This window comes from Panicum virgatum, chromosome 6N, assembly GCF_016808335.1.
Source record: "Panicum virgatum strain AP13 chromosome 6N, P.virgatum_v5, whole genome shotgun sequence".
Lineage (NCBI taxonomy): Eukaryota > Viridiplantae > Streptophyta > Magnoliopsida > Poales > Poaceae > Panicum > Panicum virgatum.
In genome coordinates this window covers 4,844,043-4,916,131 of record NC_053150.1, presented here as the reverse complement: position 1 = coordinate 4,916,131, position 72,089 = coordinate 4,844,043, and the positions used below count along the sequence as shown (strand labels likewise).

The window sequence follows — 72,089 nt, the reverse complement described above, 5'->3', positions numbered from 1 at the left end:
AAACCTCGCCGCTCGTGAAAACAACTGATTGTAACTTGAATTGATCAAGGGTCAGACTCAATGTGGACACGGGTAGAGTCGGATCCAAACATGACGCAAGACAAAATTAATTAAGTCCGAATTATCTGCTTGCTTTAAAATGTGTGCAGTTTTCATGGAAGGGACCACCGGAGCTAAACTCATTAGATACTGAATAGATATTTTACCTTGCTTCATATAGATGAGTTTTTTCAAATATGAAGAACCATACGAAATGTCATCATTTCGAAGGTGTGTGCTGTGACAATATGCGTCTATTTTTCTCTGTTTTCAGTTTTTTTTTTGCTTGTTCGGATCTGGTCGCTTAATGGGGATGTTTTTTTTAAGGGAAGCTGCATGGGGATGTGTTTTTGAGGGAAGCTTAATGGGGATGTTGAAGCTCCGTTTTTCTATCCATTCACTTAATGGGGATGTTTTCTTAACTCAATTGTACCCTGGCATCAACCAACTAGTATGGAAAACTAATCATTAAAACCGTCGGCTCCCATTGCTGATGATATCCCGTTAAAACAAACATTTTGCACTTCATATCAGATGAAGTAACAACAAGTGATTAAACTAAAAGGGTTTTCCATTCTAAAGAGTTGAATGAATAAAGCAACCTGTAGTTATGCAAAATGCACTATATATAGGTTGGTTGGTGAAGCATTTGTTTCTTTACTTTTATAGCCAGTCGGTGTTCCCTATATATATGTACCCTGCTTCAACAGTCCACACTGGTATTATAAAGATCACCAGTCCCTATTGATCTATCGATCGATTGATCTAGCAAGAACACATGCATGGATCGTAATTGACTTGTCGATACCAATACATATATGTACGCAAGGATACAAAAGCTAAGTTTTGATTTATCATTTGTGTAAATTGATAGAGAGGGAGCTAAAGTTCTTGTCGTAGAAATGGGATTCTCAGCTGTAGCTTGAATGGAAGATCGAGCCCTGTATATATATGCTGAGCTCAAAGGAAACGACAGCTCCAAGAACATGTACACGCCGCTGATGTATGGAACGTGCGCTAGAAGCTTGGCCAAGTGAGGGTTGAGACCGAGCGGTGTCCATCGGCCTGTCCATGCACCACGATATGTGCTCACGCTGGGCTATACTGAAAATAAAGAAACATTGGCTCCAACACCATGTACAAGGTACCAGTTTCATCATCTGGGTGTTGTATGACATGTAACTAGGATATCTTTGTTACCAGTGGAGACACTACTGGAATCGGCCCTGAAAATGCTTTCTACATAGCAGTGCATGGAAGAGGTCTTAGTAGGATCTTATTAGGATCTTAGCAGCTGGTGGTTGATACACCTCAATTCGACACCTCTGGGGTTCTCAATATATTGTAAACTTATTTTTGGTAACAGACCCTAACTGTACAAGTCGATGATGAATATTAATGTAGTGGCCATTTCGGAGCTCTAAAGCCAAAGCAAAAGATTGGGTACAAAGGCTTTGTAATGCATTCGGAAACGATATTCATTGGCCATTTGGTCACGCATGATCTTGAACTCTTCATATGCTGTGTTTTCTAGAACTTGTGCTTTTAGCATTAGAAATATAGGGCCGAAACATGGATAGCTACCCTAGCTGCCGCCCACTAGGACCCATATACGTACCTCTCCCTCGCCACGCCACCACCAGAGTCAGCTATCGAAAGCCTGTGTGGCAGCACAGATTGTGGCAGCGAGGCACTTTTCCTCCTCTCATTCTTCGGCGGCGGCCTCCATGCTTGCCAGTGGCAGCTGGATCTGGGTCCTAGCTAGAGCTAGGGGGCCGCATCATCATCGAAGTGTGGGCCCTCACCCAGGTCCATCCCTTCTAGGGGGTGGGCGCTCGAGGCCGCTTGCTGACGGCGGTAGGGATCCTTCCTCCCCCATAGCCGATGCCCTCGCGCCATAGATGGCGAGCCTGGTGCCTCTATCGAGGAGCTCTGCAACTTCAGCCCCCGGGGCATGTTCGGCAGCTGTTCTCCCGCCCCCGCTTGCTTGCTTGTTGACTGCGACGGGCTGCCCCGGGGGCGGTGCTGTATGTAGTGGGATGCGGATGTATTGGGGCCAGCAATGTGAGGAGCGACAACTTCATGGAGGTCCAAACTTCTAGCGCAGGTGTGTGGTCGTGACTTCGGGAAGCGTATGGAGAAATCCTAGCCTGGCTTCATGCTGGCCGTCATTGGCGATGCTTCTTGCGTCATTTTTCTTCTTAAACATCTTGTCAATACCATACTTGCAGATCCATGTTAACGCCAGCTGCTACGGGAAACCGTATGAGGGTATTCTAGTCCAGCATTACACAACTGTGGGAATTTGGCGAGTGGTGACACCTTTTGGTGCCACTCTCTCCATATGTGATGTCGAGATCTCCTCGCATTCATGCACTAGGCTAAGGTTTTTCGATTTGATGAGCAACAAACGATCTAGACATCAAGTTTAAAAGCGGGCAAGAGATGCGACGGATTTGTTCTACATAAGGCACTGCAAGATTGAAGCATCAGAGGACTGAGCAACAGCTCAGTTGGTTCAGTCGTGGGTTCGACTCCTAGGAATCACAACTCGCATGCCTCACTCAGCTCGGGTATTGTGCAATAATGCACAGTACCTGAATAATTTCCGTTGCCTCTCATGTGTGGAGCCACAAAGGGATTGCTATGCGCCCATCGCCTACGGAGCCTTGGGGGTTTCCAGTGGTCTCTAGAAGGACGCAGTCTTCGTACCTAAGTGTAGTTGTAGGTCTGGTTGTACACGTGTGGTGTGAGTGTGGTGTGCGTGTGTAGAGTGGTGCATGCATGCGTGAATGAACAAATGCTACAACTATACCCAGATGAGAGGTGTCAAAAAAAAGATTGAAGCATGAACGAAGGGAGAAGATTGTTCAGCTTAGACTTCTAGCTTTTTTCTCTCTTTATTTTAGAGTTTTCTTTCTTGTATCTATGAAACCTCTCATTTTGAGGCTTAGAGTCTAAGAACTCTGGTAACCATTGGCTGTATTTATCCATCTTGTGGACATAGAGAGGCTGGATTATCCATTATCTAAAAAAGTCGCAGAAATGCAAAAAAATGCGAGCAAACTCTTTTACATTTTTAAATCAAATAAGAAGGAAAGGAGGGAGTAGTAGTCAACAATAAAATGTGTACTATTTCTTGGTTGGTACAAAACACTTGATGATAGTATGGCTCGTACATCTTTCTTTCAAATTTTAGTATATATAAACAAATTTACATATATAACGCACAAGTCCAACTTCCATGAGAATCACATTCAGCAAGTACGAATGCATGCTGTACTTTTAGTTTCCGCGATTTCTATAGACGAGTGCTACATAATGCTTGTTATGGACTCATCAGTCATGGCAATGGGATGCACCAGGGAATCTTCCTGTAGGTGTGCAAACTGCACTCGCTCGGTTGCCATGTTTACGTCAGGAATCAAGAAATAGGGAAGCTTCATGCACAATGGTCCACAAAATTCGCCAACGACTGCTGTGGCGTTTCGCAGTGATTCGCCTCAACCATCAAGGATAAGTCGGAAGGTGAGCTTTGCCATGGCAGAAGGATGGCTATATTATGACGCCACATTGCACTTTACTGCACAGACACTCAATGGCGGAACCAGAAAATATTTGAGGTATCATGCTCGACTACCAAAACACTTGCATCTGAATTGAGTCTCTAAACTTTAGGAGGTCATTGCCTGCTTGGAGCCTCATTGTTGCCAGATGCCCTCGTCTCAGTTCCCGTGGCAATGGGTTCCTGTTAAAATGAACATGTTTCCCAAACCAAATGAAGTACTGACAAGCAATAAAAAGACTTTGCTACTCTAAAGACTCAAATGAAGACGGAACCCGTAATTATGCAAGTGTACCCTTTGTTGGTTGGTTGGTGAAACATTTGTTTTTTTTAAGTCAGGGTCGATGTTCCTATATATCCTCTGCTTCCAGTCCACACTGATATATTGTAAAGGTCACTACTACCTATTTATATATCGAGCCATAACTACACATGTCTTTGTGCCTTGCCGACACCAATAGAAATGGGATGCAACGGGAAGCCCAGCTGTAGTTGTTTGAAAGTTGCAGGCCTAGATGCCAAGTTGAGCTGAAATAAAAGGGTAGCTTCACAATCATGTACAGCCTCCTTATGTACATGGATACGGCCTTTAGTATGGTCATATGAGACATACGACCATAAAATTGTTGACAAGGCGCCGTGGTATAGCACGGTTTCATCGTGCGCGCATTTTGTGACATTGTAATGAGCGCTGTAATGCCTCTCAGTAGAGAAGCAAGGGCACAAGACCACCATTGATGAACACTATTGATCGACCTTGGACAACAAGCCCTATTTCTTATCTGACACCATGTCCAGGGTCTTGTTGTACCGATTCAGCACCTGAATAATGGTGCAGTTAGATGACCATGAAGGCGTACACAGGATGCTGAATTATAGCATGGTTTCATTGGTTGGATGTTGTGTAACATGTAACTAGGATATCTTTGTTACCAGTGGAGATACTAATACTGAACAGATGGAAATGGCCCTGAAATGCTTTTTGTAGCTGTGCATGGAAGAGGTCTTAGTAGCTAGGCTCTTAATTAGCAGCTGGTGGTTGATACACCTCAGTAAAAAACAAAGTTCAATTGGACAACTCTATGGTTTTCAATATATTAAAAACCTTGTTTTCGGTAACAAACCTCACTGTACAAGTCACAGAGGCTTTGTAATGCCTCCGGAAATAATATTTCTGGCCATTTGCATTGGTCACGTATGCTCTTAATTTCTTCATATGTTGTTCTTTTTAGTATTTTGACGTGAGCTTTTAGCACAGCAGCAGAGTGTGTAAAAAAGGGTGAACAAACTCTTTTGCATTTTTACAAATCAAACCAGGAAAGGAGGGAGTAGTGGTTAATAATAGAATTATATTTCTTGGTTGGTACAAAACACTTAATCATAGTATGGCCCGTACACCTTTCTTCCACATTTGGGTATATGTAAACAAATTTTTATATATAACGCACCAGTCCAACTTATGTGAGAATCACATCCAGCAAGAGAGACAAGTGCTACTACAGAATGCTTCTCATGGTCATGGACTCATCCATCATGGCAATGGGATGCACCAGGGAATCTACCTGCAGGTGCGCAGACTGCACTGGCTCGGGTGCCATGTATGCTGACCTCAAGCTTTCTCTAGATGCAAGGAAGCTCCTTGGACAATTGTGCACTCAATTTACCATCTGCCGTGGATTTTTACAGAAAAGCACCTCAACCATCGATGGACAAGTTGGACGGTGATCTTTTCCATGGCAGCAGACTACATTATGACGCCACATTAGACTTTACTGCATGTACACTGTAGAGCTGCTGTAGCATTGGCCTTCAGCTTTATAGAAGTCCAAGAAAAAAATTCTTGTTGTTTGTGCTGGCAGGACACCATCTATTTGCAAAGGCTCTATAGGAGCAGGATTGACCCTTAATGTACTGTGACATGATATGTTGTTCTACAATAATCCCAGCTAAACCTAGGGCATGAGAGGTGTCAAATGTGAGCATATTCTTGGTTCAAAATTTCGCACTTCTCTTGATAAGGAGAATCAACACAAGGGGTTGATCCCTAACGAAAATGAATAGAGAGAACTTGCTCACTCCACAAAATTTTACGAGGCACAAATATGGTGGCTCAAGAAAAGAATTATGACTCATATACTCATCCTAGCTAATAACATGCACTAGAGATTGTTCGAGATTAACCAAAGTTCATAAAAACTATGAGGATTAAGTCGCATTAGTTTTCTTCCCGGTGATGTATATGAGATTAGATGAGGTGATGACAAATCACAAGGAAACTTTTCCTCTAGATATATAGAGTTGAATCGAATCTAATAAAACATGTTCCTATGCAAATATATAATTCTCGGTACAGTGTGGTCCTATACACATGCTATCTTGCTTCCACACCAATATATAATGGTAATCTCTATTCTCTATGGCTGTATCAGGAACAGACGGGTTGTGAGCATCGATGCAACTATGCAAGCTCTAGTGCAAGTTTAAATTTTCTGATTATTGGCGTGCTGTCACACCCGGTTTTAAGGACAAAACCGAATGCATAACTATATGTATGCCAGGATCAAGTTTCATACATATAGAGACATCATAAGTAAATATTCAGTAACAGTATCACGAAAAAGAGGATTAAAACAAATAAAAGACTATCAGAGTTATACAGCTTATCCTGGAAACGAAGGCTCCAAACTTCACAGGCAATCGACTGGGGTTTGCGTACGCCTAGAACTCAGCAACATCTTCAACAGACTTCATACATCTTTCCTTCTGAGCAGCAGTAAGCAAGGGTGAGTACACTTATGATTGGTACTCAGCAAGGCCACAAGAAATAACCAGATTATGATTTATATCCATCTTTAAGTTTATTAATCATGTGAGGGTCCAAGCCGCTCCTGACCGTGAGCACGGCTAACCGGTTAGTTTTAACTCTGCAGAGGTTGTACACTTTCACCACAATTCGCGTAAAAGTTTCCGAAGAACTTTGAACCCAACCACGCATATGTGCTGATCAGGCACAATACCACACTTCCGAGGTGTGATTGCATAGGGACGCTACGAGGCCTTTACAAAGAATCCCTATATGTATGTGTTGGTCCCTGCCGTGCGGTCCCTCAGAAGACATAGCTTCCTTCACCCGCTCCACAACACAAACTCATAACCACCAAGCGGAACAACCCCAACACAACATATAGTTCATCTAATTACTTAGCCAAGACTAGAGCCATATAGTATTGTGGTTGTACGGTTTTCTTGGGTGGTTCTCCATGTTCCAATTAAATCATAATACTCTTGTATATAAGCATAGATAGAAAGATGGTTAGGGTCACTTGCCTTTCTCCAACGAAAAGCTACTTTTACTGCTCTTCAACTTTTTCTCACTTGGAACTCTTGATCTTCAATCTTCAAACAGCGATCCTTCTACTCGGAACAATCATCGAGCAAACATACAAAGCAAACAACAAGATACATCTAAGAACAGTACATCAAAACAACAAAAGAAAGACTTTAAAAGAGCATACTAAAGGATAGAGCTCGTTGCTACGGTTACGAGAGCTCAAGAAACATGGAAAACGAAGTTAAAACGGCGATTCTATGGGATAAACGGTGAGATCGAGAGGAAATCATTTTACTATTTACCCATAACAGAGATGAATCGTAGTGGCCGGAATTGAAACCGGAAGGAACAGCAGCGGCTTGTTCCGTCCTGCGACCAGACGAAAAACATGCATGCAAGGTTGGGCATCTGTGCTTGCGGCAGGGAGGGTGCAGGCAACAGGGCACCTGGCAGGTGCAGGGCAGGCAACAGCGCAGGGCGCAGGGCAGGTGCAGGTGCACAGCATGCAGCACAGGAACGGCAGGGAAATCTGGGGCGCCTGCAGCACTGCGGCAGGGAGCAGGCGGCGCAGGAGGAAAAAGGAGGGGGCTAGGGCCGGCGGCGGCTTGAGCTCTGCGCACAGAAAAATAAGCAGGGGCGGTGCTTAAATAGGGATGGAGAGGGGATTCTTGGCTTGCACGTCAAGGAAAAAAACGGGCCGGACTGCTGGTTTGTGCCGAAAAGATTTTTCCTATTTTTCCTTTTTACAAAAAGATTCAACAAATTCGATTTGAATTTAAACTCCACGAATTCAAATTCAAATCAAACCACAGGCAATAAAATAATGCAAAGCTGCATGAATGCAAACAGACAACATCATTTAGATTTAGAAAAACAACCAATTTTTATTTATTTTTACTAAATTCCCTGTGAAGAAAATTAAATGTTGCGAAAATTTTAAAATTGTGAGAAAATTATTGTTTTATTTTTATTTTTAATCACATCCTGAAATTCAAAAATTTCAGGGTGTGACAGAACTACCCCCTTAAAAGGAATCTCGTCCCGAGATTCACAAGGCTAGCATGAGACAAAGGTTTAGGTGGGTAGCATCCGACACACATTAACTTTCTGCTCAGATCGTTCATTCTTACAACATATACTTCTTAATTCCTGGTAACTCATACAAAACACTTCACGGGTACTCAGTCTAATTCCTCCTTTAACTTCCATTACATCTTTCGAAGAACATCCTTCGTACCTTGATAAAGTGATTTGAATAGAGCTTGATTGTTTCTTTCTGTCTTGGAGTCTTGTATCATCTCTTAAGTCTTCATGTACTTTTGTCATTAATTATCATTTTTTTACACCAACTGGCAAGGTGTCCATCTTCTCCAAACCTGAGGCAATATAATCGAGTATTACGGGACCTGGTCCTCTTATGCTTTGTTGGACAGCTATTGGCAAAATGCCCTTCTTTACCACATCCAAACCACACTCTTTTAGCATACCCATTTCGACTTTCTCATTTTGTGGGACATCTATTGGCATAGTGGCCTTTTACACCACATTTATAGCACATTACTCTTTTAATACGTCCATCCCAACTACTTTTCTGCTCCTTCACAACTCTTGGTGGAATGGCTTGTACATCAGGATCCTTTTTGGCAGAGGGGTCACATGGAGGTTGAACAACTTTTGGCTGTGGTTGATTGAAACTAAGTGGAGTACTGTTATCTGCCAATGGTTGTGGTAACTCTATCTTCTCTTGGCTTATTTTACTATTTTGTTTCTTAGGCTGCTTGCTTCTTTTAGGCTGAAACTCTTTGAAAGTGATAGTCCAATCCTCGAGGTTTATAGTCGGATTTATATCTTCAGCTTGAGTAACTCCTTCTAGGTTTGGAACGTGCATAGATAACTTTCTATTGATATCTGAATGATAATGTTGCCTTGCTTCTGCTGTCATTAAGCTATCTTCTTGTAGACACCGACGACCATAATGCTCACAACATTGGCACTTTTCTGAAGTCTTACTAATCTCATGTTGTTCCTCTATATGTGGCTTTGGTGCTTCATAGTTTCTCTTACACTTTTCATTGTTCCATGCTTCAGCTACTTGCCTCTTCACTGGTCCGGTGGGGAATTCTGCCTTGGTCATCTCCATGTCACCTGAGGTTGGTGTTTTAGACTGCAACCTTCCTTGTAAAACACGAGCTTGCATAGCTAACAGCTTCTCTTTATCAAACGGTGGCAGACCGGTTGGGACTTGATTATCACTGCTAACAGGGTTGCGGCTCCTAGGAAATGAGGCTTGCTCTGTAACATGTTGTTGGATATTGACCCTGGTTGGAACCATTGCTTGTACTCCCTGAGTTTTTTTTTGCTGGGATGTTAAGGTCTTCTTTCTCCTTTCTGCTGGGACTCACCATCTAGTTGCGTGGTAAGGATAAGGTCAGTAGAGAGAATGAAAAAGAAAGATCGAATTAACAAGACAAAATCCATGATATCCTCTTCAACTCTTGGTGGTCGCGACTTAAAGAAATCAAGGTGGAGGGGAGAAAGACATAGGGGTAACAAAAAGGAAAAGGGAGCATTCTTGTCTTCAGCTTCTTTCGTTTGTTGATCATTGTAGACGAGTGTTGCCATGAACTCCTTTCTGGTCATTCTCTAAAGGGTTAGGTAAAAAGATACAGGATAACAAGGAGGGGGGAGGTTTAAAAAAAAACCCATCTAGGCAACTGATGTCATTGTAGGTAGAAGACCTACAATACACCAACAATCATCACAAAGAAGCGAACCAAACAAGGTCATAAAGACAAACATCATCATGCAAACACCGAAATTCCACCAGTCAACACGATGCTAACGTTGTTAATAGAGTTAGAAGGGGTACTCCTAAGCTTGATTATATCTTCCAGCTTCGTCATGGATGACACGTGTATCCTTTAGATTGTCCAGTGTTAACTTCACCATCGTGATTACAGTAGTAGTGATAGTGTCATAACCATGCTCAGACTTGATTCTTCGGTGGTGCTCTGAATTCTTCGTCCAACATGAGCAGAAATGTTAGCAGGTGGTACAGTTTCCAACTGATTCGACTTGACTCCTCATGATGAATTAGCAGCTCTGTTTTTCAGATGACTTGGACAGCAATCGGAATACGTGGTGCAAATGATCTAAGGTTTTTTTTTTGAAATAAGGAGAGATACTTTGGAATCAAAAATCAAGGGATGCATCCAAAGCGGCTTTTATTTAAGAAGAAAGGAGATGCACTGAGCACATGGTGAATAAAGCAAAGGGGAAATAGGTCCAAAAAGGTAAGTTAAAAGAAATTCAAGATGTAATTTCACCAGCATATCAAAAGGTGAGCTGGATGAAATTGGAAAATCATACATCAAATGGGACGTATGATCATAAACAAAGAGTGATCTAGGAAAATAAATAAATAGACAAGGATTGAAGATCTAACATTTGCAAAATAATGAAGTGCAAATGAAAAGAGAGTCAGGTGAGGAAGGTAAGTTATCAATGGTGACTGAGGGAAGAAAATAGTTAAGGAGATAGAATATTCAATGGAGGGGTCAAAGAATAAGCAGGAGTAGATTTTATATCAAATGAAATCTTAGGAAACGACCATTGCTAACTAGGCTCACGTCCTACAGTCGATACAGCTCTGATACCACTTCTGTCACACCCAGTTTTAAGGACAAAACCGAATGCATAACTATATGTATGCCAGGATTAAGTTTCATACACATAGAGACATCATAAGTGAATATTCAGTAACAGTATCACGAAAAAGAGGATTAAAACAAATAAAAGACTATCAGAGTTATACAGCTTATCCTGGAAACGAAGGCTCCAAACTTCACAGGCAATCGACTGGGGTTTGCGTACGCCTAGAACTCAGCAACATCTTCAACAGACTTCATACATCTTTCCTTCTGAGCTGCAGTAAGCAAGGGTGAGTACACTTATGGTTGGTACTCAGCAAGGCCACAAGAAATAACCAGATTATGATTTATATCCATCTTTAAGTTTATTAATCATGTGAGGGTCCAAGCCGCTCCTGACCGTGAGCACGGCTAACCGGTTAGTTTTAACTCTGCAGAGGTTGTACACTTTCACCACAATTCGCGTAAAAGTTTCCGAAGAACTTTGAACCCAACCACGCATATGTGCTGATCAGGCACAATACCATACTTCCGAGGTGTGATTGCATAGGGACGCTACGAGGCCTTTACAAAGAATCCCTATATGTATGTGTTGGTCCCTACCGTGCGGTCCCTCAGAAGACACAGCTTCCTTCACCCGCTCCACAACACAAACTCATAACCACCAAGCGGAACAACCCCAACACAACATATAGTTCATCTAATTACTTAGCCAAGACTAGAGCCATATAGTATTGTGGTTGTACGGTTTTCTTGGGTGGTTCTCCATGTTCCAATTAAATCATAATACTCTTGTATATAAGCATAGATAGAAAGATGGTTAGGGTCACTTGCCTTTCTCCAACGAAAAGCTACTTTTACTGCTCTTCAACTTTTTCTCACTTGGAACTCTTGATCTTCAATCTTCAAACAGCGATCCTTCTACTCGGAACAATCATCGAGCAAACATACAAAGCAAACAACAAGATACATCTAAGAACAGTACATCAAAACAACAAAAGAAAGACTTTAAAAGAGCATACTAAAGGATAGAGCTCGTTGCTACGGTTACGAGAGCTCAAGAAACACGGAAAACGAAGCTAAAATGACGATTCTATGGGATAAACGGTGAGATCGAGAGGAAATCGTTTTACTATTTACCCATAACAGAGATGAATCGTAGTGGCCGGAATTGAAACCGGAAGGAACAGCAGCGGCTTGTTCCGTCCTGCGACCAGACGAAAAACATGCATGCAAGGTTGGGCATCTGTGCTTGCGGCAGGGAGGGTGCAGGCAACAGGGCACCTGGCAGGTGCAGGGCAGGCAACAGCGCAGGGCGCAGGGCAGGTGCAGGTGCACAGCATGCAGCACAGGAACGGCAGGGAAATCTGGGGCGCCTGCAGCACTGCGGCAGGGAGCAGGCGGCGCAGGAGGAAAAAGGAAGGGGCTAGGGCCGGCGGCGGCTTGAGCTCTCCGCACAGAAAAATAAGTAGGGGCGGTGCTTAAATAGGGATGGAGAGGGGATTCTTGGCTTGCGCGTCAAGGAAAGAAACGGGCCGGACTGCTGGTTTGGGCCGAAAAGGTTTTTTCTATTTTTCTTTTTTACAAAAAGATTCAACAAATTCGATTTGAATTTAAACTCCACGAATTCAAATTCAAATCAAACCACAGGCAATAAAATAATGCAAAGCTGCATGAATGCAAACAGACAACATCATTTAGATTTAGAAAAACAACCAATTTTTATTTATTTTTACTAAATTCCCTGTGAAGAAAATTAAATGTTGCGAAAATTTTAAAATTGTGAGAAAATTGTTGTTTTATTTTTATTTTTAATCACATCCTGAAATTCAAAAATTTCAGGGTGTGACACGTGCAGCATTAGCTCTGTATATGAATAAAGGCATGAATGCTTGGATAGGTGGCATTCAGGACTGAATCTCTAGATAAATAAGCAAGCCAAGATCAAGATATGAATAGCCTAGAAAAGAGAGGGCAGATCATGTTTTCAGTGAGGTTAAAACATACACTTGATTGTTGGAATAGTTTTCCAAGTTAGGCAAAAATGGCTTGTAAGAATGAAATGAAAGGGATTCACATCGGATCAGAGAAGTTCACAAACTTGTAACATCTGAAAAGAGTATGGTTATTTGTTGCTACTGACAGACAAACGTATACAGAGTATGGCTGAATGGATCCAAGTAGTATATAACTATATATAAAGTAGTTCGATCACAATGCTTTCATGTAAGGCCACTTGAAATGCGTAATATGATGCTTGCTTTCCATCTGGCTCGCTCCTTTAATACCTTGACTGACCGCCATCAGTGCTCTCCCATCCGGGCTCATTTATGCCTACAGTGAGCTGGGATCTGTCGTATGACTTGGTTGATAAATTCTTTGCTACATTTGTTGGGAGCTGTAATGTGACTTGGTTGCTCTACCAAACTGGCCCTAAATGGTTCACAACGATAGTTGGCCTTTACTGTTCAGTTGGTCAAGAACTTTAAGAACATTGATAAATGAAGAAGGTTGTCTTCGAGAGGTAGATGTACATATATCCATTCGCCACCTTATTGGCTTGTTGGCAAACACTTTGACAGATTAGGAGTATTATTCTAGCTCCAGTGATCCAAGCTTTCCTTCCTACTCCAAGCTTCATTCTAGGACAAAAGTTAAATTACTCGGTACCTGTGGGAATTGGAGGCATTGGGATCAAGCATCGTGCTGAATGAAATAGGCTGGTTACGTCAAGAGCGTTGGGGCTAAGGGTGCTACTGTGAGATCATGTCCTAGCCTCTGCATTCGTCTCGACGCCTCAAAGAACATGAAGCCAAACATTTGCCCAGTGCTAACATAGATGGCGACATGGACAGCAGGACCAGTATTCTTCTGAGTCTTGGAGCAGGTTTGTTCGCTCCGCGAGTGCTTGGCATTTTACAGACACTGAGTGAGGATGAAAAACTTAGTGGTTGAGTCAAAGACGAAGCAACTGGCATTATTTGACAAGCTGTACTGTTTTATCAATCTCTAGTTATTTCCGATTAAACATAACAGTGTGAGTTTCTCCTTTGTATGGTACACTAACACTAGTAGACACTGCAGCTGTGCAGCAGTTACAATCAGTCCCAATAGGTTATAGCTCACAGATAACAATGATGCAGCAATAAAAATAGAGCTCACCTTCAGATCCTTTTTTTACACTTTGCGTCCAGCTCACTTTCCTCAAACTCAAGGTAGTTTTGCAAAGTCGACGAGGAACCAAAAAATGTTACATGAAGGATGAGGCTAACTCATGCTGCAAACTCGATGTACTTACATGTACTCTGTTATTGTTAACAGACCGCACGACAGCGAACAATCACTTGGAGCTTCCGTAGGCACGATCATCATTCTTGTTTCCCAGAGCTGTGTTTGCTTGTTTGACACTGTCTGTTACTAGGGATACTGAAGCTCTATACGTGCAATCTACTATAACACATTTTTTCATGAGGCCACTCGTGTACTCTGTTTATCTCTATAGTGAATCATTGTGTGGTCTTTGTCTGGGTGGTCTTCTTCACGGCCTGATAAATTGTTTTCCATAGGTGAATTATTCTTATTTTCCAGTATTGTGTTTTCTTGTTTGACAATGTCTGTTAATATATGCTGGAAGTTCTGGAGAGGTTGGGATTTGGCCAGACATGGCGTGATATTATCTCACTAATTTGGTCCACCACCTCTTCCCGCATCCTTCTCAATGGTGAACCCAGGCAACCAATCAAACCCCGTCGCGATCCGCTATCGCCGATGCTTTACATTCTAGCAATGGATCCACTCCAACGAGTACTTGACATAGCCACGGCACATGGGCTCCTCCAACCTATTGGGACTGACCCAATAAAACTACAGACAAGTTTGTATGCGGACGATGCAGCTCTCTTCCTCCGCCCCTCTCAACAAGATATGATCAATCTGCAACAGATTCTACAATGTTTTGGGGAGGCAACAGGTCTATTCACCAATATGCAAAAGTCAGAAATGTACCCCATAAACTGCGAGGAAACAGTTTTGGCAACCATCACCCCCGGCTTCACAGGAAGGGCATGCCAGTTCCCTTGCTGGTACCTCGGCTTGCCATTGCGCTTGGGGCGCACAAGAAGGGCCGATGAACAAGTTCTCATTGATAAGATTGGTGCTCGACTTCCGGGCTGGAAAGGCCGTTTACTTACCAAAGCGGGAAGATTAACCTTGGTATCTTCTGTCCTCTCATCCATACCAACATATCACCTCACGACTTTCCCGTTTTCCAAGTGGGCAATTAGGCACATCGATAGGATCCGCCGCAGTTTCCTTTGGAGAGGTGAGGAATCAGCAAAAGGTGGACACTGCCAAGTGAATTAGAAGAGGGTGTGCCGGCCAAAAAAAAATAGGAGGACTGGGCATTCCTGAACTAAACAACTTTGCAAGGGCCTTCCGGCTTCATTGGCTCTGGCTACACTGGACTGACAGCGATAGACCTTGGTCAGGTTTCCAAGTCAAGGTCACACAGGCAGAGCTTGATCTCTTCAGAACTTGTACCTCCATAACAGTGGGTAATGGCGAGAGAACATGTTTTTGGAAGGACAGATGGCTTTTTGGTCAGGCTCCTATGGACATTGCCCCATTGTGCTACAGACTAGCATGGCGTAAAAACAAGACAGTCACCCAAAGTATGCAACAGAACAGCTGAATGAGGGGGCTGCAACGTATCAACACAAGCAAGGAACTTTACCAATTTGTCAACCTCTAGGAGAAGCTTCAATCTGTTCATCTTGCACCCCAACCCGACCAGATCACGTGGCGGTTCACGACAAATGGTGAATACTCATGCCACTCCGCCTACCAGGTTCAGTTCCGGGCTCCCACCCGGACTTCCAATGGGACAAGATTTGGCGCCTAAAAGTGGAGAACAAGTGCAAATTCTTCCTATGGCTTTTCCTACAACACAAGCTACTGACGGCGGACAGAATCATCAAGCGGGGTGGACAAGCCAACCCGATATGCCAGCTGTGTCGAACGAGCAATGAGAATGCCTCACACCTTGCTGCCAACTGCTCCTACTCAAAATCTGTTCGGACACATATCTCGCAAGTCGCAGGGCAGCAATACCTCCTAGCACCAATCACTGACTTGAAGACCTGGTGGTCCAGCATGATATCCGACTCAATGGAGAGAAGTCCGATCATCACTTACACTATTTGGAGCATTTGGAAAGAATGATGCCAGCGAGTTTATGACAACAAGGCGATCACAGCGATTCATCTTGCTAGTTTAGTTCAACAGGACGTTGCCGCGCTCCGCTTAGCGCGAACTTTACCCCTGTAAAGAGTTTTTCCAGTATCCCTGTTGTTGTTTGGCGGTCGAGTCTTTTTCACCACCCTTTCTTATGTCTCTAGCCTCATGTTTTGAGTTGTAAACTTTTGTTTTTGTCTACTCCTACCATAATGAAAAGGCAGAGCACCTGCCAATTGTCCTAAAAAAATGTCTGTTAATAGGGATACTGAAACTCTGTTCTTGCAATCTACCTGAACAGCTCCATATCTTAGCATGCTACAGGTTGGCTTCATGGGATAATGAGCTACTCTGGTCAATCTTTTTATTAAAAGATGAGGTTTGGTAGAGAGACAAACTTCCTATCTAATCTAAAAAGTAAAATATACAAAAAAATCAAGTAGTTAGATCCTTCGCACTGCTGCTCCGTGCTTGGTGGAAATATATGCGACTTGGGTTGGCGTGGTATATAAACATTAGGCCTTCTGAAATATCAATGTCACATGTATAGAAATGAATGTTGATCCCTACTCTGTGCTCCACTATTGGACAGAAGTTAAAACCACTCGATAGCTGTAGGGCTAGGAGGCACCAGGGAAATTTTTTTGCTTAACCTGGGAACATCAAGCCACCGTGGCAATTCAGCACCCACAAACTCCCAGGTGCTGGCACAATCAGATTCAGCGGCCGAGTACAAGGCGAGGTTGTTGGTGCACCTCGGCAAAACAAGAGCAATTTTATTTCGGGAAAAGGAGAACCAAAATTGGAGCCATGATGATTGCCTGAAGCTGTAGCAATGTTGGGTTTCCCGTAAGCTGATTTCGGTCGTGCCAGAGGAATGGATTCCAGGAACAGCACGACGCGAACGGACAGACACCTGACAAAATGCGACGAGATCTGACGAAGCTCTCTTGCCTCGATCGCCACAGAACCCCTGGCCCCTGCTGGCGGCTCGTCCACCTCGTCGGTTCAGGATGAGCATGTGCTATTCGCAGAGCGGCAAGCCGGCAATGGCATACGAAAGCGCCGCGCGTGGACTGGTACCCTTGACAGCAACCACGCGGCGGCAGGCGTGTTAGTGGCTGGTAGGGCTGGAATCGAGCCGAGCCTCGACTTTTTTCGAGCTTTCTTCGAAATTAATATATTTGTATTTATTATAGTCTTCCGCGTTGTTTGATATTCAACTTCAAATCGAGCATAACGAGCCGAGCCGAGCCTGCCAAAATTGACTTTTGTTCCAAATCAACTAATCTTTATTAAAAAAAACGAACGTAATCGGAGCAATTTTGAAACGAGCCACCGAGCCAGCTTAACGAACTTTTTTCCAGCCCTAGTGGCTGGCCAGAGTGCACGACGGCGCGGCGAGGCCCTCAGCATTTGCAGGCAAGCTCGCCACTCTCTTGCACGAGTCGCGACAAGGACCAGCCGGAGGCACATCAGTCAACAGAAAATAGACGATGACTTAAATATCTTTTTATTATTTTTCAACTTCCTTATTAATCTGTTTTAGATCAACGGTTAGGAAAAATTAGAAAAAAAGGTACCATCAAGTACTACTAGTACCTTCCAAGCACCGAAACATGGCTCATTTTTGGATGTTAACCATGCATTACAATGACCACGCGTCCTTCATCAGATAAATCTTAACAAAACCTACTACATTAAATAAACTCGAGACATTAAATATCTTACAAGCTTGCTTTATTTGTCACATTTTCTACAATATATATCAATTTGTGAGTACAACGAAATCAAGTTATATTTTGCAGCTACCTACCACTAGAGTTGTATGAATATATTGGGCATCTCACAGCTCCAAAGCCACAAATAAATAAAACTCCACACAGATTAATTCTAGTGCACATATTGTAGTCGTGTGCCATGCTAGTAGCTTTCATGAGATGCACCCTGGGCTTTGGGAGACACCAGGAAGTTAAGTGTTGGTGGACGATACCGTTCGGAGCGAAGAGGTATCACAATAGCCCAATAAGTATCACAATAGCCCAATAACAGGGGCGAGGACTCCCTTCGCGAACGGCTCGCAGATCGAGAACACAAGGCACAGTGAAAGCGTAACTTCCCACTTGTATTCAATATCCCATTAATAACTGTTACAAGAATATTTATTGGCGGCGGCTCACCAACCCACCTGCCTAATTTTCCCGTAATGCCCCCAACTGCTACATTCCTAGAATATTCTGTGAGCATTTGAGTATATTTACATCGAAGTGGTTTACAGCTAAGCACTCGAACCTAGCCCACATCATGCCTGTGGGCCCGCTCCGCCATGCCGTCTTCGCCTGATGTCCCGAGTGCATTCACAGCCGCCATTGCGCGTACCTTCGGCTCCTGGGCGTCATCATGTCCGGTGCCTGTCCCGGGCCTCTCTTGCTGCGTCTTCGGCCAGTGGGCTTCATCGTTGCCGAAGACTGCGTCCTTCATCAGGGTGCCCGTTCGCCGGCTTCGCTTGTTGTCCCTTCACGCTGGCACCTTCGGCGGGGCCCGAATGTGCCAATAGCCGCGGCTTGGCTTTGCTTCCTATGCTGTCTTCTGGGTCTTTGGCCGGTCGCCTTCGATCAGGTCCGAAGGTGGCATCCCCAACATTAAGTTCAAGTCTAACCACCGGTTGAAGTTCTGCTTGAATGTTTTAGGAGGGTATTGAAATGACACAGCATAGTGCGGTGCGGCAAGGAAGGTTAAGTCCTGCACATATCCAAAGTCAGTTTGTTTATGGTCCCACTCAGATTCACCATAGTCACATTCTTCATGTTTTGCGTTATCTTCATGGGACTACATCTCGTTGCTTGTTCTTTCCTCGCTCTAGCTCTTTATAGCTTCATGCATATTCTGATGCTACTTGGGCTATTGATTCATCTGATCGTCGATCTATTTCTGCTTATTGTGTTTTTCTTGGTGTGGTTCTCTCATTGCTTGGAAGACTAAGAAGCAAGTAGTGATTTCTCGTTTGAGTGTAGAGGCTGAGTTGCGAACTATGGCTCTTGTGACAGCAGTGGTTACTTGGCTGCGGTGGATATGCCTAAAACTGTAATAAATAACAGAAGCATAAATCATGTAAGCTCATACTAGCCATACAAATTGTGAACTCGTAAAGCCAATAAATGGTTGTGGTTTTCTGTACTAACTACAATGTGTAGTGATGGGATAATCACCTTCTTTTAGTACTAGGAGGTCTTGGAAAATCTAGCAAAAATATTTCTTCTTCTTTTTTTGTCACCTTTTTCGGTAACAAGCCATCCTCTAGAGTCTAGTTGAGATATCATGATCGAAGGATACCTGTCAAGTATTCCAAAGGCTGAATTTGGATGGTAAATCATTGATGGTGAACCCCCCTGCACTTCTTTAAGCCTTACAATCATTTTTTTTGTATCATATGATCCCTGGTAGCTCACCATGGGCAGTTCTTTCCCTCTTCTTGAGGATTCTGTTATATGTGAAAGAAATTGGCGTATTCTTGCTTGAATCTGATTACCAGGATTTTGATTATATGCTATCCTGTCTTTGTTGGATGTGCAGTTATATTCTAGAGTGTGTGGTACATTATTTCTTTTCAAATAGGGCGAAGCTTTTGTTCCAGAGAGCATTGTTAGGTTTGGAAAGAAAACAGAAGGCAGAGATGGAGTTGTAATTAACAATAATGGCCAAAGATGATGAACGAATCAAGTATGTCCTATTTTGCTGTACCATATCATCAGAATTTTGCTCTCCTAATTAGTACTTAGAGTTTAAGGAATACTTAGCACATTTAAATGGAAGCTTCTAAAGTAACATTATTTTGTTGCTACATGACCACATGATCATGCCAAACTGAACTGAAAAATGACAAAATTGATTTAATATTTGTTTAAGAATCGAAGTTAAGATGCAGATTGCATAGTTTAGTAGTTGGGACGTTTTGGTTTGTATCTTAGCAAACTTTGTTTTTATAGGTATCAAAGGTCTTCATCATGGATCCAGCTACTTGAAGCAACTCAACTTCCTGTCAGCTGTAAGGGCTGAAGGTGACTCTGGACCTTCTGTCAACTAAAGTGATGGTCTACTATCTGTTGCCATTGGTGTTGCTAGCCAATTATCGACTGAGCAAGGCCGGTTCCTGAACCTTCTGTCAACTAAAGTGAAGGTTCAAGGCTGCCATGCAGCCTGTGAGCTTCTGAACGTCCTTGATAGTAGTTGGAGCATCCATGGCCATGATGGCATTGATCTTCTCTAGATTGGCCTCAATTCCTTGGTTGCTGACGATGAAACCGAGTAGTTTTCCAGAGGGTACGCCAAAGACAAATTTGGTTGGGTTGAGTTTCCAGTGGAATTTTCGGAGACTGTTGAAGGTCTCTTCCAGGTCAGTAATGAATTGATCCTGGGTCTTGGTTCTGACGACAACATCGTCGACATAGGCTTCAACATTGCGATGTAGCTGGTCGGCAAAGCACAGTTGTATCGCACGCTGGTAAGTTGCTCCAGCGTTCTTCAACCCGAAGGAAATTGTCTTGTAGGCGTGTGCCCCATAAGGGGTGATGAACGCCGTCTTTATTTGGTCTTCTTCTTTCAAGGCGATATGATGGTACCCTGAGTAGCAGTCGAGGAAGGATAACAGGACACATCCTGCTGTGGAGTCGATTACTTGATCAATGTGTGGTAGCCCAAAAGGGTCCTTTGGGCAATGCTTGTTTAGATCGGTGTAGTCAACGCACATCCTCCACTCATTGTTGTCCTTCTTCTGGACGAGTACAGGGTTGGCCAACCATTCAGGGTGGTAGACTTCCTTGATAAACCTGCTGCGAGTAGTTTTGCCAGTTCTTTCTTGATGGCTTCTCGCTTGTCCGGTGAGAACCGTCGTAACCGCTGCTTCTTTGGTGTGGCTTTAGGGTCGACTTTCAAGGCATGCTCGATCAACTCCTTGGGCACCCCTGGCATATCTGCTGGTTTTCATGCAAATACGTCTCGGTTGGCCCTAAGGAAGTTGACGAGCTCGAGTTCCTATTTGTCGCCCAATCCCGCTCCGATGATGGCAGTTTTGGAGTCATCCCCCTCCTGTAGCTGAATAGTCTTGGTGCCCACGTCACCAGTTGGCTTAACCGACGACAGGCTTGGCTTCTTGGAAGGCATCGACTCCTTGAGGGAGAGTTCCTTAGCAGTAGCAAGTATTTCACTGACAGAGCTGGGAACTCGTATTGTAGCAACGTGATCTATTGCTTCCTTGTCACACTCAAAGGACTTGAGGAGGTCTCCGCGTAGGGAAAGCACTCCTATGTTACCCGGCATCTTGAGGAGCAGGTACACATAATGTGGTACTGCCATAAACTTGGCTAGTGCTGGTCTTCCCAGGATAGCATGATAGGAAGATTCGAAGTCGGCTACTTCGAACTTGATGTACTCTGTCTGGAAGTTCTGCTCTGTACCGAATGTGACCGGAAGAGTAACCGAGCCAATTGGTGTGGAAGAATTTATGGGGACAATGCCGTAGAACGGAGCCTTGCTTGGAGTGAGTAGACTCATGTAGTTGAGACCCATCTTGGCCAATGTAGTCGCGAAGATCAGGTTGAGCCCACTTCCACCGTCAATGAGTACTCAGGTGAGCTTGGAGCCTTGGACAACTGGGTCGAGTACTACTAGGAACTTTCCAGGCTCAGAGAAGCTGGTCCATTGATCTTCCCTGGAGAAGGTAATGGGGACCTCGTTGTATTTTAGTGGCCTCTGAATTGCTGGCTCGACTGAAAGGATCTCTCTGAGTAGGATTTTCTGGGCTCGCTTGGAGAAGCTGGGATCTCCTCCAAATATGACGTTGACGACGTTTTGCTGCAGTTGGAACCCATCAGGGTCTTTCTTGTCATCTTCATCATCTTTGTTCTGCTTCTTTTTAGGAGCGTCTGCAGGTGCCGACTGGAAGGATTTGCGCAGGATCGTGCACTCCAACATCGAGTGGTTGCTCTTGGGGTGGATTGGACACCTTTTGTTGTGAAGAATCTTGTCAAACTGGTCCTGCGGTTTGTCACCCTTCTTACCACGCGGAGTGCGATCCTTGGTCCCGACAGTGTCGTTAGGCTTGCGCTTACACGTAGGATCCTGCTGGTTACTGGTCCCTCGGTCATTGTGGTGCTTCCCGTTGTTGTCGTTGTTACGACGTGGGAAGCGACTGCGTTCTTGCTCCTCTTCGTCCGCCCAACGTTACATCATGTCTCGTAGCTCCACTGCTGTTTTGGGGCGATTACGCCCGAAGTCATGGTACAGAGACTGGACGGTGATGCCGCTCTGGAAGTAGTCGATGACGTCGTTGGCGGCGATGTTGGGGATGGTGGCTCTTGTGTCGAAGAAGCGCTTGACGTAGGATCTGATCGATTCGCCTTGCTCCTACTTGTACATGGACAGGGCGTGCCGAGTAGCTACTCGATGTAGCGACCCTTGGAAGTTGTCGATGAAGGCCTTCTTGAGATCATCCCACGAGTGTATGGACTCGCGCGTCAAGCTTTTGAGCCACATGAGGGGTGCGGGCTCCAGGGCCATCGGGAAGTAGAGGACCTTGGTGTTGGTGTCTCCCCCTGCAACACTAACAGCGGTCGAGTATAAACATAACTATTGAGCAGAATCTTGCTTACCATCGTACTTTTGGATGTTCGTTGGCTTGAAATCCTTCGGGTACTCGGCATTGTCGAAGACTCTACTGAGGGCTTGGAAGCGATCAGAATTGTCCACAAGCTGCGCAGAGGAAGGCGAGCGCGCTCGACAGCTCGAGTCCTACGTTCTCCTTTACGTTGGTTTCTTGCCCTGCGAGCTATGTGGGTAGCCTCATCTTCATCTTGTGGAGCGTCTTGGGTCAAGTTGTCTTCTGAAATCTGATCCAAGGCTTCATTGGGGTCGTACTGACTAGGAGCACCTCCGGCTTGTTGGATGATCACCGGAACCAAACGTTAGGGGGAAAAGCTGTCTAGATCTGATTCGCAATCAGCTAGGACGGTTTCCCCGAAACCAGTTTCCCTCTCAATTGCAAGGGGAGTACCATGTTGAAACGGGAGATCATCAATGCTGGCAACTTCTTGAAGGTTATCGAGTAGTTCTGCGAAAGTCTGACTTTGGCAGGACTTGAGTTGGATTTCTGCCAGCGCATTGGTGATGAAATCCAGGCTGTCTTGAGATGACTCGGCTAGATCTGGGTATATGTCGAAAACGGGTGCCTCCCGGCTAGCGGTGACTGAGTGGTTCTCGAAGTAGAGGAGATGATCCAAGCTATTTTTATAGATGGATCTGATCATCTGTTTGTAAGTAGATGATGCGTTGCGCAACCCGAAGGTAGGTTGAACAAGAGGATTCTCAATCCGAGTAGAATTCGGATCGAGAATGATCTGAGTCCGAGTAGAACTCGAGTCGTCTTTGAGTTTCATCTCGATCTCCTTGGCAAGGTCGGGAAGCAGCAAGACGCCGTGATCGTCTGATCCGGCAAGTTTGTTGAAGCTTTCTGATGCAGTTGCTTTCAGCGTGGGTAGATCGGTTAGGTGGCTGTCGAAGCCGCCCGAACCGTTGGCAATGCAAACCCATGAGCCGAAGACGAAGGTGGCGCCATGGTGCTGAAACCGAAAGTGGCCATCGAACTCGCCGAGTCCCCTACCTGGTGCGCTAACTGTCGGTATTTACCGACAAGCCTGCTCAGGGATACCCTTAGCAGTAAGGTTTGTAGGTAGGGATCGACTGCTTTGGAACTAGATGGTGCAAGGAACACAAAGATTTAGATAGGTTCGGGCCGCGAGTTGCGTAATACCCTAGGTCCTATGTGGTTGTCTGTATTGCCTTAGGTGTTGATCTGTCACACCCGGTTTTAAGGACAAAACCGAATGCATAACTATATGTATGCCAGGATCAAATTTCATACATATAGTGACATTATAAGTGAATAATCAGCAACAGTATCACGGAAAAGAGAAAAAAACAATAAATAAAAGACTATCAGACTTATACAACTTATCCTGGAAACGGAGACTCCAAACTTCACAGGCAATCGATTGGGGGTTACGTACGCCTAGAACTCAGCATCATCTTCAAAAGACTTCACAACAACTTTCCCTTCTGAGCAGCAGTAAGCAAGGGTGAGTACACTTATGGTTGGTACTCAGTAAGGCCACAAGAAATAACCAGAATATGATTTATATCCATCTTTAAGTTTATTAATCATGTGAGGGTCCAAGCCGCTCGTGACCGTGAGCACGGCTAATCGGTTAGTTTTACACTCTGCAGAGGTTGTACACTTTACCCACAACTCGTGTTTCCCATGTCGCCCGGGTTTGCAAAGCCCTTAAACACTTCCTTTGGTGAGTGGCTAGGGATTCACTACGAGGCTTTTCCAAAGAATCACTATATGTACGCACTGGTCCCTTTTTCTGCAGTGCCTCAGAAGACAAAGCTTCCTTCACCCGCTCCTCAAAGCACGATAACCCGAAAAATCCACCAATCAAACACCCCAGCACGACATATAGATCATCTAGTTACTTAGCCAAGACCAGAGCCATATAGTATTGTGGTTGCACTATTTTCCTGGGTGGTTCTCCATGTTCCAATTAAATCAAGTACTCTTGTATATAAGCATAGATAGAAAGATGGTTAGGGTCACTTGCCTTTCTCCAATGAAAAGCTACTCTCACTGCTCTTCAGCTTTTGCTCACTTGCAATTCTTGATCTTCAATCTTCGAACAACGATTCTTCTACTCGGAACAATCTTCGGGCAAACATACAAAACAAACAAGAAGATACAACTAAGAACAATACACCAAAACAGAAGAAAGACTTTAAAAAGAGCATACTAAAGGATAGAGCTCGCTGCTACGGTTACGAGAGCGCAAGAAACACGGAAAACGGAGCTAGGACGTGGAAACTATGGGATAAACAATGAGTAAGGATTTAGTCGCGATTAACCAAAGGGTTAAGGACTAATGGAAAAAAAATATTTGTGAGACACAACAAAGTGTGCTCACAGAGGATAAAAAGGTTATAAAGCTATTGCACACGTCACAAGGATCACGTGAGCGCAAGAATCGATGAAAACAGAGTTAAAATGAAAAAGTTATGATTAAAACAGGGTTCTAGGGACTTATCTGCGATAGATTTGAAAGAAAAGGGGCTATCTATAAAGAAACCAAGGACTAAAACGAGATTAAACCTAAACTACAGGGGCTAGCTTGCAAAACTACGCACTAAGGATGGCGGGTTCTATTTTGGAAAAGCTCAGGGTGTTTTCCGTAAAGATTTGGACTAAAACAGAAATAGTTTTGAACTGCGATGGATGGAGGGTTGATTTTGGAAAAACAGGAGGGGTTTATTTGCAAAAATGACCACGGTTGACCGGTATTTGGTTTAGTTGACTCGGGTCATATTAGATCTGGGCCGCTGGATCTAAATCGGACGGCGGGAGTGGATTGGGGTGGGCTGGCGGCGGCGCACGGCAGAGAGTCTCCGAACTTCGCCGAAAACGGCCGTCCGGGGCCCGAAATCGAGCACGACTAGGCCGGGGAGCAAACGCGCGGGGCAGGAAAGTGATCTAGGGAAGCGGCGCGGGCTCTCATGGCCGGAGTGGAGCTCACGGAGGCTCATGGCGGGGCGGCGGCAACGGTGAGCAGGACCGGGCAGAAACAAGTGCGAGGGAGGGGGGAAACGGGCCGGCGAGTTCCTCTACCTCGACGCGAAGCTCCGAGATGGTTCGAAGACGGCGGGGGCGCGACAGAACGGCCACGCGGCGGCGGATCCGAGCTCCAATCGGCGCGGCGGCGGAGGATAGGGTTTTGCGCGCGGTAGGAGGCGGCTCTGTGGCGAGCAGCGGCGGAGCAGAGCCGGCGGGCGCGGGCGCGCGCGCAGGAGCGAGAAGGGGAGGGGGAAAAAGGGTCGGAGAGCTCCCTTGCTACCTTGCGAAACTTCTGGGGCGGTGAACTTGTCGAGGAGAAGGCACGGGGTCGACGGCGAAATGGCGACGACTCGCGAGAAGGAAGACACCACGACGAAGAGGATGACGAGCTAAGCACTAGGGTGGTGTCGGATTTCACCGGAGATGCATGGATGCGGATGATGGTGGGATTCTGGGGAAAAAAATTATTTTAGGGATTCCTAAACAAGGAGCCTCCCTATGGGTAGTCTATATTTTTGTGTGGAGTTGCCATGAGAGGTTGGTTTAATATATAGGGAGAAAAGTCTCACCATCCCACATCAACTAGCAATTTGGTACTAAACCTCCCTCCCATGCTAATGGGCTTTACGTGCCTTTAGTCCATTAGGGAACACACGAATGGGCTCTTGAGGTCCATTAGAGATTTATGTACTTTTGATAGACTTAGCCCATTTAAAATTCGAAATTAATTATTTCGAAATTAAAATAATTCTAGAAAAATCTAGAATTCATATTTAAAGTCCGAAAAATATTCCAAATGGCCCGAAAATTCTAGGAAAAATCCTAGAAATATATTGGGACCTAAAGAACTCAAATAAAATATTTGGAGCTCATTTGAAGATTTGGAAGAGCCTCTAAAAATTAGAGTTTGCTCTAGGGAAAATGGGAAAAGAATCCAGAAAAATCCGGAAAATTCTCGGGAAGAACTTTTGATGATAGAACACATTTTGAAAGGTTTTCACACTCAACAACACTATGCATGTGACATGAATGCATCACTAGAAGAACAACATCATTTAATTTCAAAAACAACCAATATTATTTTTTACACTAAATTCTCTGTGAAGAAAAATAAATGTTGAGAAAATTTTAAAATTGTGAGAAAATTGTTGTTTTATTTTTAATTTTAATCACATCCTGAAATTCAAAAATTTCAGGGTGTGACATGATGTCTCTTGAGGGGGTTCCTGCCCGCCCTAATATATCCGGAGGGACAGGGTTACATGGAAAGTCCCAGCCGAGTACAGTTGGAGTCCTACTACAGCACGATCGGGTAGTTTCCTTTGTACTGCAGCTAGTTCTACGACTATTCAGGTAGTTACAAGAGAGGTAAGGTACATCCATGTGATATCCCTTACTCTAGAATATTCTATGCCTATAAGCAGTCCCGCTGTCCCGGGTCTGACACCTTCCATTATATTGCGCCCTGGTATAAACGCAGTTTGAGTTGGCCTAGTTATTTTCTTTGCTACTGACAATATTTTATTTGTGGCCACCTTTGTAAAAATCTTGAAAACACTTATATATATCGAGAAATTAAAAGACACCACTTCCAGTGATCCTAACCTTCCCTACTCTGTGCTCACATGAGTTTAAAATCACTCGATAGCTATGGGGCTAGGAACTAGGAAGCGCCGGGATCCAGTGGCGTGCTACGAGTCTGAAAGTGATCGGGTGCTCTAGCCTAAGAGGGGGAGGGGGTGAATTAGGCACTAATAAAAACTTAGACCTATGGCTCCAACTAGTTTGCACAAAACTTAAACTAAAACAGGTTATCTAGATGTGCAACTAGGTTGTTCTAGTGTGAAAACCCTATCCCAAAAGAGTTTAGCAACCTATAACCTTTCCTACCAAGAAACTATTCTATGAAAGTAAAGACACACAAATTGCTAGTATGAAATGCAGAATCTTAAAGAGCGGGATAGGAGATAGCAAACTCTTGACGCGGGTGTTTATCCCGTGGTTCGGTTAGCCACAAAGGCACACCTACATCCACGTTGTTGTAGCACTCACTAAGAGTATTGGTACTCGGCCACCAAGTCTCTTCCGTGAACACAATCACGGTCACCTTGGCTCCGGGTTCCACTAAGGAGCTTCTCCACAAAGGATGGGGGTCTCCACGTCCCCCGCACAAAGATGTCGTCGCCGCTCCACACCAAGTCGGAGGGTCGATGACGTTGCCGGCGAGCTTCACGCTCCAAGGTGCCGGCGCACCAAGCTCTTGTTTTGGTTCACTATAGAACCACAGCACAAAGGCTCAAGGCCTTGCAATCTCACTCACTAAGAGCTAATCCTTTACACAACACTCTCAAAGTGTGCTAAGGGCTAAGGATATGATCTTGATGCTTTTGTATGGCTTGGAGATGTTCTTGGGTGTGTGTGAGATGTCCAACAACTCCAGCAAACTTCAAATGGCTGGGGTGAGGCATATATATAGGCCACCAAGTCTTGTAGCCGTTGTTCCAACGGTCAGCAGAAAATCTGCGTATCACCGGAAGAACCGATGCCTCTGGCAGGGGTAGCGTCGGTTCATCCGGTCACTCTAAGACTCGAAGTAGCCGTTGAACTTCTGACTGCTGCTACAGTGACCACCGGTTGAACCGATGCTTGCCCGTCGGTTAAACCGGTCACTCACAGCCTTCTTCTCTTCTGCTGACGTCAATGCACCGACGCAAATACTCCGATGCATCGTCGGTTGAACTGGTGCTGAAGAAATTTTTCCTGTGCACTTGACATCGTCTCTGGTACACAGTACGCCAAATGCACCGATGCCCTTTCTTGGACCGTCGGTTCAACTGGTGCCTATAGGCTGACTTGGCTTCGACTTCTTCCTGCACCAAACATCATAGCGTCGGTTCTTCCGACAAGCGTCGGATGCACCGATGCTTAGGCATCGGTTCTTCCGGTGCTCCTGATCCGAAGAGCTTTCAGGGCGCTGCCCTGAGACCCGCGAGGGGCGGAACCCCCGTATGGGCAGCCCTTCGGGCCTTGCTACGCCTATCTTCTCTTTCTCTTTGTCATCACTTGAACCTAAAAGCCCGAGAATGGTCATCTTAATAATCATATTAGTCCAAGTGTTGTGTTGTCATTCGATCACCAAAATCACTCGAAATGGCATAAATGGTGTCATGTTCGTTTCAGAGTCCATTCTCTTCTACATCAGGAAGATTGCTGCTGAAGGTGCTATAGCGAGAGCATTGCTCTAGAACTGCAACCATCCAGTTGTTGCTGGTGCAAAATTCTCTGAAAAAAGGCAGTCTGCTTGTTGATACTCTTGGTTGTATGGTCTCTTTCAAGGGAACGCAATAACAAGATCTTCAGGAAGGAAGAAACCTTAGCTTCAAGGTTCATCTCAGGCCTGAAGGATGGAATCAGGCTTTGGATTTTGGCGGGAGCTAGACACCTTGATTCTTTATTAGCTGGTTATAGATTTAGCGAATAATCGTCTTATCTTCCTTTTTCCTTCCCTGAAATCTGCCGCCAAGGAAGTTTGTTTGGGTGCCCCTAGCACCTGTAAACTCTGCTTCCTCTTATTGATGAATGCTGAACAATCTGTCCAGGTTAAAAAAAAAGAAGGATAAAAAACACGCTTGCTCTATAGCATCTTCAAAATTCTAAATTCTTGGATATACCAAAGGCTTAAAAACAATATCATGGTCCAAGTTCTTAGATCATGTGTGTTAGGGAATGTGAGGCTTCAGGGAACTATGAGATATATATAGCAGAGCTCATATTTAACAGGAACCATATTGGTTGCTGGTTACCACTACAGCTTGCTAATGTACCCCACAGTTCATTTACCGAACCGCAGCGCGCAGAGTGTGGCGGGCCACACCAGTGGGGTGGCAACAGCCAGTGTAGTGGCCAACAAAATTTGCCATCATGCTGTCAAAATCTTGATGAGGACAAAGATGTTTGAAAACCATATATAGAGAATGGCTCGTGAGCCGAGAGAACACCTGGCGACACTACTTGATTCTAGAGAGCTATACCAATTCGATAGATGAACCTACATGGGGGTGGGAGGCATCAGGAATTCCATTTGCAGGACTATAGCTCTGATTATTGCGGGCAGCTTCAGGCTTGCAACTGTTGGCCCTGGTCTTAAACGTCCACCATCTATGTCTTGTTCCCATGCAAGAGCTCATTGCATTTCCGAATTGATATTGTTGTGCTCATATTAACTGTACTAGTGTATCAACTCGTCCTCACGCACGGGCTAATCAGAATTAATATAAGAATATAATCAATAATTATACCTTTTCATCTATCAAATATTCTGACACACACTCTAAAATATATATTTATCATTATTTAGTTACAATAGATTTTATTTTGCATCATATCTCCATATATATTCGATATATATTTAGTTGAACTATATATTTATAAATTGGTATTCTTATCTTTTCCATTATACATGAATATATGGTGATATATATCGTGGATGGTAATTTTATAAAAAACAATAATATAAATAATATATTAATAATAATAGCAATAGTAATTTAGAATTTATATTGGTGCACTTTAATATTTTATTATAATTATATAATTTAGATTCAGATTTAGGAGTAATAGTAAAATACGAGTCACATGAGATAATAAATACAAAGCAACTGTTGCATCTCGATGTCCCTCACTAACATCCTACAATTCCGTAAACATAGAGATGGAAGAAGCTCAACATAAGTTTTGAGACTCTGCTTCTATATCGATAAAACACAAGTAAAAGTGTCACCCTCCATGTATAGCACTCTGAGATGCAAAATTATATGCACGCATGCTAGTTTTATTATGTGAAATGTATACACATGGTACGTGTCCTAAGAATGACTCCGATCCCAACTTCTAGTTGCAGCAGCCAAAAAATTATGGCGCCCAACTTCTATTGAATGCTGATCGATTTGGAGCAGATCACTCAGTTCCTCCTTACAAGCGGATCTTGAATTAACTAGGAGCAAGACCATCTATGATATTTTGATGCAAACATACTCTAAGGCAGTATAAAAAAACTCGACCAGAGGGGGTGGATCCCACAGTTTTTCATTACGAGGAAGCAACCCGGCTTCTTCCGGCTAAGAAACCCCGAACCCGTGCCTATGCTCGAGAGAGCCAAGCTTTGCGGCGGCCACAGTGAGGGGGTTTGTTTACCCACAGGCGGAAATTCGCCCAGCTAGGGTTCGAAACCCAGACCTGTCACTACTAGAAAATGGGCCTTGGGCACCAGCTGAGAAGGGCCAAAGGCACCGGTTTCCCAACCGATGCCCCGCAACCACGACCAATGGCCTCGCCTTAAGACACCGGATTTTTCAACCGGTGCCTTAGGCTTCCATTGGTACCGGTTGGAAAGACCAACCGGTACCAAAGCATTTTTGGCAAACAAAAAAAATAAGCTTGTTCCCTCCGATCCCCTCTCTCGTTCCCCTCGCATCGCTCACCAGTAATGCCAAATCATTCGAAGAATCAACGAAAGTATATGAATCGATTGATGCAAAATCCATAGATCCCACAAATCATTCAAAAAATCAATCACAAAATAGATACAAGCCATACAATCCCACATGCTATCTCTATTTCAGAAAACTAAGGGAAAAAATCACCACGGCCGGCTCTGACGGCTGGCTCCCGTGCTCCTCAGCGGTGACCCACGCGCTCCACGGCTCCCGCGGCGGCCGTCGGCGGCCCGTGCGCTCCACCAGCGGCGGCAAGCGGGCAGCTGCCCGTGCGCCCGGCAGTCCCCGCGCTTCACGGCGGCGGCCGGTACCCCTTGCAGCCACAAATCAATTAGTGTTGCACGAGAGAGAGGCAAATCAATTAGTGTAGCACGAGAGAGAGATGAGAGCAAGCAAGTACTACGACCCCATTAGTGTATATGAAGCGCACCTGGATGGCTTTGGCTATGAAGCCGGCGACCTGGCCGGTGGTGCCGAACTCGATGATCTCCAGCAAGGCGGCCGGCGCGCTCCCCCAGCAGCGGCCGGCGGCAAGCTGCCCATGCGCTCCGCGGCGGCGACGGCCGGGGCCCCACGGCTGCGGTCGGCGCACCGTGCGGCTCCGCGGCGGCGGCCAGCTCGCCGTACTTCCAGCAGAAATCGCCGTCGTCCCAGGGCAGGCTGAGCCTCCACGCGGACAGTGCGTAGCACCTGGCGCCGGTGGCGCGCTCCAGCCAGACCCGGCACCCGCCGTCCTCGCCGACGGCTGCCGTGCCGGCGGCATCGCAGAGGCCGAGGTAGGCCTCCTTCTTGCTCCTGCACAGCGGACGGCGGGTGTGGCATTCAAACCCATATGAGAGAGGAGAGTAGTGTTGACGAGAATGAGTGGATGAGAAGCGGTGGAGAAGTGGAACGAGTGAACGAGTGGCCCCACGTCTGATATTTCCTCCTCCGTCCGGACGTTTGGATCCCAACATTATCGTTTAAAATATCGAGGAGGGAGTCATTGGCACCGGGTGGCCGTTCCCACCGATGCACAAGCTCAATTTTTAGTACCCGTGCTTGTTACCACCCGGTGCCATTGATGCATGGCCAATTTGGTACCGGTTTATGAAGTTAACCGGTGCCTTTGTCAGTGCATTGGCACCGGTTTGTGTCGTGGCGCGCCTTACCAGCGCTCGGCGCAGGCCAAGAGTACCGGCTATTGATGCAGTCGGCGCTGATATCTCACATTAGTACCGGTTCAAGCAACAAGTGGTTCCTTTGGCCTAGATCTTTAGCCTGTTTTGGGGTGCCACCGGAGTGCATCGACCAACTGGGACTAGTACCCTTTGGCAACTCTGAGGCAGTATAATTTGCATGCCAAGTCAAAAGCTGAGCCTTAGACCCTAAAAGAGAAAAAAAATGGTTCAGTGAAGCATGATGCATAAATCATAAATGTAATCGTTCAACCTAATACACTCTTATTCATATACTAGTCCATTCTTTATAATTTCTTTTCTTCTCAATTTTCAAACAGTCACTTAAAAATATTACCGAAACTAGGGCATCTATTATCTGTGCCTACTTGGTTGGCATTAACACGTTGCGCACCATCAAACAATAACTCTCCATACCGGGCTGCTGGTGAAACATTTATGTGAGGCAGAGCGTGCCTATGTCCATTCTGCTTCCACATTGATATATGGAGACTTGGAGAGTCTGCCTCGTCTGTTGCATCCATCAACCAGTAACACATAAGAAATGTGTTGCGACAGGAGGCATGACATTTGCAGTAGCGAAATTTCATTCGTATAATAATCTAATAAGTTCTTGGGTCATGGGAATGGGATGCACCTCTCGAGTTCCAACTGCAGCAGGAAAAAATATGTGAGAGCTGATATCTACTAGGGTAGCTTAATACTAAGCTCAGTGGTGTGGACAAACAGAGGAATTTGTGGACCTGATACATACTTGTAGATTGAAAAATGATATGTACTAGCACGCGCAAGGAATCAGTAACTTATGCTTATGCAGTTTGGGATCAAACTCTGATATATACGTCACCAAGGTGGCTAGGTTGTGGCATCTTTAGAAGATTCAAATTCTGAAAATGACCTGCGATGTTATATTCGGTGTGTATATCCACAAGATATCACTACTACAGAATTGGCCATTGCCAACGGGCTATCACCGCCGGTTTAACATGAACCGGCGGTGATGAGGTATCACCGCCGGGTCCCGAGTGGGTGGCCGTAGTGGCCGTTGGAACCGGCGGTGATGCTGATTATCACCGCCGGTTCTTGTTACGAACCGTTGGTGATGTCCTGCGGGCATATCACCGCCGGTTTGTAACACGAACCGGCGGTGATAATAAGCATCACCAACGGTTCGTGTTACAAACCGGCGGTGATAAGCCTGTACAGTACAAAACCCCAACCCCTCCTTCCTCCTACCACCTTTCTTCTCCAACCCGACGGCCACACCTCTCTCCTCCATTGTTGCTGCCGGATTTTGCCGAAATTCTCATGAAACCTCACCATTTTTGATGTATTGGCTCCACCAACTTATTCTAAGGTTAGTAGCCATCAATTCATTGGCTTTGTACCCATTTTCTTGGGATTAATGATGCATTTCGTGATGAATTGATCAAGGAGGGTTTTTTTCTCCATTTTTGGATCATTTCTCATCATTGGAGCTTCTTTTTTTGTTGTTTGAGTGAACCAACTTGTGATAGGTTTGTAGCTAGCAATCCATTTGATTCATAGCCTTTATCTTAGGATTAGTCATTCATTTTGTGATGAATTGATCAAGGAGAGTCTCTTTTTCTTCACTTTAGGATAAATTCTCATGAACACTCTTCATGAAGTCATCATGGAGGCTCATTAAATTTTGAGGACTGGACTTCACATATTTGATTCAAGGTAAGAACTAGCTCTTTATGGTTAGATTGTTGTCATAATTGCGATGATTGGGATGTAAGGGGTCTTTCTTAATTAGTTTATAGGATATTTATTAATTGTGATGATCGAGATGTAAATGCTTTTTCTTAATTAATTTAGATGGCATTTCTTAGTTTTGATGATAAGGAACTTGACAAAAATTGAAGTAGATATTTTAATTATTGAAGTAAAGCCTCTTTCTTAATTGATTTAGATGGCCCTTAAAGTGTGATATTTGTTACGAAACTTGATAAATTGAAAATCTATGTGTTGAGATGATAATTTTACTAAATTCTGATTCTTGGATGTTTTCTTGTGTGCATAGATGAATCGAGGTTGGATGTACTGTACAAAGGCTGGAAATTTGGATTTTGTCAATGGTGTGGACTCGTTTGTGCAGACTGCCAAGGCACACAAGAATCTACAAGATGATGGCTACGTGTATTGCCCATGCATTGATTGCAAAAATCAGAAGCAGTTTGGCAATGTTGAGCAGATCTGCTTTCATCTGTTATTTAGAGGTTTTATGCCCAACTACCAAGTTTGGAACAAGCACGGTGAGGTTGGTGAGACAATGCACTCCGTCCATGAGGACAGGCATGAAACAGTGGAGGAAACAACTAACCCGGAAATAGTAGAGGAAACCGGACATGAAAGCGTAAATGAAACCATGCAGGAAACATTAGTTGCTGATGATGTTGTGGATGCACTAGACCAGATGATACGTGATGCGGAACCGGACTTTCTTGACAAAAAGAATCTGAAGAAGTTGGAGCAGATGAGGATAGATGCAAGAACACCACTTTACCCAAGTTGCAGCGTGTCTAAACTTGAAGCAAATCTGATGCTATTGGAGATGAAGTCTAGTAATGGTTTGTCAGACAAGGGATTTGATGATTTGTTAAGCTTATTGCAGAAGTTGCTGCCAAGCCCTAACGGGTTGCCTGAAAACACATACCAGGCGAAGCAAATGATTTGCCCAATGGGACTGGAGGTACAAAAGATCCATGCATGCACTAAGGATTGCATCTTGTATCACGGCAAATATGAAGACTTGGATGCATGTCCAGTGTGCTCAGCTTCACGGTACAAATGTCCTGAATCAGCATTGTCAATGAAAGGTGACCGCAACAAACGACCACCTGCCAAGGTCGTCTGGTATTTTCCTATCATTCCTCGTTTGAAACGGTTGTTTGCAAACGCGAAGACTGCCAAGCTGATGAGGTGGCATGCCGAAGATCGACTCGTTGATGGGAATCTCAGACACCCTGCAGATGGTTCACAGTGGAGAGCTATCAACTACAAATACAAGAATCGGTTTGCAAAGGAAATAAGAAACATAAGATTCGGTTTGAGTACGGATGGGATGTGTCCTTTTAACATGGTGAGCAGCAAACACAGTACGTGGCCTGTAACTCTTTGCATATACAACCTTCCTCCTTGGTTGTGTATGAAGCGGACCTACATCATGATGCCATTACTAATCCAAGGGCCAAAACAACCTGGAAATGATATCGATGTGTATTTGGAACCACTGGTGGATGATCTAATGAAGTTGTGGAACGATGGTGTCAAGGTGTGGGATGAGTACAAGCGAGAACACTTCACTCTGAAGGCAATGTTGTTTGTAACAATCACAGACCTTCCCGGCCTTGGTAGCTTAGCAGGCCAAGTAACGAAGGGTTACAAGGGATGTGTGGTTTGTTTGGATGATACCGACGCAAGATGGTTGAAGAATAGCAACAAAATGGTTTACATGGGTCATCGTAGGTTCCTTCCAAAGGCTCACCCATATCGCCGGAACAAGAAATCCTTTGATGGTACAAGGGATGAACGTTTACCTCCCAAGTTTCTAGATGGGAAGGAGATATACAAGAAGGTTAGTAAACTAAGAGTTGTACTAGGAAAGGGCAAAGGAAGTGTACCCGCTCCAGCTGATTCGTTGTGGAAAAAAAATTCCTTGTTCTGGAGACTCCCTTATTGGCAGGACTTGATTGTTCGTCACGCACTTGATGGCATGCATCTAACTAAAAATGTTACCGAGAGCACGCTCGGAACATTAATGGCCATGAAAGGTAAAGGAAAAGACTCACTTGAAACTCGACAGGACCTGCAAGATATGAATGTCAGAAGTGAGCTGCATCCAATTACTCAACATGATGGGAAGACGAAGCTTCCGGTTGCATCTTGGACCTTGGATAAAATTGAGAAAAAGAAAATTTGTAGCTTCTTCCACGAACTCAAAGTGCCAACGGGCTACTCATCAAACATCAGAAGGCTTGCGAACATGAAGGAGTTAAAGTTCAACATGAGCTGCATGAAGGCCCATGACTGCCACGTCATTATGACACAGTTGCTCCCAGTTGCTCTGAGGGGCGTGCTTCCCGTGAAGGTCAGAGATCCGATCATAAAGTTGTGCTCATTCTTCAACGCAATCTCACACAAGGTCATAGACCCAAACACACTTGACAAGCTGCAAGCAGACCTGATTCACACAATTAATCGGCTCGAGATGCATTTTCCACCAACTTTCTTTGATATATCGGTGCATCTTATCACTCACCTTGTTGCCCAGATAAAAGCTCTTGGTCCAATCTTCTTGCATCAGATGTTTCCTTTTGAGAGGTTGATGAGTGTTCTAAGAAAATATGTTCGGAATAGATATCGTCCAGAAGGGTGCATGGTTAATGGATGGTCTACAGAGGAGGCAGTTGAGTTCTGCACATACTACCTGGATCTTAATAGAATGGGAGTTCCAGTATCTCGTCATGAGGGAAGGCTGGGGGGCAGAGGTATGATTGGTGAGCAATCAGTTCGTATCGATGACCTGGCTAGTTTTAATCAGGCACATTTCACCGTTCTGCAGCAGGCATCTGTAGTCTCACCTTATATTGAAATGCACAAGAGAGAACTACAAGGTAAATATCGCGGTAGGTCAGAAGCATGGCTCACAAAACAACATAAAGAGGAGTTTGGAAGCTGGTTACGACTTAAATTAGCAGGTGTCGATACCGGCAATGCTCAACTAGATCTTTTGGCCATCGGTCCATCTAGTACGGTCCTAAAGTTCCAAGGATATGAGATAAATGCATACACATTTTACACTAGAAAACAAGATGAGAAAAGCACCAACCAAAATAGTGGTGTCCGTATCGATGCTTACAACGACAATCGTCAATTGGAGACATATTATGGGTTCATAGAAGAGATATGGGAGCTAGAGTACGGACCACTAAAAATCCCTCTTTTTCGGTGCCAGTGGATCAAGCTTCCTAAGGGTGTGTTCACGGACAAGTACGGCATGACGGTCGTTGACCTCACCAACATAGGGTATAGGGATGAACCATTCATATGGGCTAAAGATGTAGTCCAAGTCTTCTATGCAAAGGACCTAGCGAATGAGGGCAAACATGTGGTGCTGCAAGGGAAAAGGAAGATCGTCGGTGTTGAAAATATGACCGAGGATGAAGAGAAGGGATTTCAGGACATGCCTCCACTTGGACCCGATATCGACCTACCTGTGTTTGAAGAGGGAGAAGAACCAGCTTATGTGCGACTTGATCATAACGAGGCCCTCATCGTCAATTGAAGCTATCTTTTCACTATTTATGTACTAATTTAACCATGTAATATTTAGAAAGAATTAAAGTATTTTTATTAATTATATGCCTCCACTTCGTATGGTGTAAAACTTATTAATTATATGTCGTGAATGGATTGCTGCCATATTTGCCTCCACTTTGTCTTGAATGAAGTAGACATATATGCCTCCACTTTGTCTTGAATGAAGTGGGCATGTGAAGTGCCTGTAGGGGCTCAACAACGCTGGGTTGGGAGTAGACCCGGCGGTATAGACACTCAACACCGCCGGGTGAGGGCTGGACCCGACGGTGTAGACCATAAACACCGCCGGGTGTGGGATGGACCCGACGGTGTAGATCATCAACACCGCCGGGTGAGGGCTGGACCCGACGGTGGAGCCCTGTTTTCCTTTTTTTCCCCTAGCGCGCGCCCCAATTCTCAGTCGCCACTCCACCGCCCCAAATCTCAGACGCGCGCCACGAGCACCGGCACCCCATCCCCGAGCCCCGGCGCCGCCGTCCCCGAGCATCGGCGCCCCGTCCCCGAGCCCCGGCGCCGCCATCCCCGAGCACCGGCGCCCCGTCCCCGAGCCCCGGCGCCGCCGTCCCCAAGCACCGGCGCCCCGTCCCCGAGCCCCGGACACACCGCCATCCCTGAAGTTAAGCAGCAGATCTCTCTTCCCTGGCGGCGATGACTGGGCCGAGCGGCGGCGCCATCTGTCCTGTCTTCGCCCAGCGCTTTGCCGGCGACGAGCGTATCCTCAGGTATGTCCGCCCCCTTCTCTTTCCTTCCGCTGTGTGAGACGGAGCACCCTAAACCCTAACAAAACAACGGCGTGCGCGACATGTGCCGGCGGGCGGGGGTGAACGGGCTGATCCAGAAGCCCGTCACGCTCCCGGCGCTGGGAGCGCAGCTCCAGAGTGTCCTCCAGAGCAACTGATCCGGCGAAGCTGATGTGTTGGGTACTTGGGTTGCATAGCATGCATGGCCGCTCCTCTGTTCTCGTAGAAAAATAAATAAAGATCATGTAATGGACACGCATGATCATTTGCTCGTCTTCTTAGTATCAAGAATTCAATTATAATATATTACATCAGGATTTTTATAACCAACCATTATAGACATGAAATTCCCTTGCTCTGTTCTCCATTTGTGTGGGCTCTGCTGTTGTCCCTTGCTCCGTTACATATAGATTATACATTCTCCATTCAACCATTATAGCTACTGAACTACTTAAATCTTGCTAGATATTAGAGAATTGGCTTTAAACATGGATATTCCATTTCCAGAAAACTGCCAGAAGAAATGACACCTTCTCTAATGGCGTTTTGTTAGATAACCTCCATTGGAAATCCCTTTCTACTTGTGGTTTTCAGCTGTAGTGCGTCGCCTCTGGCACTCAGTATTGATGTTAGCCACTAGAAATCAAGATGAAATGTCAAGGAAAATAATTTAAATGTACTATTGAATGGATGGCTTTAAAAGTAGATCACTGGAGAAATTAATTCTAGTAAATCCCTTAGTTGGCATTTATAATTAACTTTAGTAATGTCCCTTAGTTGACATTTATAATCTTAGTATCCCTTAGTTGACATTTATAATCTTAGATTTAGAACTGCATCTAGGAGTTGAAGGTGGTCTTACTTGTGCCATTATCATTTTGCGGGGCCGTGGTTACCCATAAAGATGGTCATTTGATGGGATGGTTGGAAGATACTAAGATTATTATTTTTTGACGATGTGGCTTAACATCTTAGATTAGCTTCTGTGGTTATGCATTCCATTAAGACAGTATCTTGAATTCATTTGATGATGTGACAAACAGCATATGATAAATTCTGAAGAAGTGTATTTTAGTTCCCTTTTTCCATCCTAATCTGTTCATTGGTCTTAGTACGTTGCATACTCCCATTTCTAGCAAGCAGTAGCATTAGTATACAAGATGATCAGTCTAGCCTTTTTTTATTTGCTGAATGAAAGAGCAAGATGGATCAGGCCATACATGCATGTGTTCCAGAAATAATCATTGGAGGGATGTATCGAATCATTATTGGAGAACTCATTAGCAACCATGCATATAATTAAAAGCCACGAGGAATATTTGCCAAGCTTAGTCAGCAAGTTGGACGATGGAGAACAGCTAATATGTGGAGAGCGACCACACCATGCATCATCAGTTGCAGGCAGCAGATGGCTGGTTGCATTCTTGGATGCATGCATGATAGCTACAATGCACTCACCGTGGGGTATGGCCACTTGGAGTGCTGCTGCCACTTGGAGTGGTGGTGTCCCCAGGCAGCTTCCCGGCCCTCCTTTTCCGAAGGATTTCTTCCCTCACATCCTCTATTCTTGACTTGAAACCCTGCAACGAATTCGACATGGACCTCACATCAGCTTAAAGCCTAAAATCTCAGTTTATTTGCTAATTCCTCTGTTCCAAATTGTAAGTTGTTTTGGCAAATTTTGATGTAAAAGTTAAACCAGCTTCAAATTCAGGTATAATAGGGCAATTTTCACGATTCAAGTCTCGTCGTGGGAAACAAGCTGAAGCTGAGAATAATGCGGAGAATGATGATGGAGGGGCCCGTAGTAATACTGAGGGTGGAGGGGATGGAAGCCCTTCTGAGTACTTAAACCTCAACCAAAATGATGAGGTAATTCAGTGTCGCATATATGTGTGCTCTTCTAATTGGTCAATTGTAGGAAATAACTGTTCAACATATGTGCAGGCGCCAGCTCATACTGAGGAAGAGACCACAACATCAGCTGCCGGTAGGGCCAAACGAGGTCGGAACAAGATGCCTAAGGGTCGGTCTCTTATTACCGAGCTCGATGAATTAGGTGAGCCCGTCGCTCCTGTCAAGGTGATGGGGCCATACAAGTCAGCTATTGGGGTGGTGGTGAAGGAAAATGTGCCCATCACGTACAGGTATTGGAATGCGAAGGATAAGACTTGGGTGGTACCGGACTCAATCAAGGAAATATGTTGGGCCAAGTTGAAAGAAAAGTTCATCTTCCCCGAGGATTCAGAGCCATTAGCACGGCGTCGAGCACTGTTTCTCATGGGCAACTCTTTCAGATACTTCAAATTTACCTTGAACAAGCATGTGAAGAATGAAACTGAGCCAGATTGGAAGGATTTTCCGAACCAACGACCTTTTTGGGAACAGTTTGTCTTGTACAAGAGGTCAGAGGAGGCACAAGCTAGCAGCGCCACAAATTCACAGAATTGTAGGAAAAATGATAAGCCCCATAAGACCGGCTCTCGTGGGTACATTAGAAAAATACCCGAGTGGGAGGAGCAAGCAGAGAGGCTGGTCCATAGTGGTGTTACGCTGCAGACAGATGGGTGGGATCCTCGGGCCGTGAGGTATCTTCTAGCGAGGGGTGCGTACTACAATCCTGATGGTTCCCTTGGTTTTCGTGATCGTGATGCTGAGGATCTTGGACACAAGATTCAGGAAGCACACGAGGCTGCTTCCACTGGCGCTTTCGTGCCAGACAGGGAGAACGATGAGCTGACTCGAGCACTTGGATCCAAAGAGCACCCAGGGCGCACACGTGGGACCGGCAATGTTCCATGGAGGTGTGCCTTCCCCGAACATTTGGGCACATACAGGAGCCGTGGGAGGAGGAATGCTCAACAACAGGCCGAGTGGCAAAGTCTTTTACAAGCTGTCCGTGAAGAAGTAAATGCAACGAATGAGAAGTTTCGGGCTGAGCTTGTGGAATCACTTTCCCGTGGTGCTCCCTTGGCACCAGGAGAAGCAATGAGAGATGTTGCGCCAGATCTTACAAGTCCACAAGGGTTGGTCCGGAGTAGCTGTGGAAGCACTGCGTTGCCTGAGGAGGATGTTGGAGTCACCTTCCCTGTGGATAAGATCACACAACCAACAACCTGCAAGCTATACATCCATCAGAAGTTCTTTGATATGAAGGTGGCTGTAGGTCAGGCTTGGCCAATCGGCGAAGGGGTTATGCTGCATAATCGCCCTTTACCTGAAGGTTATGCAAAGGTTACCGTTGATTCGCTTGTTAAGAGGAAATACAAAAATGTGGAGTTGGATATCCCCGGTGATGACAGTAGGTTGCTAGGGGATAACATCGGAGGATTTGTGGCGTGGCGGAAACGCTACATAATATTTGAATCAGAATCTGAGTCATCCGATGATGATCCTCAAGAGTCACCGGAGAGGGACCTACCTCCTTCACCAAAGTCCAACAGAGAATCAAGCCCGCCGTCACCTCAAAGAGAGCTAACTCCTCCTAGCCCTCCTAAAAAAAGGCGAACATCATCGAGAACACAGAAAATATCATCTCAGAAGCAATATTCAGAACCGGCAGAAAAGCCAGAGGGACCATGTGAAGGGACGGGCAAGAAACAGGTGAGTGGAAGCATAACATCGCTACTCAAAGAAAAAGGAAAGAAAGTAGAGGAGGACTTCATAGTCCCCAAAGGTGCAATGGATCATTTCTTAAACTTAATGAAAATGCCGCAAACTGGAAATAATCAACCTCCGCTTTCAGACTATGAGCGAATTATGAATATAGAGAGGTGGCGTGAAGGAACTCGAGCTGCACACAAGTTAAATGTAGTTGAACGGGCCGCATTTTGTGAACAAAACAACATGACAGAGTTAGAACTTCTTCAAATTGAGTATGGAGAAGATTGGTGGAAACAACCATTGCCACTACCACCGATTATCTGGAAATTTGAATTGGGGAAAGATCTGGTGGCCCCAGAACAAATCCCGAAGCTACCCACAAGAATGCGACAGTTGCATTCTTGGTACAAGATGCAAAAAAGTAAGCTGTTTGGGGCAAGTTATCTTGATGAAGATCTTCATAAGGGGGAAGGCAGAGTGTGGGTTGATTTCGAGCACTTGTATCATTTCTACCAACAGGGTGCTCTCGACGTCTCAATTATGACCTTGTGGACTGTGTAAGTATCCTCACTACTGATCATCTGTCATCATTTATCACTCATTAGCATGTTTAACTTTTCATTATTTTTTTCTAGAATGGAGTCACACAAATGTAGACGATGTGGGATTAACAATATAGGCTTCTTGGACCCTAGCACCGTACATGAGAACACAGTCAATTTACCAAGTACCGTTGACTACTTGTACAAAGCTTTCCTCTCCATGCAGGATAAAAGATCCATACTTCTTTCATACAATTGCTTGTAAGTTTGTTTTTTAATTCCATATCAAAGTTATTCTCACCACGGTTATTATTAATTTGCTTTGTTGTGTCTTATATACAGTTATCATCATGTCCTACTCGATATCAACCTTAACAATAGTCGAATCGAGGTTTATGACTCACGAAAGAGGCCATTATCACTAATCCAGCCCGTCATTGATGTCGTCAACAAGTAAGTAAAGCAAGTGAATTTATACGATATTTCAATGTCGTGTGTCTTATTCATGCAATTTCTATTTCATAATTTCGCTCATATATAGGGCCTTCGCTAAGTACCGTAAGAAAAGCAAAATCCATAGACCTTTTTGGGGAGACTTCACTGTAGAAGAGGCTAAATACATCCTCAAGCAGCCTCCGGGCAACGATCACTGTGGGTTCTATGTAATGCATTATATGCACTGCTACACCGGCGATTGCAGAAGCGCCGAAATGGTTTGTATGAAATGGTTAATTGATATATGTTCTTGTGTCTTGAATTTTCTAACTTGTCTAATATCTTGTTGTTGTGTCATTTTTTTTCCAGAACACTGAGTTGGATTCACGTGAATTGCTCATGGGCGAGCTAGTAGCACTTCAAGAAGAACTAGCTGGATGGCTTGTGGACTACGTGGTGAAGCCAGGATCTGAGTACAGCATAATCTAGGTGTAATGTCTAGATCGTATCGTTCTTGTCAAGCATTGTAATATATTTGGTGTATGGACTAGATGTTCTTAAACTTGATGCGTGGACTCTATATTTTTTATTATGATGTTTGAACTCTCTCATTTGATTTCTTCCATGTCTACGAGAATTTATGCAAAGGATCAAAGGTATGTATACACCCATTTTAAGCCGCCCTTGCTTGCAGGTCAATCACTTTAATTCAACTTCTTATGATCCTTCTCTGTGTTACTGCAGAATCTGTGGTCGTGGTTTATCAATGATGAAGTTGCAGATAATGTTTGTACTTCTAATTCTACCTTGCTTTCACTAGCACTGGCTCTGGTTGCCTTCTCTTATTTGCATCGCACCCAGGATTGATCATATAAGCCATGTGCTTGCTTTAAAGTTTTAATAGTTTATCGCCTTGGCTATCAACAATACTCTGTAACTGTTCTATCTAATATCATGCAACTTTTCTTACCAGGTTATCTTTCTGCTTGAGTTCATAAAGTTTGAAGACAAGTCTGTAGCGTGGAAAAGTGGTGGTCCAGGTTTGCTTCTTACTCGTGCAATCAAAAAATACTGTGGCAAAAGCATACTCTGTAGCTGATTGTGGAGCTATAGTATTTAGCTAATTATCCCATGCTCCTTTTGAAATCCAAACTAGTTTAACTCAGTTTTTGGTTGACTGAACCTGGAGAAAACATATCTTGCACTGGACCTGGAGAAAACATATCCTGCAAAGAGTTCTGCATCTCAGTCTGACATTGTCAAGGATAAATTTGTAATGCTTGTTTATCTTGTGTTTTTTTTTGGGTTGGATGCAGCTGCTTTGAATTATCATTTTCCTAGGTTCTCTTTTGATCATGTTCATGTAATGCTTCTCTTTTTGATCATGTTGTTTATCCAATCCAGATTGATAGAACATTTGTAGGCTGTGCTAGTGCATTGCATCGATGTGATGTACTGTCGGAGCATTACAGAAAGAGGCTGCCTGAGATATGTGAACCGTTTCTTCCTGGTATTCGTGAAATTGTCAATGGTGACATACCCTATGCAGAAGTTGTGGCAAAGATTCTGACCCCTGACAGGGTTCAAGATTGTAATCCCTTCGAGGTAGATGAATTCATCTGTCTTGATAATTTGCATCAATTTATTATGGAATAGTATCAATTAGTGCTATTGATGAAATAAAATGTTTTATGGGATCTGATACAGGGGTTGTAATAATATCTTAAACATGTCTATTGTACAAATGATGCAATATTATTATATGAAAATATTTTTTTTGATGGGAAAAAGGTCTTCACCGCCGGTTCGTGTATTCAACCGGCGGTGTTGATGTCTCCATCACCAACGGTTCCAGATACGAACCGGCGGTGATGTGTGCACATCACCAACGGTTCTGGAACCGGCGGTGATGGCCCCGCTATCACCAACGACATAAATCCAACGCCTCCCGAACCGTTGGTGATACTCCTTACGAACCGGCGGTGATGAGGGGTGCTGGAGTAGTGTATCCTGTGGGATGAAATATTAATGAAAAGTAATCATAAATTAGAAGGCAAATACTTTGTGTATATATGCACCATATCATTCAAAATTTCTAGTATTTGGTTGTTTAATTTGGACTGGAAGAGAGGGAAAAACATATGGACGAACAGTATATATGTTCATTGTACACCTGGGATGATCCTTTGATCATTTCTGTTTTCTAGCGATGTCTAGACTGCAGGTAGTAACTAACAACAATATTCTCTGCATTCATGGTGGTTGAATGCTTCACGGTAATTTTCAGAAACCTTAAAGTTTATAATGCTCGATAACCTCTACGAAAACATTTTAGACAATTAACTTGATAATTTTGATATCCATTACAATTCCATAAATATATGTTCAAAAGGATTCAAAAGATACATGCATTGCAGCATGCAAATGTATACAACAGTGGCAACATCTTACATGGATAGTTTTTTTATCAAACCTATATATATTCAATTATGCATATAAATATAAATTGGTGGCTAATTATTGGGTCCAATGATAATCCAAGATTTCTGAAGCAAAAAAAATACCATTTACATGCTCAGGCAAGGTCGTGAAACAATACCATTTATATTGGGCATCAGCTGTCAGATGCAGTTACATTCATTTGTTCTTAATTAGTGTGAAGGGACAAGTGAATCTAAAAGCTCTCAATATCATATATGGCCTGACTTGTACCATGCGTTTGTCATTGCCATATATGAATGGAGGACAATTTGAAGTGTTTTTGGTAGAAAAATAGTAACCCCAGCAGCCCATTATTATATAGAGTCGATGTATTGTATCCAAGTGTTGATAGAGAATTCCATGATTTCAAATAGATAGTACAACTGTATGTACAAGAAAATTTGATGTGATCACAGCATGGCATCAGGAATTCTATTTCACCAGGTGTTAGTAGTCAATCCAATGTTTTAAATAGCGGGCTATGGCATTTAGCGGCAATGATCCTAAAATGTTGATAGCGGAAGCTATAGCCGGTTATAGCGGGCTATAGCCGGCTATAGCGGGCTATTTCTCCTAGCGGTAGCTCTCCAAAAAGGCTATAGCGGAAGATAGCGGCAGCTATAGCCGGCTGTTTAAAACCTTGAGTCAATCCTTTGGTAACCCTTCATGAAGGAGGGTAGTGTGACACCTATACAGATCTTGCTCTTTGTCTCGAGCTCTCGTCGAAGAAGGAGCACCTAGGGTTGCAAGGATTCCTCTCGCTGACATAGATAGACACCTAGCCTAATAAATCCTTGGTGGCACAAAGAATTGGAGTGCTTCTCCACAGCTCTGTGCCCTTGCATGCAATTCCATGCGAGTTTAGGGTACCCTGGCTCAAAGAGCTGACGGTGAAGCTTTCGCATGGGCTATATCAAGTAATGTTTATCGATAGAAGTGACTTCATCAAATACCATAATGACATTATTCTAAGAAGGAAAATACAAAAGGGATCTCTAGTATTTTCACTGTTTCAACAATTTAACTCCCTGCAAGTGGTTGGCAAAAATGACAGAGTTAATTTAATAGAGAGAAATAATTTGTTCTATATCACGTAGTGGATTATTGACCAAGCAGAGTTTAGATACATTCTCCATGTTTCTGAATGAATCATTGCAACGCAAACTGGCAACCTGGCAACATTTTTCAACATACCACCACCTCTGAGATCCATGTGGCCATCCCTATATTTATTTCTTCCTGGCCCAAGAGGCTGTGCATGTCGACCAACGCTTTTCTGGTAACATTTTTTGAGTCAAACCCAGCAAACCTGCACGCAGTAATAGTGAAACATGCAGTAGATAAATGACAAGTTTCATGCTTCTGAACCATCTACGGCACCGTGTTCAGAAACGATAGTTGGTTGCTTCTGCTGCATGCAGTAAATTGTTTAGAATGGTTTTGCTTCTGCTGTTCAGCTGGCCAGGCACTTTAAGAGCATGGTGCAAGCATCGTTCTCTCCCTTTTGGCTTCATTGATAAATGACGAGTTAGACGCTTCAATGTCATTGCTGAGAGACAGAAGTATGTATCCATCTCCAAGGGGCAGCATTGGTTTCCTTGGCTCATATTGGGACACTTCTTATGGAGAAGTGAAAGGTTTGCCCTAGTTCTAATGATTCAAGTTGCTTCTGCGGGATTAGGAGGCACCAGGATCATGTGTAATGCTTCTCAATCATGCTATGCTACTTCAAGTCCATGCTGTTCATGTTATGGTAACATGCCTACATCCACACCTCTGCTTTAATCTGGTCACCTCTGGAGATATGCACTCAGTATTGGGTGCCTTGCAGACACAGAAACTTGCACCGCACACCGAATTCCTATGGAATTCGCAGGAGTTAGGAGATCTTGGCGAGTGCTAGGTATTTTACAGACAGCCAGAACAGTTTCGCTATTCTAAGGCACTACAAAGCTCAGTCAAAGAAATCGGGCATGTTGCCTGATCTAGCCTCTGTGTGTCTCGTGTCCTTGGTTATTTGGCATCAGACATTTGGCCAGCAATACTAGACAAAATTGTCATTTTCTTTCGTAGTGTACTAATGGACAATGCTCGTACATCTCATTAGATATTTTTTACAAGATAAGTTTAAATATCTTCCAGGAAGACAGTGCTCGTCGCTCAAGCAGGAGAAGCAGAGAGCTGATCTCCAGATTGTTGCTTTGTGTTTTATCTCACAGGAAGATAAATCCGTTCAGGGACAAACACTAAGTAGATTATTAGTCAAAAGCAAACTGAAAGAGAAGCAATACAAAAACATTCATTAATTCTAGTGCCATGTGAGGCCCAAGCTATGGACAATGTGTTATTACTCCGGTACGTATGCATATATTTCAGGTACACCAATGTATAATGGACGTTTTGATTCATAGACCAGAATATTTATGTGCGCAATTCGTTCTGGAAAATCTTCAGGTTCATTTTTTGCTATGAACAGAGTCGGGCAGTCATATATTGAATATAAGCTATGAACAATGGTCCTTCTCATTGCCGTGCATGAACGATGGATGCCTCTCAATGTTGCTACTGGCAGATCATATCAACATGGTCCTTCCACACCTTGTGGGCGGCTATACGGTTCCTTTTAGTGTTATAAGATTACAAGCCTATCATGCTGTAAGGCTTTTGGATTAGGGAGGCGTGCGACTTGGTTGCTAAACTGTTCACAACTGTAGTTGGGCTTCTACTTTTCAGCTAGTGATTTTCTTTTCCTTAGAAAAAGGAAACATTTTGGGCCTCTGCAACCGCACACAGGTTTGCAGCTAGTGAGGTCCTTTAAGAAAAGTTGCAAATCTTAAATGATGAGTGAGAGACGCTTCTATGTTGTCTCTGGGACATAAAAGTATACATATCCATTCACCGTGTTCGGCAGGCTGGAGCTGGAGGCTGGAGCTGGAGTAGCGTGAGAGAAAAACACTGTTACCTGGCTGGTGGCTGGAGGCTGGAGCTGGAGTAATGTGAGAGAGAGTTACTGTAGGGCTGGAGGCTCAATCCACCAGCCGAACAGGGTGATTGGCTGCCTTGGCTTATCGGCAAACACTTACAGAAAAAAAATGAAAGTACTCCACATTTGGGTATATGTAAACAAATTTTTATATATAATGCACAAGTCCAACTTATGTGAAAATCACATCCAGCAAGTATGAATGGTTGCATGCATGCTGTACTTTTAGTCTCTACGATTTCTAGAGACAAGTGCTACTACAGAATTGTGCATTCAATTTACTGTCTACCGTGGATTTTTACAGCAAAGCACCTCAACCACGTCGATGGATAGGTTGGACGGTGAGCTTTGCCATGGCAGCAGACTACATTATGACGCCACATTACACTTTACTGCACATACATTGTAGCAAGAGCAGTAGCATTGGCCTTCAGCTTTATAGAAGTCCAAGAAAAAAAATTCTTGTTGTTTGTGCTGACAGGACACCATCTATTTGCAAAGGCTCTTTTGGAGCAGGATGGAACCTGAATGTTCCAATGTAGGTGGAATGTACTGTGACATGATAGGTTGTCCTGCAATAATCCCAGCTAAACCTAGGGCATGAGAGATGCCAAATGTGAGCATATTCTTGGTTCAAAATTTCACACTTCTCTTGATAAGGAGAATCAACACAAGGGGTTGATCCCTAAAGAAAATGAATAGAGAGAACTTGCTCGCTCCACAAAATTTTACGAGGCACAAATATGGTGGCTCAAGAAAACAGTTATGACTCATATACTCATCCTAGCCAAATCCCCAGCTCCTGTCCTTGAACTAGGTCCGGAAATAGAGCTTGGGGAGAAGTCTTGTAACTTACTTCCCACAAATCTTCCTTGTAGGCTGGCTAGCTGTGAGAATTTTCACGAGTCGCAACACCTTGCGCTTCCCCTGTCAGTGACACCGGGGCAAGGTACGTACGAAAAAGCTAAAACTCCCATCTTGTCTTCAACTAAGAACTTACATCTATCGATAACACGGGCTTCTTAGGTCAATCACATCCCCATGAACTTCTAACTGGCCTAGCAAGGACGGGCATCTTTCATCAATTGATTCAATTTTACGAGAGGCTCGGAGATGGTATACGTAGAATAGGGGAAAGTCTTTGCTACATTTGTTGGGAGCTGTCATGCAACTTGGTAGCTCTACCAAGCTGGGAGGTGATTGAAGGTCTTTAAAAATTTTCAATGAGAACAAGATATATGTTCCGAATACAACCCGACACGCATCTCTTCTAACCATCAAGACGACACGAGTCAACTGGTGATAAGCTCACCCTAGGAAAAATATCAACACAAGCCGAAGCAATCGTGAAACCATCAAATCGAGCAAGAAGTACCATCAAAGCTTCATTTAATTGAGCATGCAAAAGTTTAACCGTGATTAGCAAGAATAAGCTCAACTAAATAAATTAAATCTCTCTTAATTAAACAAGCAAAGTATTAGCCGAGATTAGTAACAACAATTGCTGATAAACTAGCGATGCATGTGATCGGAAAATAAACAGAAAGCGTAAAAGAAAATGAAAACCGAATTGGTTTCAAGCTGCTGCAGACCCGGCCTGCTCCTGCTCGGGCTGTGCCAAGCGGCCTGCTGGGCCGGTCAGCTTCTGGCGTTGGCCTGCCAAGCTGCATGCCGCTCCTGGGCCTAGACGCCTGCAGCCAGGCAGCTTGCGCGGCCTGCCTCAGCCTGCTGGCCGCACCCCCACGTGGGCCGCTCGCCCCGGTAGCTGGGCCGTGCACTGGCCCGCTTGGCCTGCAGCGCACACGCGTGTGAGCTGGCGCTCTCTGGTCTTCCCTGAGTCATCCGGGAGACACACTGCCACAGTCCACAGATCATGAGTGCTGTGCAGCGCGACCCTTGGAGCACTTACCGTGTGTTTGGTTGCGGGTTGGGTGGGTTGGAGCCACTCCAATCCAGATTTTAGGGATGACTTCAATCTTCCTCTTGTTTGGTTGGCTTGGTTGGGATGGGTTGGCTCCAACCCTTAATTTTTGTTTAGTTGGAGGAATTGAGATATGAAATGGATGGCAGATTCACTCCGTTAGTGAATCCCACGTGTCATTCTCCTCTCTCTCCATTTCGTCCTTTCTTCTTCCTCTAGGAAGGCGCGAGCCGCCACGGGCTCTTCGTGTTCTTCCCCAACTCCGGCCGCCGCAAAATCCCCCTCCTCCGGTGAGTTTCCCTTCGATTCCTCGCAGCCCCGGCCTCCCCTCGCCTTCCTGGACCCATTCCGGCGCTCATCCGGCCTCCTCCCTTGCTGTGCAGGGCCCCTCGCGAAGCTCGCCACCGGCTGCCGCCCCAGCTCACCGCACTGCCCGTACACCGCCTCTCCTCGCCGTCCGCTACTCGGGTGATGTTCGCCTTGACCTGGAACACGCCATGCGCGTGCTGCTCTGCCCTCCGCGGGCGAGCTCCGCCACCGAGGGTTAGGATGAGGACGGGCGGTGCGGGTCGGGATGAGATCGAGACGACGAGGACGAGACGAGGACGCGAGGACGGACGAGACGAACGTGGACGGAACCCGGACGGGTTGGCTCCGTCCCTCAAAATTTGACGGGCGGAGCGAACCCGCATCTTGGGCGAATATTCTCTCCTGGAGCCGCTCCGCTTCCTCCGCCCCTCATCCAAACAGACCAAAAGTGGGTCGGCTCCAACCGGTTCGTTCCGCACCTCCAACCAAACACACGGTTATGTGGTCTTGGTGGCATTACACAGAGCTCTTGATAGTTCCAGCCATGGTAGGAACGCGAACCATAAGATAATTCTATCTACTTTGTGGCACATTCGTGTCCCTGGTAAATTGCGTAGCAATATTTGTGATCACTAAATAATATAGTAGTGATTTTCACCTGCAGCATACTAATTGACAATGCCAGCAGATCTTATAGTTTCTTTAATTTTCACCTGGAAAATAGTTCTGCAGCAAGGAGAAACATATGTAGCACATTTTCATATTATTGTTTTTTCTTACTCCAAGTTCGTTCGATCTTGTCTGAATTCTGATTGACTACCATATATATGTTGCAAATGTGCAATATTTATTCTGAATTATGTAAATAAGTTAACCAGGTGATGCAGTCATACGGTGCCAACTTGGTGCTAGATATTTCAGAAGATTCAGGTCCGATTACCCTGTCTTTTACTTGAACTTGTTTATATCTTTCAAGTAAAATACTACCTTGTAAGTAATTTTCTGGAAGTGGCTAAATCCTGTGAAAGCAAAGATTCTTTCCGGCTAAAAAACACTAGCATGTTTTGTTTTTTCCTTTTCTTGTGAAACGCCATGTTTCATGTTGTTGATCCACAGAGACAGTACATTATACATGTTTTTCTCTTTAATAGTGACAATGCTCACAGTACATTATACATGTTTTTTCTCTTTAATTGTGACAATGCTTCGAGCTCAGCATGCCAAAACGCAGGTACCTAATAACCAGATTATTACTATTCATTTGATGCAAAGCACTGCCGTGAACATTCAACTGTAGCACTGTTTTAACTCAAATTTAACTAATTGTAAGTCATGATTGCACTCATGGTTATTGTTGTCCCATAAATATGAGCCATATGGACACTCTATGTGAATGGGAGCCGATCAAAATCTCTTCGAAATTCGAATCGTCGGCCTATGTCCCAAAATCGTTCAAGCCCTCAAGCGTTCTGACTAAAGTTTGGAGTAGCTATTGAAAAGCTAAACCAACATAAAAGACCTCGAACGAGTGAGCGAAACCACGAAGCAAATCGGAAGCTAAACCGAAAAACTGCAGAACTGATCTGCCTGGACTGGTCTGACCTGTGCGCTGGACCGGTCTGACCGGTCGTGTCTGTTCAAAATCAAGCAGACCGGTCTGACCGGTCTTGCCTACCGGTCTGACCGGTGGCACCCAGAAAACCCCGAAAACTTTGATTCAAACAGTGAATCTCGACCAAACGACCATGAAAATCGATGAAACTTGGGGGATTGCTTCGCCCCTACCCCGTGAACATATCCCCAAAAGATCTCGGCCTAAAGATCAACGAATCTTGTGAATTGTGGGAAAGATCAAAAGGGATTGGGGTTTTCTCAAACACTAAAGAACTTCAAATCTGATGAGCTCATGATTCCAGAAGATTTGGCACGCAGCTACAAGCACGGGAATCACTCCAAAGAGCTCTACAAAACGTTGCAATCAAGTGCATCAAAATCAAAATGAAAATCCATCACAAAAGGCACAAGAGAGACAGAATTGGATTGATTCAAAAGCCCAGAGGGCACAAGGAGTATGGGGCCTCCTTTCCCAATCACATCCTTTACAAAGTCTCACAAATCCATGGACAAATCAACACTAAAGAGAGGAACAGGGGAAGGAAGACACAGGGGCGGCGGGCTTGAGAACAGAGGTGTCCACGAGTAGATTACAAAAGCCGCACTTGACCGAACACAAGTGAAGGGGTATTTATACCCGCGGGACCGGTCAGACCGGTACGCTGGACCGGTCAGACCGGTTGGTTAGACCGGTTAGACCGGTTGGCCTGCAGCACCCCCTGTACACGATCTCATCCTACAGCCGAGGTTCTTTCTTCGAAACAAAGTCTTCTCCGCGATGCCGCCGTCTTGATGAAGATCCAGTCCGCGGTTTTGGAGGGTCCGCGAAACCCGGGTAGGTGGCCGGTTTTGAGAAAACCGCCAAAACCTCACGCGCGGGAAGATTCCTGCCTCCATGCCGTGGCCCTAGACGCCGTTCCCGCCTCGGCCTTCTGACGGCCCTAGACGCCGCCCGACGCCCGTCACCTCCTCGATCGCAGCGAGGCCCTAGACGCCGTCGACGCCCGTCGCCTCCGTCAGTCCCGAGACCGACGCCCGTGCCTCCATGACTCGGCGTCTTCAACCGCCGTCCGCCTCCTTGGTTTTGTGGCGCAAACCAAGAAACCCGCCTTCCGTCGCCACTTGCGCCCTCGATCTAGGAGTGGACGCCACAGCTGCCGCCCGGTCAGAGCTCCGGTCCCGGCTGCCCTTCACCGCCGTCCACCGCACGGTCCATCGGCCACAGCACCTCCACGACAGCTCCCCGTCGACACTCGACGCCCGTGTACCTGCAATCCAAAGACCAAGCGCACGATCACACCGCACGGTTGACAGTTCACTCATCACAAGCAAAAAAAGGTGAAGAACTCAAGCAAGTGACACAAAGCTCAGAAAAGCAGAAACAGTCACTTACCCATGCAGAGATCGATCCCCTAAGACAAGGGCAACGGCTCGACGCAATCGATCAAAAGCCAAAACATGACTCCTCAAAGACAGAGGTAACGCTCGACGCAGTCATGCAAGAAGCAAAGGGAAAGCGAGGAAAACCAAGAGCCAAGAACAAAGCAGAAACTCCCCAAAGCAAAGCTTTTCCCTTTCACAAGTGCAACTCTCTCAAAATGATGCACTCTCAAAGCCCTGTGCACAACAAGTATTTCAAAAATCAAACAAGTCTCCCCCTTGTTCGATCACCTCTCTCAAAATTGTCCCCCTTGTTGGCACATGCACACATCAAGTCTAAAAAGACCTAAAGCTCCCCCTGAAGCAAAAACTCCCCCTGAACAGATGCTATGCCATGAATGCAATGCAGGAGGTGTAAGTGAAAGCATTCAGGGATACAATGATATGAGCAACATCTAGTCACAAGCACGTGTGCATCCATAAACAAGACCTGCATCTAGCTCAACAGGGTATATCAAATCAGTCTAGAGCTAGGCAAGTTCAGTTTAGGAGAAATAAAAACATCACCCATGATCTAGCACTAGCAAGTAGGGAATGGAAAGCAGTGCTAATCATACTCATACAGGTGATCCAAACTCAGCCAAAAACAAGTTGTTAACATTCATTTTTCAATCAATTTCATATCAAGCAATTCTTAATGCCAGGGGTTGAAAGCTTGTCATGCTTTACTTAGCAATGAGGCCAAGCCTATGTCAAAGACAATCAGAAGCTTAAAGCACTCATTTCAGTCATGCACAACCTTGCCCGGGTTCTCACAAGTGCAAAGTGAGCCGTCCCGAAAGCTCGATCAATGTGACAAGCAATCCCACCTGGATCTTTTCAATCCATTTCAAGAACAGTTCAAGCAATTTTATCAGGTTTAGATTATTTCAAGTATGAATTGCTGAACGAAAAGCCACACTAGCATGAATAAGATAGCAAAGCATATCAACACGCCCTAACATGCTAGTAGCCAAGACAGGGTGATCATGATTTCAGATTTTCAAATCAAAATAGCTTAACTCAGATGATGTAATATACACAGTGGAGCAAGCTATACATGATCAAGTTTATCAACTCACACTAGCAGGCACTAGAAGATCATAGCAATGTATACAAGAATGCTAGTGCAAGTGAGACAATGCAAAATGCAAACATGTACAATGCATATGCACACTGCAACTACCAAACCTAGAAAACAAAAAGAAGAGCAAACAAGACCTACAAAGCTAACCAAAGAAAAGTCAGCTATCAAAAGGGATAACAAACCCCAAGCTCCCCTGCAAGCGAGCAAATGTGTCCTGCTCTAGAGGTTTGGTGAGGATATCTGCGGTTTGCCTCTCTGAAGGGACATGGATCAAGTCTATGTGTCCTCTCTCATGGTTATCTCGCAGGAAATAGAATCTGATATCTATGTGTTTGGTTCTGGAGTGTAGGACGGGGTTCTTTGCAATGCTAATGGCTGACATGTTGTCTACAAAGATGGGAACCCTACCAAAACTCAATCCATAATCCTGCAAGGTTTGTTTCATCCAAAGTATCTGGGAGCAGCAGCTAGCAGCGGCAACATACTCAACTTCTGTGGAAGAAAGCGCTACGCTAGCCTGCTTGCGAGAGGACCAAGACACCAAAGATGTACCGAGAAATTGACAAGTGCCGGATGTCGACTTGCGATCCAACCGACACCCACCGAAATCGGCATCAGAAAAGCCAACCAAAACCAGAGAAGAGTTCGCCGAGTACCAAAGACCAAATTCAGGGGTGAATTTCAAATACCTGAAGATAGGTTTCACCACCTGCCTGTGGGAGGTGCGCGGCGAACCCTGATACCGCGCGCAGAGGCAAACGTCGAACTGGATGTCCGGTTGCGTCGCCGTCAGGTACAGGAGAGAGCCGATCATGCTCTTGTACTCCTTCTGGTCCACCGCCTCGCCGTCCAAGTCCTCATCAAGCGCCGTCGATGTGCTGATCGGAGTCGGCTGAGGAGACAAGTCGCTCATGTCGAACTTCTGCAGCAAGTCTCTAGTGTACTTGGCTTGATGGACAAAAGTGCCCTGAGGAGTTTGCTTGATCTGCAGCCCGAGGAAGAACTGCAGCTCACCCATCATGCTCATCTCAAACTCCCTGGACATCTGCTCAGAAAACTTGGAGACAAGAGCGTGAGAAGAGCCACCAAAGATAATATCATCCACGTATATCTGAACTAATAGAAAATCAGTGCCAGACCGCATGAGGAACAAAGTTTTATCCACACATCCCATTTTAAAACCCTGAGCCAGCAAAAAGGTTTTCAGTCTATCATACCAAGCTCTAGGTGCCTGTTTCAAACCGTAAAGAGCTTTCTGAAGTTTATAAACACGGTTTGGAAACTTGGGATTTTCGAAACCAGGGGGTTGCTTCACATAAACCTCTTCCTCGATAAAACCATTCAAGAAGGCAGATTTAACATCCATTTGGAAAACCTTAAAACCCTTGGAAGCAGCAAATGCAAGAAAGATTCGAATAGCTTCCAAACGAGCAACAGGGGCAAAAGTTTCCTCAAAATCAATACCCTCTTTTTGGCAAAACCCCTGGGCAACAAGACGAGCCTTATTTCGAACAACCAAACCATCCTCACCCTGCTTGTTTTTGAAAACCCACTTCGTTCCGATGGGATTACAAGCAGGTGGAGGCTCGAACAAGACCCAAACTTGGTTTCTTTCAAAATTTTCAAGTTCCTCATGCATGGCATTGACCCAATTAGAATCAGAAAGAGCGTGTCCAATATCTTTGGGCTCGAAAGAGCCAACAAACGCTGAATAAGCAAAGCCAATGATACTTGTTACCTTGGACCTAGTGACTCGCTCATTGAGATCACCTAGCATCTATTGAGGTGGATGGCGACGCTGAATGTGTCGCGGTGCTTCCCGTGTCGAAGTCGCCTCCTCCTCAACCAAAGCTAGTGTCTCCTCAGGTGTAGCTGGTGAAGCCTGAGTCACCTCCTCGATCAGCCCCCGGGAAGTAGACGTAGTCGGGTCGGGGCCGTCGTCATCGTCCGAGCTCGTGGCAGAGATAGCTGGGTCCACAGCACGCGTGGTCGCCTCAGCGTCGCCATCTGCAGCTTCTTCCTCCTCATCTTCAAAGATGGAGGTGCCGAGCTCATCATCTCCTGCAACTTCAAAGACAGAAGAATTGCACGGTGTAGTCTCGTCGAAAGTGACTTCACAAGTCTCTCTGACGATGTTAGTATCAATAATCAGCACACGGTACGCTCGAGAGTGAGAAGCATATCCGAGAAAAACACCGTCAGACGAACGAGACTCAAACTTATCAAGATTTCCATCTTTCAGCACAAAGCACCGGCAACCGAAAACTCTGAGATGGTCAACACGGGGCTGGCGTCCAAACCGCAACTCATAAGAAGTCCTGTGCATGAAAGCACGCAAGAAAATGCGGTTGGACACGTAACAAGCGGTATTAACCGCTACAGCCCAATATTTGCGAGGAGTCCTATGCTCATCGAGCATCGTCCTCGCCATCTCAACCAGCGTCCGATTCTTCCGCTCTACAACTCCATTCTGCTGTGGAGTGTAGGGAGAAGAATACTGATGTTCAAGCCCTTGATCACTGCAAAAGGCGTTAAAACGAGCGTTTTTGAATTCTGTGCCATTATCACTGCAAATCGCTCGCATGGCCTGGGGAAGCTCATTTTTCAACCTCAAGATCAAGTCTCGAACAAACTCGAAAGCCTCATCCTTGGTTCTCATGAAAAAAAAACCCAAGAATAGCGAGAAAAGTCGTCCACAATCACAAGCACGTACCACTTCCCACCAACAGACATCACCCTAGAAGGACCAACTGTGTCCATGTGTAGCAACTCTCCAGGGTGAGCGGTCATCACCTGATTAATAGGCGGATGAGAAGCGGCAATCATCTTCTCGTGGCGACACGGATGGCAAACAAGGTCCTTTTCAAACTTCAATTTGGGCAATCCTATGATCTGGCCATGTGAGCTCAGTCTCGACAACAAATCGAAGCTCAAATGTCCAAGTCTCCTATGCCACTTCCACAAATCAGAAGAAGGACCAGCCATCAAGCAATGAGAAGGGCCAAAAGGAGTTCCAGAGAAGTCAACCAAGAAAACTCGATCGCGAGGTGTAATCCGGCAAACCAAATCTCCTCTGGAATCCAAAACACGCGAACAGCCCTCCTTGAAGCGAACCACAAACCCCTCATCAAGAAGTTGCGAGACAGAGAGCAAATTAAAACCAAGATTCGAAACCAAAGCAACTTCTCTCAGGGTAAAGCGATCAAAAACTCGAACAGCGCCAAACCCACGTACCTTTCCTCTTCCATTATCCCCGAACACAATGTACTCCTTTGAGCGCATCGGGGTGAGGCTGGTGAACCATTTGTCAGTTCCAGTCATGTGGCGCGAACAACCGGAGTCCATGATCCACCTGTTCTCTAAGCCTCCGACCTGCACATCAGTAGTGAGACAAAGGGTGAGCAAATGTCTCAACACTGGGGTTAGCAAAGTGAGAAGCAAACCAGTGTCGAGCCATTTGCTCTACAGAAGGGTTAGCAAAACCAGACAAAGCGTATCCCCCGTCCCGTCTACCGTGTGACTGACGAACACCACCGCGAGGAAAGCGTGGAGTCTCAAAACCTCCTCCAAAGCCTCGGTCCCGTGGTCCATAGCCGTACTGAAAATGACTAGGAGCACGACCGGCAAAGCGACCACCCGCTGGAGCACGGTAACCACCACCGTCTCCCTGACCTCCACCTACACGGCACGCCCTAGCATCTCGCCTATCACCACGCCGAGAAGGACTATGCACCCGAGCAGAGTACATGTCCGTGTTCCGTCTCTCCTGCTCTCTCCTCACAGCCTGCTTCCTCCTGAAGCAAAACTCCTCCAGGTGACCTTCCCTGTCACAGAACTCGCAGTGGTACCTCACCTCATGCTTGGGAGGTGGAGGCCTAGCCTGCGGACGGGGAGGAGCAGTCCTCTTCTTCTGGGCAAACTGGGCTGTGGCAGCAGGGAGCGTGTCGAGGGAGTTCCTCAGCTCATTGGGCTTTGGAACCCAAACCTGCTTCTGCGGAGGTGCTTTCGGTAGTTCTTTAAGCACACCATCCGCGGGGTCAACAAGCGAAGGTTGCGTGCTCGTGCTAGCAGTGTTTCCAGCAGCCTTGCCGATCTTACCATATAACTTGTCAAAGTCTGACTTCGTGTATGTGTAACCGACCCCAAACCCATCACCACGCTTGAACTGCTTGATCATCATGCCCAACTGCGGCTCACTAGCAGAAACCCAACTAAGAATCGCCCTAAGATAGGTATTCTCATTCTCCAGGTTGGCTTTCTCTACTGCAAGATTATCTAAATCAGAGATCAAACCAGGGCAAACAGAGCAGTCAATAGGTGGGCTAGACTCTATGACCTTAGTCTTTCCAAAAGACTTGATCAAAGCGTTCTTCTCCTCTAGCTTCGACCTAAGCGTGGGACAAAGCTTACAAGCGCCAAGCAAGACTGGCCTAGACTTCATCTCCTCTAGCTCGCACACAACAGTCGCAAACTTAGACTGCAATGAAGCTAGATCAGACTTAAAGATAGGACACTCATCACATTCAAGCACATCGCTAACAATAGGAGCATCCTTAACCAGTTCTAGTTCATGCTTGGCCTTAGCGAGCTCATGAGACACGTCAGCAAGCGAGATCTTAGCAACATCTAAGTTCGCGACGTTCTCATCATGCTTGGCACGGAGAGCAACAAGATCGTTCATGTGAGATATGCAGCCAGCGCACTCATCCTCACTAGATTTCTCCCTAGAACAAGCCAGCTCAGCCCTAAGCTTTCTACGCTCTCTAGCTGCTTCCTTAAGCAATCTCTTCTGGTTGTCGAGAGCAGCGTACAACTCCCTAACCTCTATATCAAGCAGGTCGATCGTGGAGTTTACCTCTGAATCACTCTCGGATCCAGGAGAAGAGCCAGAGTGCGTCGGTGTAGCATGTCCACCTAAAGACGCACGAGCACCATCGGCTTCGCCCGCCATGGTGCAGAAGCTCTTGCGCCGACCGGCCGCCAAGCAAAGGCCGATGAAGCGGGTGGCTTTCTTGTCCCGCTTCTTCTTCTTCTTCTTGTCGTCGTCGTCGGAGGTCGGTGAAGAAGAGCGGTCGGTGTCGGAGCTCTTGTCGAGGTCGCTGAGCTGCGCCAGGAAGGCCTTCTCCCGCTTCTTGGCCTTGTACTGGAAGCGCTTCTTGAGCGACTCCTTGTCGAAGCGTCCTCCCCGGTCACGACTGCGGTGCTTGTGGCGCCGACGCTCCTTGTTGGAGCCTCCCTCGTCGCGGTCGCGGTGGCAGAAGTAGTCGAAGGAGTTGTTCTGGTCACCGCCGGACTTCTTGGGGCAATCGGCGATGAAGTGGTTCAGATCACCGTAGTTGTAGCACCCGGGGTTCTTCTTCCTCTGCCTGTTGTGGTAGACACGCTGGAACTTGCTGATGAGGAGGCACAAGTCGTCGTCGCCCAGCGTCTCCAGCTGCTCATCTGAAATAGAAGGCAAAGAGGCAAGAGAAAAGCCAAGAGCAGAGTTAGCGTTAGAGCTCGATCCACCTGGGCCAGTCACAAGAGCGACGCTCTTGGAAGGAGGGGCACCATTGAGCTTGGCTCGTGTTTGGTTATCCACCTCCGTGGCCTTGAGCTTGCTGAAAAGCTCATTCACCGTCAGAGTCTCATAGCCAGCAGACTCAATGATGGTGTTCACCTTGAGATCCCACACAGAGCGATCAAGTGCATAAAGCAACTTGAGGGCCTTCTCGTGCTCTGTGTAATCAAGGGCACCAGCAGATCTGTTTGCATTGACCTTGTTCACAATCGACTTTAAACGACTGAACATCAGGTCAATGCTCTCACCCGGCTCCTGTGTGAAGTTCTCGTACTCACGCCGGTGAGTCTCGAACAGTCTGGCCTTCACCTGAGGTGTACCCTCGTGGTAGTTCTCAAGGCACATCCAAATTTTGTGGGCTTCTTGAAAACCCTGGACGCGTGAGAACTCCGCACGAGAAACGCCAGCGAACAAGGCATTGACGGCCTTGGCGTTAGCCTCGTGCTGGGTTACCTGAAGAGCCGTGGTCCGAATATCCAGCACCTCGTAAAGCTGGTTCTTGGTAATCTCCCAGACCTCGGCTCCCATGCTCTGTAAGAAGGCTCTCATGCGAACCTTCTAGTAGGCATAGTCCTCGCCGGAAAACACCGGGATCTTACCAAGACTCGCCATGGTCGCCGAGTGGTTTTCGAACCGGTTAGGGTACTGAAAACCTCAACCAAGCTCTGATACCAATTGTGGGACCGAAGCCGGCGACCAGAGGGGAGGGTGAATGGGAGCCGATCAAAATCTCTTCGAAATTCGAATCGTCGGCCTATGTCCCAAAATCGCTCATGCCCTCAAACGTTCTGACCAAAGTTTGGAGTAGCTATTGAAAATCTAAACCAACACAAAAGGCCTCGAATGAGCGAGTGAAACCACGAAGCAAATCGGAAGATAAACCGAAAAACTGCAGAACTGATCTGCCTGAACTGGTCTGACCGGTGCGCTGGACCGGTCTGACCGGTCGTGTCTGTTCAAAATCAAGCAGACCGGTCTGACCGGTCTTGCCTACCGGTCTGACCGGTGGCACCCAGAAAACCCCGAAAACTTTGATTCAAACGGTGAATCTCGACCAAACGACCATGAAAATCGATGAAACTTGGGGGATTGCTTCGCCCCTACCCCGTGAACATATCCCCAAAAGATCTCGGCCTAAAGATCAACGAATCTTGTGAATTGTGGGAAAGATCAAAAGGGATTGGGGTTTTCTCAAACACTAAAGAACTTCAAATCTGATGAGCTCATGATTCCAGAAGATTTGGCACGCAGCTACAAGCACGGGAATCACTCCAAAGAGCTCTATGAAACGTCGCAATCAAGTGCATCAAAATCAAAATGAAAATCCATCACAAAAAGCACAAGAGAGACAGAATTGGATTGATTCAAAAGCCCAGAGGGCACAAGGAGGATGGGGCCTCCTTTCCCAATCACATCCAATACAAAGTCTCACAAATCCATGGACAAATCAGCTCTAAAGAGAGGAACAGGGGGAGGAAGACACAGGGGCGGCGGCCTGGAGAACAGAGGTGTCCACGAGTAGATTACAAAAGCCGCACTTGACCTAACACAAGTGAAGGGGTATTTATACCCGCGGGACCGGTCAGACCGGTACGCTGGACCGGTCAGACCGGTTGGTTAGACCGGTCAGACCGGTGCCAGGGACCGGTCAGACCGGTTGGCCTGCAGCACCCCCTGTACACGATCTCATCCGATTGCCGAGGTTCTTTCTTCGAAATGAAGTCTTCTCCGCGATGCCGCCGTCTTGATGAAGATCCAGTCCACGGTTTTGGAGGGTCCGCGAAACCCGGGTAGGTGGCCGGTTTGGAGAAAACCGCCAAAACCTCAAGCGCGGGAAGATTCCTGCCTCCACGTCGTGGCCCTAGACGCCCTTCCCGCCTCGGCCTTCTGACGGCCCTAGACGCCGCCCGACGCCCGTCACCTCCTCGCCCGCAGCGAGGCCCTAGACGCCGTCGACGCCCGTCGCCTCCGTCAGTCCCGAGACCGACGCCCGTGCCTCCATGACTCGGCGTCTTCAACCGCCGTCCGCCTCCTTGGTTTTGTGGCGCAAACCAAGAAACCCGCCTTCCGTCGCCGCTTGCGGCCTCGATCCAGGAGTGGACGCCACAGCTGCCGCCCGGTCAGAGCTCCGGTCCCAGCTGCCCTTCACCGCCGTCCACCGCACAGTCCATCGGCCACAGCACCTCCATGGCAGCTCCCCGTCGACACTCGACACCCGTGTACCTGCAATCCAAAGACCAAGCGCACGATCACACCGCACGGTTGACAATTCACTCATCACAAGCAGGATAGAGTACTCAACATTCCTCAATCTATCGTCTGTCACTGATTTACAGCGCCTGCCCCCACGCATGATAAGTCATCTACTCATCATCTACCCAAAGAGGTTATATAAGCTAAGCTATGGACAAGGAGACCGAGCTGTTGATACACATGATGGGCCTGGGAGGCACCAGGAATTTGTGCCCCGCTCACTGGTGCTGTCGAAGAGTGGTTCGGAGATCATCGGTTGCAGGGATTCTGGAGGTTTGGTGTGAGACTTCTTTGCAGAGAATACACCAATCTTTCCATAGTCAGCTAGTCTCTGTTGAGCAGAAGCTTCACTAAAAATTAGTCATAAATGGAATTATGGCATTAGACATGTTGATCGAATAGTACAGATGGGCCAGATTAGCAAATGGATTGACCAAATTGATTAGCTCATTTTAAGATTATTTTTTTCTTACGCTAAGTTCGATCAAATATATTTTACAAATGTGCAATATTTCTGAGTTAAGTAAATAACTTTCTGGAAATGGCTAAATCCTAATGAAAGCAAAGAATCTTTGCAGCCAAAAAAAAAACTAGCATGTTTTGTATTTTCCTTTTCTTGCGAAACGCTGTGTTCTTGTTCTTTGCTTTTGTTCTTGATTGACAGAGACAGTATATATAATACATGTTTTTTTCTCTTTAATAGTGTCAATGCTGCGAGCTCAGCATGCCAAAACGCAGGTAGGTAACCAGATTATTACTATTCTCATTTGATGTAAAAGCACTGCCGTGATGAAAGTGATCGGGTGCTCTAGCCTAAGAGGGGGAGGGGGTGGATTAGGCACTATTAAAACCTTAACCTATGGCTCCAACTAGTTTGCACAAAACTTAAACTAAAACAAGCTACCTAGATGTGCAACTACGGTTCACCTTAGTGTGTAACCTTCATCCCAAAAGAGTTTTGCAACCTATAGCCAATCCTAACAAGATACTACACTAAGAAGGTAAATGCACACAAGTTGCAATATGAAATGCGGAAGCTTAAAGAGAGGGATGAGAGGAAGCGAACTCTCGACACGAGAATTTATCCCGTGGTTCGGATTGCCACAAAGGCGCCCCTACGTCCACGTTGTTGAAGCACTCACGAAGAGTATCGCTTCCCGGCAATCAAGTCTCTTTCGTGAACACAATCACGGTCACCTTGATCCCGATCTTCACTAAGGGAGATTGCCCATGAAGGAGGGGTCTCCGTCCCCCCGCACAATGTCGTCGATGTCGCTCCACACCAAGCCGGAGGGTCGTTGACTTGCCGGCGAGCCACCGATTGCTCCAAGGGGCCGGCGCACCGTAATACAAGTGTGGTTCACTCTAGAACCAGCCACAAGGATATCAACCTTGCTTGTTCACTCACTCAAGAGCTAATCTAGCACTCACACTTTACAAAGTTAGTGCTAAAATCTAAGGATATGATCAATGAGCTCTTGTATGGCTTGGAGGTGTTCTTGGGTGTGTATGAGATGTCTTGAGACTCCAGTAAACTTCAAATGGAAGGGGTGAGGCGTATATATAGGCCACCAAGTCTTGTAGCCATTGCTCCAACGGTCAGCAGAAAACAGCATACCATCGGATGAACCGATGCCTCTGTATGGGGCGACGTCGGTTCATCCGGTCACTCTCAGACCTGAAGTAGCCGTTGAGCTTCTGACGCACTGTCTGCGACATTACCGGTTTAACCGATGACTGTGTGTCAGTTAAACCGGTCACTCACAGCACTCAACTAGCCGTTGGCCTCTTTCTCTCTTGCTGACGTCATTACACCGGTGCTATGCTCCGATGGACCACCGGTTCAACCGGTGCTGAAGACTTGGCTCCTGCGTGCTTGACATCGTCTCTGGAACATAGTACATCCAATGCACCGATGCCTAGCTTGACACCGTCGGTTCAACCGGTGGCTTGGCTATCTTGACATGGTCTTCGCTTGATCTCCATTTGGTGCTCAGATTTACACCGACGCCAGGGCATCGGAACTTCCGACAACCATCGGATGCACCGATTCTACATGCATCGGTTCTTCCGGTGCTCCTGTTTTCTGCAGAACTCATCCAATTCGGCGTTTCTTTGAGTTCTTTCTTCGTGTATTGCTTTGTATGGCCTTTTTACTTCATCACTAGGATCTTGAAATGTTCACTTAACAAAACCATTAGTTCCATTGATTACGTTGTCATACGATCACCAAAATCACTCGAAATGGCATAAATGGTGCCATGTTCGTTACAATCTCCCTGTAACATCCCGTAAATTTTACGGAATGTTATGATCTTCAAAAATACGAAATTTCAAAAACTTTTTGCGTGGAAGTGTTAGTAGCTAGGAACACTTAAGGGATAATGCTATTGTTTCCCAAATTCTTAAAATTTAAACTATAACTCTAACACAATGACCTAAATGTTAGTATGCCACATTTGGATTTGGCGTTTATTTGCCTCTACTTGTTTCAAATTCGTTTTGAATGAATTTTGATTGAATTGGGTGGTTTTTAATTTGAATCAGCCATTCAAGTTAAAAACAAAAGCTAACTTAAGCCTACTAACTAAACCGGGCCGAGACCCACCTAACCCAGTTGGCCCGACCAACCTTTCTACCCCGTCCAGCCCAAAACCGGCCGCTGCGGTCCGGTCGCGCGTGCGGACGCTAGCAGGCCACCCAGCAACGGACCAGCCAAACCCCCGCGCCGGCCTGTAACCCTTTCCCCTCACCCGTTCGCCACCGTGAGCCACTGACAGGCGGGCCCCGCCTGTCAGCTTTACCTTTCACCTCCCGCAGCCGCGCCTCGCCTCTGCTTTCGCCGTGGCACCCCGCAACAACGCGCGGAGCACATCTCCCGCCGGCCACCTGCCCTGCTGACGCCCGCGTCTGCCCCTGCGATCGGCCACGATTCCCGCCGCGCGCGCGCGACCCACCCGCGCCCAGGAAAACCCTAGCCGCGGAGCCCTTGATGCCGCCACGTACCCCCGCTCGGCGACCATCACATCGCCGCCGTCCTTTTTCGGCGTACGGGCCCCAAAACCTTAGCACCTCACCTATAAAACCCCCACGGCCCCGACGCCTAAACCCTAGCCACCCAGGGGTTTCCCCCTTCGCCGCCGCCGCCACTAAGAGAGAGGAAAACAGAGGAGGCAAGGGGAGAGGAGGGACCCGTACTGGTGACCCGTACCTCGACATCGCCGTAGCCGCACTGCATGGCACTGCCTCGGCCCGCCTGCACCGAATCGCCACCGCTCCGAGCCCTTCTTCCACGAGCCCGCCATGTGAGCGTCGTCCGCCCTTTGCCCAAATCCTTGCTCCGGTGTGCCTCGGCCGCCGTTGAGCCGCCGGTAGCAAGCCCTAGGAACCCCGTTCTCCTTGTTTGTGCGCTTGCAGGAGCCCATTGAGTCACGCCGCCGTAACCCGCAAACCGCCGCTCCCCTGTCCTAGCGTCGCCGTGCCTAGCGCGCGGCCACGCCGCGGCTCACGTGAACTCGATGCCCGCGCGTGCGCGCAGCCACAGCCAGGCCGCCAAGGCGACGCCTTTGCTCACCTTGGTTGGACCCTCGCTGATCCGCACCACGGCGAGCCTTGGTGCCGCCGCGGGTGCCGTTCGCCGCCGCACTTTTCGCCGCGAAGTTCCGCTGTGGCCTTGCCACGCTGGAGCTGCTCGCGTGCACGTTCTTGGCCCAAGGGCAGGTCTTCGCCTGCCTGGTGGCTGAGAACGAGCAGCTGCCGCTGCCTCACCAGACTGCCATGGCCGCGCCGCTGCCTCGCCGGCGTGCGTGCGCTCGAGACTAGCCCAGACCGTCCTTGGCCCCTCCTGACCTGCGTGCGTTCACGCCCGAGCCAAGGTAGAGCTTTGCACACCCGTGCATCGAACCGCAGCCGCATGGCGCCGCTGCCATCGCACCGCCGCCACGCCGTTGCCGCGCCCACGCCGCGACGTCGCCTTCGCGGCGTGGCGAGTTTGACCACCCGCACAGACGCACACGCACGCACACAGGGACCTGCGACGCACCGGATCTGAGAGGAGCCACACGGGATCCCAGAGACGCCGACAAGTGGGACCAAGGTGTCAGCCGCAGCGGGAAGAGAAGAAGAAAAAAGAAGAAAATGAAGAGAAGGAAAAAAGGGCCGGGACCGGCCCAGCAATCCCAAGAACGAGAAGGGCCTAGGAGGACTTTCGGCCCAACGACGCGCGTTTTCTTTTGCTTTTTCTTTTTCACAGCACTGACATGCGGGTCCCACCTGTCGGTGAGACCCGCCGGCTGACAAGTGGGCCCCCAGCGACCGTTGACCGGGTCAGCGTTGACCTGATCCACGCTGACGTCAGCATGGCGTCAGCATGGGCCATGCTGACGTCAGCACAGCTGGCCCCCCGGATGACATCATGCTAACATCAGCATGCCACGTGGCATGCCCAGAGGCTGCCACGTGTCACTGATTTTCTTTTATGTTTTCCGATAATCTTTATTTAATTCCAGAAATGCTTTTAGGCTTCGAAAATTGATAATAAATCAACCGTAGCTCCGAAAATTATGAAACCAGTTTCATAATTCTTCTAAAATCATGACCTACGCGTTAGAGTAGGAGTTGCTATGATTTGGATCTTCTTTTGAGGAGTTTTGTGCGTCTTTGCACTTGGACCCTTACACTCTTCCGTAATTACGAATAGGACTTGACGCCGAGGAGCAGACCGGAGGCTACGACTACCCCGACTTCCAGGAGCACTACGAAGAGGCCCCAGGTTCACGCCCATCCATGTTTTGAATACCTATTAGGCATTGCTTGCTAGACATGCTACGCCCCCAAATTGAGTGTTGAGATGAGCTTGCATAACCATTTACTACCGTATTCCTTGTTTCCCATGTTTATCATTTGTTGATGTATGCTATTGCTACTATGTGTGAGAGATTGGGGTATGCGAATATATATATGGTATAGTCCTTCCGTGCTGGAAGATGCCTCCACATATATAGGAGTTGGGGATAGGTTACAGCGGGGCGAGCAGACCCTTTCTCCGACCTTAGGGTCGGGAGCTGGGGGTTGTGTGTTGGGCACAACCCTGTGAGCACCTGTGATGGGTGACGAGCACCTGTGGCGGGTCCAAGGCTGTTCCCATGGGAACATGAGTTGAGGAGTTGAGGTGGCGATACCTGTAATGGGTGCCGATCGCGAACCATGTTTACGGAACGCAAACTGTGGACGAAGACGCTCACCTTTGCGGGATTAAGGACTTGACTTTGTGTCCCTAGTGACGGAACTATGTCAAACGTGCACACCACTTATCCTTTATGAGGGGGACCGAGCTTGAGCTAGCTACGCGCGGCACCATTACTGCAGGAGGATAGTGTTTCAGTGTCAGGGGGAGAGGGCAGGACCCTATCGCCCCCGATCGCAGGATCCATGGAGATTCCATTCTAGATAGCTTCACAGCCCCGGGCGACCTACTGCGGGAGGACGCACCCCAGACTGGGAGTAGGATGGTGTCGTAGCCGTTAGTTTCGTTGACTGGTGCCTTGGAGATAGTCGGAGTTGCTTGCCGGCTGGATTCGGGGCGAGTGGGTACAGGTGTACAACCCCTGCAGGGTGAAAACTATATGTATAGCCGCGTACTCGGTCATGTACAACTCTCGATCTGGCCCCACGAATGTAGTTAGATCCACATATACTTTTCTACCTCCCTCTAGTCCACTTTCCTGCTCGGATAGCAGCTGAGGTGCGGGGAGAGGGAGTTCCCGCACCGAACTTGGGTAGTTGTTGTAGCAGAAGTTAGTTGACCGGGAGTCCGGGTGCCAGAGCTGCCCGCGTCTGAAGGAGAATGGATGACTTGTTATAAATGCTTGCATAGGAAACCATAGCCTTTTCCTTGGCATTGTTTTTACCTTAATGCATCCACATATTGCTTCATGCGGATGGAGACTACCGTCAGCGACAAGGTCACTGAGCTGGAGACCCGTTAGAGGGAGAACCAAGACAACCTCACCCAGCTACTCTGCACTATCGCATACTACCGCGACAAGGCCGACCGTCTAGAGCAGACTTGGAGACTGACTGAAGCAGTGAGGGTGTGCGAGCTACAGGAGTTGCAGGACCAGCTTCCAGAGGAGAGTAGGACCAAGGTCTGCAAGGAGAACTTCGAGCCTATCCCTACGGACTTACACCTGCACCGTTGCCCCTACGAGAGCCTGCCGCCAGCGATCGAGACCCCGGAGGTTCTACAGAGTCTGAAGAGCGTCGGGGAGATCTTTCCCCTCAACTGCCCAGAGGAGATCAAGAGGGTGCTCCCGTTCCACAAGCGCCCCCGTTCAGGATAGAGTGTGTGAGTAGTAGAGCTAGAATAAGGTAGATGTAGAGCAGCAGCTGCCGATGTCCTATTCCGGCGTGAGAGTCATGAGTAGTGTAGTGCCGAGGACCAAAATGTCGGAAGTGTTGTCATGATGTGTCATGTAATCATTAAGAGTCACCCCTTTTGATTTTTTCACGATGTATCTCTCTAGAGCATGAGTTGGGTGTGCTATCCAAGGGTTAGGGTTTAGCCTCGGATAAGCACTGGTGTCTCTTGTACCTCACGCATGATTGACTGAGTGTTTGGATCTTATGTTGGTGCTTTATGTTATTGTTTCGTTCTTCACATTGACTGTATATTATTAAGTTTTATATGACTCTTCTTTTTGAGTGACGTTAGATAAACCTTTTTACCTTCGTTTCTGAAAGATGTCGATCTGTCGGTCCAACCGGATCATGGCCCGCTTCGAGGAAGCCGCTCGTGAGGAAGCCGCTGTCGCCGCACGTGGCCAAGGACGTGGCCGCGGACGCGGACGTGCTCCCGCGCCAACACCGCCTGCGGGGCGTGGCAGGAGCGCAGCCCCGGCTGCCCAAGCCCCTCAACAGCACCAAGGGCAGGCAGAGGAAGAAGATGATGAGGACGACGATGTAACACCCTAATTTAAATTTCAGCATTTATTAATAAATTAAATTGGCTTTATTTAATTTTCTAAGGTTTATTGTGTTTAGTTGGCATTTAATCTAATTTTTGTTCCTTAATTAATTAAAATTTATCATAGGTTTAAATTTTTGGTTACATTCATGTTGGTGCATAATTTTATTTGAGTGTGGTTTGAATTCAAATTCAAATTTGAATTCAAACTTTGTTTGAATTAGAAATAGAAAAGGAGAAGAGTAGGAAAAAGAAAACCCAAACCCACAACCAAAACCCAAGACCCAACCCAGCCCAAATCTCTTCCCGCTCGGCCCAGGCGAACCTCGCGTGGCCCAGCTTCCCTCCTCCCGTGCTCGGCCCGCGAGACCCAAGGCCCAGCGCAGCAGGCCATCTCCCCCGCTCGCGCAGCAGCCCGTCACCCCGCGTCACCCCGCACGGGCCCGCCCGCCAGCGTGCGCCCGCTCCCCCTCGCTGCCCCGTCTGGCCCACACGTCAGAGCCGCCTCCTTCCTCCCGCAGCGCCCGCCCGTGATCTCCGGCGAAGTTCACGCCGGCTTCCCAACCGCGGGCACGCACGCCAAGGCCGCCGCCGCCCTATAAGTAGCCCGCGCCGCACCCCCCTGCTCCCCCATCCGCAGCCGCCTCCCCACAAACCCTAGCGCCGCCGCCTCCGCGCTGCTCTGTCTCACCGCGCCCCTGCTCCGCCGTGAGCCCACTGCTCCGCTGCAACTCGAGCACCCACAACCCCCGCTTTTGCTCCGCTGAAGAACCACGAAGCTCTCCGAATCCTCGGCGTCGGCCCTAGGTCGCTACACCGCCGGAATCGCGCCGAGCCCCAACTCCGGTAAGCTCTGAGCGCCGAGCAATTTCCCCGCCGCCGGCACGTTTCAGCCCTCTCTGACCCTCGGTTGTGTTCACATCTCAACGTCACACCTTCCCGTGGAGCCCAGACGACCGGAAGATCTCCGCAGCGCCCGGTCCGCGACCACCGCGCCATCGACGCCGCCGGAGTTCGACGCCAACCTCCCAGCGGGTCTTCCCTGCTCGACACAACCCCTCGGTGAGCCTTAGTACCCAATCCTCCTCCTTTTGCGCTAGTGCCCGTAGGCCAGAACCTGTCCTGGGCGCCGGTACGCCGCACGCCGGCGAGGTCCGCCCCTCAGCGCCTCCGCCTCCATCGCATCCCCGCTCCAAAGCCGCCTCGAGGCCAGAAAATGCCACGGGTGGATCACGCACGACGCGTAGGTCCTCCCCGACTCAATCCCTCTCTGTTTTGAGCCCGGGAACACCATTTCGGTGAAGTCCGGCGGTGCTCCGCCGCGGACACCGCACACCGGCGACCCCGCACCACCGCAGCCCTCGCCTCGCGTCCTGAGCCACCGGATCTGCATCGGACGGCTGAGATCTGATGGGGCCGAGGTCAAACAGACCACAAAACGGTCAGCGCCAGTAGATTTTTCTGAAGAGCCCCTCCCTTTCTTAGATATCAATCCGCGGTCCTTTTCTTTTGAAAAGTAATTACGGATCGGCCCAAAACTTTGCACAGAGCCCCCTGACCTTTTTAAAAATAGAACCCGCCGTCCTTTGCTGCCGTTTTTACGAGTTAGCCCCTGGATCTAACCTTTATTTACATCCAGGCCCTCAGTTTTAGCAGAAAAGCCCCTGAAACTTCAGTTTTCTTACAAATAAGCCCCTGAACCTTGTTTTAGGCCTAGTTTATGCATTTTAGCTCCGTTTTTAGCGTTCTTTATATCCACGCGATCGTTGTAACGCGTAGAATAGTTTTAGACTAGTTTAGTGTGCTGTTTTTATGTATTGATGTACTGTTTCTTAGTTTTTGTTAATGTTTGCTTGTATGCTTATTTTTGTGCATTGTTTTGGCCATGTGTTCGTGAGTAGACGTTGATCCATCTGAGGAGCCCCAGTACCAGTACCCGGAGCAGCCGTCTTCGGATCAGTTTGAGCAGCAGCAGGAGCAGTACGAGGAAGGCAAGTATAACATGAACAACCTATCACTTTAATTACAATTTCATACTGCATTTTAATACTGTATGCCTATAAGGATTTCCTAGCCACTTTATATCCTTTATATATACCTTTGGGTTACATTTTGGTTAGTTGTGCTAGGTTGCTGCGCTATAACACACTCTGGTCCTTTTTAATTAAATTGATTAATGTTTTACTTGAACTTAATTCTGAGAGTGGCACTCTGTGTGGCTTGAGTGGCTCACTTCTCGTTAAAAGATGTTTTTTTAGAAACATGGTTTAGGGGGCCAGCACGGTGCTTACTGCCTGGTTGGCCACTCTCCATAAGGACCGGTTCATAGAGCGACAACCTGGGACAACAGCGCTACCACAAGGCTAGAATGGGATAGACTTGGCGTAATAACTAGATCTTTTTGGTTTGGAGTAACTTACCTGCGGGGCAAGAGTAGTAAGCTTCAATGGTCCCTGCTCCTCCGGCTTGGTCTGTGCTTGGATTGCGCTCCTGTGCTTGTACCCCCAGAGGTGGGCCCCATCGTCGCCGACCTAACTCTCGCGGTTACGCCTTACCAACGAGATTCTTTTTAAAGGCCTCGTAGTGAGTCGCTGGCCATCTCACCTAAGGAAGTGTGATGAACAACTGGCGTAGCTCATGACTTGTGGGTAAAGATGTGCAACCTCTGCAGAGTGTAAAACTGGTAT

General features: G+C 46.5%; 2 protein-coding genes across 2 annotated transcripts; both read left to right on the top strand.

Annotated features, from left to right (window-relative positions):
* Positions 1–38,293: 38,293 nt before the first annotated feature.
* Positions 38,294–41,994, top strand: LOC120677833. Its single transcript, XM_039959037.1, has 4 exons — positions 38,294–38,369; positions 39,946–40,103; positions 40,179–41,834; positions 41,977–41,994. Exons 1-4 carry the CDS (start codon positions 38,294–38,296, stop codon positions 41,992–41,994), a joined length of 1,908 nt encoding a protein of 635 aa, XP_039814971.1.
* Positions 41,995–42,052: 58 nt separating this feature from the next.
* On the top strand, positions 42,053–43,427 carry LOC120679406. Its single transcript, XM_039960993.1, has 5 exons — positions 42,053–42,391; positions 42,470–42,637; positions 42,719–42,829; positions 42,918–43,089; positions 43,181–43,427. The coding sequence occupies exons 1-5, from the start codon at positions 42,078–42,080 to the stop codon at positions 43,298–43,300; spliced, it is 885 nt and encodes a 294-aa protein (XP_039816927.1). The 5' UTR covers positions 42,053–42,077; the 3' UTR covers positions 43,301–43,427.
* The last annotated feature ends 28,662 nt before the right edge of the window (positions 43,428–72,089 follow it).

Bases quoted from the DNA above. Each gene is read 5' to 3' on its own strand.
- LOC120677833 (XM_039959037.1), top strand. From the start codon at position 38,294: ATGTGCCGGCGGGCGGGGGTGAACGGGCTGATCCAGAAGCCCGTCACG. The intron at 38,370-39,945 runs GTGTCCTCCAGA...CTTCAAATTCAG, and splicing joins GCTGGGAGCGCAGCTCCAGA to GTATAATAGGGCAATTTTCA. The intron at 40,104-40,178 runs GTAATTCAGTGT...ACATATGTGCAG, and splicing joins ACCTCAACCAAAATGATGAG to GCGCCAGCTCATACTGAGGA.
- LOC120679406 (XM_039960993.1), top strand. From the start codon at position 42,078: ATGACAGAGTTAGAACTTCTTCAAATTGAGTATGGAGAAGATTGGTGG. The intron at 42,392-42,469 runs GTAAGTATCCTC...ATTTTTTTCTAG, and splicing joins ATTATGACCTTGTGGACTGT to AATGGAGTCACACAAATGTA. The intron at 42,830-42,917 runs GTAAGTAAAGCA...GCTCATATATAG, and splicing joins GTCATTGATGTCGTCAACAA to GGCCTTCGCTAAGTACCGTA.